General features: G+C 34.9%; 9 protein-coding genes and 2 long non-coding RNA genes across 14 annotated transcripts in view; 4 read left to right on the forward strand and 7 right to left on the reverse strand.

Annotated features, from left to right (window-relative positions):
* Positions 1–3,018, reverse strand: part of LOC18613814 (probable WRKY transcription factor 47) — a 3,608-nt gene extending 590 nt beyond the window's left edge. Inside the window, exons 1-6 of the mRNA XM_018114335.1 lie at positions 2,627–3,018; positions 2,418–2,489; positions 2,154–2,306; positions 972–1,325; positions 753–866; positions 1–600 (exon numbers count right to left, since the gene is read on the reverse strand). The exon at positions 1–600 is cut by the window's left edge and continues 590 nt beyond it. Coding sequence (XP_017969824.1) covers positions 1–600; positions 753–866; positions 972–1,325; positions 2,154–2,306; positions 2,418–2,489; positions 2,627–2,848 — 1,515 coding nt within the window. The 5' untranslated portion in view covers positions 2,849–3,018. The remainder of the gene's footprint in view (positions 601–752; positions 867–971; positions 1,326–2,153; positions 2,307–2,417; positions 2,490–2,626) is intronic.
* LOC18613815 (chitinase 10) lies at positions 14,493–15,610 on the forward strand. Its single transcript, XM_007051247.2, has 2 exons — positions 14,493–15,011; positions 15,113–15,610. Exons 1-2 carry the CDS (start codon positions 14,554–14,556, stop codon positions 15,477–15,479), a joined length of 825 nt encoding a protein of 274 aa, XP_007051309.2. The 5' UTR covers positions 14,493–14,553; the 3' UTR covers positions 15,480–15,610.
* LOC18613816 lies at positions 15,579–17,005 on the reverse strand. The gene is made up of 3 exons (XR_001926262.1): positions 16,669–17,005; positions 15,924–16,040; positions 15,579–15,842 (listed from the first exon to the last, which is right to left on the reverse strand). It is a non-coding gene; the product is annotated as an uncharacterized LOC18613816 (long non-coding RNA).
* LOC18613817 lies at positions 18,949–19,748 on the reverse strand. Its single transcript, XR_001927700.1, has 2 exons — positions 19,512–19,748; positions 18,949–19,353 (listed from the first exon to the last, which is right to left on the reverse strand). It is a non-coding gene; the product is annotated as an uncharacterized LOC18613817 (long non-coding RNA).
* On the reverse strand, positions 21,151–22,282 carry LOC18613818 (auxin-responsive protein IAA20). The gene is made up of 4 exons (XM_007051250.2): positions 22,012–22,282; positions 21,711–21,916; positions 21,503–21,605; positions 21,151–21,404 (listed from the first exon to the last, which is right to left on the reverse strand). Exons 1-4 carry the CDS (start codon positions 22,161–22,163, stop codon positions 21,359–21,361), a joined length of 507 nt encoding a protein of 168 aa, XP_007051312.1. The 5' UTR covers positions 22,164–22,282; the 3' UTR covers positions 21,151–21,358.
* LOC18613819 (protoporphyrinogen oxidase 1, chloroplastic) lies at positions 25,777–29,958 on the reverse strand. Its single transcript, XM_018114062.1, has 9 exons — positions 29,452–29,958; positions 29,090–29,275; positions 28,892–28,976; positions 28,191–28,338; positions 28,029–28,109; positions 27,739–27,910; positions 26,996–27,155; positions 26,788–26,891; positions 25,777–26,289 (listed from the first exon to the last, which is right to left on the reverse strand). The coding sequence occupies exons 1-9, from the start codon at positions 29,833–29,835 to the stop codon at positions 25,990–25,992; spliced, it is 1,620 nt and encodes a 539-aa protein (XP_017969551.1). The 5' UTR covers positions 29,836–29,958; the 3' UTR covers positions 25,777–25,989.
* LOC18613820 lies at positions 33,126–40,301 on the forward strand. 3 transcript variants are annotated; one of them, XM_018115581.1, is made up of 11 exons: positions 33,126–33,313; positions 34,526–36,058; positions 36,159–36,312; positions 37,040–37,177; positions 37,270–37,342; positions 37,449–37,598; positions 37,672–37,730; positions 38,314–38,448; positions 39,214–39,305; positions 39,810–39,904; positions 39,985–40,301. In XM_018115581.1, the coding sequence occupies exons 2-10, from the start codon at positions 34,532–34,534 to the stop codon at positions 39,876–39,878; spliced, it is 2,397 nt and encodes a 798-aa protein (XP_017971070.1). In that variant the 5' UTR covers positions 33,126–33,313; positions 34,526–34,531; the 3' UTR covers positions 39,879–39,904; positions 39,985–40,301. The 3 variants fall into 3 exon arrangements, with proteins under 3 accessions (XP_017971070.1, XP_017971075.1, XP_017971068.1); XM_018115586.1 differs by having other exon boundaries at positions 39,997–40,301; XM_018115579.1 differs by having other exon boundaries at positions 39,810–40,301.
* LOC18613821 (transcription factor PIF3) lies at positions 42,175–46,333 on the forward strand. Of its 2 annotated transcripts, XM_018127492.1 has the most exons (8): positions 42,175–42,325; positions 42,578–42,780; positions 42,862–43,978; positions 44,082–44,186; positions 44,270–44,335; positions 44,463–44,528; positions 44,621–45,104; positions 45,806–46,333. In XM_018127492.1, the coding sequence occupies exons 2-7, from the start codon at positions 42,713–42,715 to the stop codon at positions 45,038–45,040; spliced, it is 1,842 nt and encodes a 613-aa protein (XP_017982981.1). In that variant the 5' UTR covers positions 42,175–42,325; positions 42,578–42,712; the 3' UTR covers positions 45,041–45,104; positions 45,806–46,333. The 2 variants fall into 2 exon arrangements, with proteins under 2 accessions (XP_017982981.1, XP_017982983.1); XM_018127494.1 differs by lacking the exon at positions 42,175–42,325 and having other exon boundaries at positions 42,346–42,780.
* Positions 46,536–49,633, reverse strand: LOC18613822 (pentatricopeptide repeat-containing protein At2g03380, mitochondrial). Its single transcript, XM_018127490.1, has one exon. The coding sequence runs from the start codon at positions 49,203–49,205 to the stop codon at positions 46,863–46,865; it is 2,343 nt and encodes a 780-aa protein (XP_017982979.1). The 5' UTR covers positions 49,206–49,633; the 3' UTR covers positions 46,536–46,862.
* Positions 49,712–52,485, reverse strand: LOC18613823 (charged multivesicular body protein 7). The gene is made up of 8 exons (XM_007051257.2): positions 52,144–52,485; positions 52,004–52,063; positions 51,735–51,905; positions 51,470–51,652; positions 51,255–51,385; positions 50,626–50,794; positions 50,283–50,412; positions 49,712–50,135 (listed from the first exon to the last, which is right to left on the reverse strand). Exons 1-8 carry the CDS (start codon positions 52,333–52,335, stop codon positions 49,873–49,875), a joined length of 1,299 nt encoding a protein of 432 aa, XP_007051319.2. The 5' UTR covers positions 52,336–52,485; the 3' UTR covers positions 49,712–49,872.
* On the forward strand, positions 55,013–57,625 carry LOC18613824 (cytochrome P450 709B2). Its single transcript, XM_018114282.1, has 5 exons — positions 55,013–55,444; positions 55,616–55,839; positions 55,985–56,235; positions 56,327–56,711; positions 56,796–57,625. The coding sequence occupies exons 1-5, from the start codon at positions 55,168–55,170 to the stop codon at positions 57,225–57,227; spliced, it is 1,569 nt and encodes a 522-aa protein (XP_017969771.1). The 5' UTR covers positions 55,013–55,167; the 3' UTR covers positions 57,228–57,625.

Consider the following 69,746-nt stretch of genomic DNA (forward strand, 5'->3'; position numbering starts at 1 on the left):
GCAAGACTGTGGAAGCTGTGGTGATCCTGGAAGACCAGGCACCCTATTGGAGGCATTGCTATTCCCACCATTGTTAATAGTGTTTCCACTGTTGCTCGGTGGTGCTCCCATAATTGTCGAAATAGCTGCAGCTAAGGCTGCGGTGAAATTCGGATCAGAAGCAATGGCTGCTGTAACTGTGTCAACCATAGAAGCAGGACGTTGCCCTAACTGCGTTACAGGCAATGCAGATAACTTGGTAGGAGAGAACATAGAGTGCCCTAAAAGCTGCGGATAGCCTTGCAACGGTAATGGAAATGTAGCTGTGGAAGGCGGGGGACGGAAGAATGGAACAGCATTTGGGCCTTGAGTTAAGTCAAGGGTTATGGTGGGAAACGGCGCAGAGGCAGACAGGGTGGCCATTGTTGATCCATAAGGTAAGGAAGGGAAGTAGCCCGAACTCGATAGGCCATCCTTGCTTGTGGTTGAACCTGATAGTAGCATGGCTGCTGCAGCTGACGTAGTGTTAGCCATAGCTGTGGCTGCTGGTGGAAGAGGGTGATTGTGATTTCCTTCATATGTTGTTATGAGAATGCTTTTATCCTCAGCGCATCTTTGCACCTGTCAGAAAATAAGGTAAGTTTAAGTAGTTGGAAGTGTTAAAAGGACGTTAAGGTTTAAGTAGTTGAAGGTTTTTCAGAATAATCGAGCCCATTTTACTCTCTTCTTATTCCCAAAATAAAAAATATTAACTAGAAGAAAAAGACAAGTACCTGCTTACGGACTGGGCAGCCAACAGCCATGGTGCAACGGTAGTAGGCGCGTGGACAAGGGTTTCCCTTGGCCATCTTTTGACCATACTTCCTCCATTGACATCCATCGCTTATCTGCGCCAAAGAAAAATAAGATCCATCGTTAATTTCGACATATTCTTCAAAGTTTTTTCACATAAATGAGGAATTAAAATTGTACAGTTGCAAAATAGTCCTTACCAAGGGAGCTTCTGATCTCGCTCGAACCGACACCCTGGCCTTCCTGAAAGGTACTTCAGAGACTTGCTCTTCATTCTTTGACTGTTCTACCTTTGGACTCTTGGGCGACCCCCAGCTTTGGGACGTTCGATCAGTACCATCTTCAACAGAAACGTGCTTTCCTGGAATTTGAGTCATTTGATGGTCGCGTTCCTTTGACACGACTTCCATAGTGTTTACTGGGGATACTGACAATTCCTGCGTCTTGTCGTCAGATGCCGAAGGTGCATTGACATCCAAGGCAGCCGATGGTCGTGGGTCCATGAATTGTTGGACTGACTCTGTGAGACTTGACATGCCATTAACTGCACCCTTCTGTTTGAAAACCAACCATTTGATTAGTCTTAACCTTGGATCGTGATATTCCTCAGAGAGAGAAGAAAAAAGCGATGGGCTTAATTATCAACCAATCTTCATTACCTCTAAATATCAAACGGCAAAATGTTTATGGTACTACTCTTTATGCTAATCCCCAGATTATCTCACTCAGCCCTCTAACTGGTTTAACGTAAACTTGTAAAATGAGAGAAACAGTGAAAGTACATAGATACATAGGTTATTTTTCTCAAAGAATCATGGCGGGTCTTTTAACCTGCTTTGAAGCAAGAGAAAAAGATCCTTTTAGGTTGTCCAAAGTGCACACGAGGGGGTGCAAATAAGCCTAAATAGGCAACTAGCTGAGCAAACGCCTCCTATTCTACAGTAGGCTTTACTCTATTATCATTTACAAGGACCATTGCAGGCACACGGTGAATCATATAGATTGGCGATCGAATAACTGTGTATGAAATTTACTGAAAATTTCTTTTTGAAGATAGGAAGGAGTCCAAACTTCAATGTGGTTTTGCATAAAAATAAGGCGAAAACTGAGATTAGCAAAGATATATTACGAATAAGATATTGAAAAAAAGATGATACGGGATCAGGAGAGCACACTTTCCAATTCTAGTGAAGCACGTTAGCCAATTTTTTACGCATTAAAAAAAAGATACATCCAATATCCATATCATACAGTTAAATTTTAATGGATAATTAAAACCCTCTTACTCTAATTTAAACCACAGGAATCACCTAGCAAACTGATGTATATATTCGAATCTGGTGTGCTTGACCTTATGGTAACTTAATCAAACTTAAATTCACCTGTTCTCCTTGATTTCCATGTGCCTGTTTTTGCACCGCCATGAACAGTTGACCTTGTAGTTCGTTGTAGTTTTTGGTAATCTGATCCAACATGCTTCTCAGTCTCCGATTCTCTTCGTGTAACCTTTGTAACTCGATTCTAAGAGCCCTCATCTGAAAACCCAATTTTCCATTAATAAGTTTAAGCTCACAAATAAAAAAGAAATGAAAACATTTACATGGTAAAACGTTTTTCATGTAAAATTTTCTCTTCGGAAAACTCACTTCAGAATTGGGTGTCTCTTCATTAGTTGTCCTTGAAACTCTCGGGCTTGAACTGAGAAGATTTAATCCAGTCTGAACAACAAAATTTTAGTCAATGAGAAGTAAACTCAAATTTCCATAATAATTCCAATTAGTATTTCCATATCACACGATAGGTTCAATGAATATATAAACATAATAAAAAAATTAATAATAATCCAAAACCTTACGTTTACACCGGAATCAAACAAGGAAGATGACCCATTATTAATCTTGCTCTCTTGAAGAGGATCATGTGGTTGACTGTTAGTAGAAAAGAAATCCATTTCCTTGATGGTTGGCTTAACATGATCACTAGAATCATCAAGCGTACGATCAGGCACACCAGAATTCGGCCGGAGGAAGTCACCAGAGCGCAAGAACTTCAATTCTCGACGGTGCTGCTTCTCCATGACTAAAGGAGAAAGAAAGAAGAAAAAAAAAGGAGAAAGAGAGAGAGAGAGAAGAGAGGAGGAGTAGTTATGGAGCCTTTTCAAGCTTTCAACAAGAAGAAAGAGTCTTTTCACTGTAGTAGTTATATAATAAATCACTAAGAATGCCAGAGAAAAAAGAAGAGAGAAATGACTTAGCTTTAGGGGTGGTCCAAAAAAGATTAAAAAATAAAAGAAAGGGCTTATTAGAGAGAAAGAGTAAGCGAAGACCAGCCGTTTTTCTCGCGGAAGATATGACGTAACAGTTGATGTAGAGGGCGACGTGGCAAATTCTGGTTGAGGTAGGACTAAGCAAGGAGTGAAACGATGGGTGAGGGCGGTGAGACGGAATGGCGTTAAAGATAACGGAGGATAGAGGTACTTCGCGTTTTTAGTGTAAAAGAGAGAGATAAGGTACGGGCGGTCCACGTGGGGGCGTCTTCTCGAGGTCAACGAAGTTGACGGCACGGCTCTATCTGACGGTGGTTAGGGATAAAAAAAAAAAGAAAGAATGAGGAAACAAGGGGAGGGGTCCACCTAGGGGAGGATACCTAATCCCACTTGACTTATGAAGCCAGGCCCCCCACGTCATTTTTTGGATCCCTCCCCCGGATGCTGGCTCACCTGGCTAGCTCGGCTCCTTGCTGCCCTACATGCACTCAACCACCTACGTTTTGGTCCCATTGAATTTCTTTGCAACTTTTAATCTTAGTCTAATTACCCCATTTATATATATCCCTTTCATTATCCTAGAATATTATTAGTATTGGTTTATCGGTGCTTCTATTTTTAAGCACATTTTTTTACATATATCAATCCCTTTTGTTGATATATAAATTTTAGTTATCTATTTATATGATAATTGATGTGAACATAAAATAAATTAAATTTCGTGTACTTTAAATTTATTTATTTTTATATTGGTCAAATGAATATGATATATGAGTTTTTTTTTTAAAAAAAAGTGAAAAAGGACTATGGGAGATCAAAGAAACTCCTCATCATGGAAATATCATATATATGAGAAAGGGGAAACAAGAGATGAAGAAAAAGAAAAAAGAGTGGGTGAAACTTAATATTAGGCCAATCAAAATCAATTAAAAGGGTTGAACACCCATAATGAAAAAGAATTAGTTAACAGCAGGACCCCTAGCATAATTGTACAACTGAATTATTGCTCTTCGGTATCAATCAACTTCAAATAGACATGTGTCACCACAAATGGATATATTACCTCCCCTCCCTTCATGCAATTATCTTGTACAAATTGCCCGTGGTAAGGGTTAGTCGCCCCTAGAAATAATAGATTCTTCCAAAGACATGATAAACCTAAAGAAATGAAAGTTAATTAGTCGAGTTTAATTAGTCTGCTAATTATGCAATGAATGTCGATATGGGAAATGGCCAAGAAAGAAAGGAAAAAAAAAGAATCATGCTGAGCAGAAACTTTTGACATCTACTTAGTCATCCTTGAGTTGATTCCAATGGAAGACCAAATTATGTGCAAAAATGGTCCTAGCTATAGCTACCAAGTTATTCTTTTTTCCCACATATCTGAGGTGTGGTTTCTGACTTCTTTCCACAATTTCGATCAAAGAGCTCATCTCTTTAAGACTGAATTGTTGGGGTACCGTAATCAGTCAAGATTCTAGAAGTTCCTTAATCTAATACCGTAGCAAAACTTCTTTGCTTTTGCTTGCTCAGCATCATTCCTCTTTGCCATAAATAAAGTCCATTTATTGTAACTGCAAACTTTACTACAATACTTTTTCTTTCCTCCAAGTCTATTAAAGAAAAAAACGAGAGAAAGAAAGAACCTTTTTTTTTACAAGTCATGAATTAAGTCATTGATAAATGGGGTTACTTGAAACTCATAACCCTCCATAGGTACACAAAAGTTTGTCCTATATTCTCCCTCCATGCACAAAAAAAAAAGAGTCATTGATAATAACTCTATAATATAGAGTTATTTCGACACATTTTAGGAACTTAAATAGTTAGATTTTTTATATTTTAGATGCGAATTTTAACATTTTAAGTATTTTTATAGTTTAAGTTTGATTACTTGTTAAGTGATTAATTTAAGTTATTTTAGTTAAATTTAATGTTATTTTATTTTAAATTACTTTAAGAGTAGTTATTGTTAATTTTTCTTATTGCTTTTGTAGAAAATTTGATGAAAAAAACTCATTTGATAAAAATTAGTGCAAGTATGGTGATGGCTTCATTCGTCTATGTTTCGTTCTGATCGGATCGTGGTCAAAATATTTGTCTAAGTCCAAGCACTGTAGCAGTACCTATGGACTGAATATGATCCAGTATTTGGAGTATACCTTTCAATCTAGAAGTCCAATTGATGTAATTCTTGATCCATTGGAAAGCTAAGAGATATGGCTAAAACTTTTATGTTTACTACTTTGCCTAGTTCTGATCATATTAGGGTGAAACTCATGTTTGAACTTGATAGACCGCCATAACATTGAGAGAACAAGGCTGCAGCGTTGATAAAAGGAAGCACACATACAATTTTTCAAAGAGCTCAACGTCGTAGCACTGAAGAAGTAGCGTCGCAGAGTTGGGCTATTTTTCAAAAAAAAAAAGTTGACTAGATTTTGGAAATTAGGTTATTTAAACCCTATTTAAGAGACATTTTTCAGAGATTTTAAGATGAAGGAGCAAGCAATTTCTCTTGAGAAAAGAAGCCAAGAACAAAGCAAGAAAGTAAGAGAATTGGAGGGTTAATTGAGGTCACAAAGCTTCAACTATTAGTTTTCTCTCTCTACTTTTGTGTTTTTCTTATTTTCTTTGATTTGGATTAATCGCTAATTTTCTTTGGATGAAATTTTTATTAGATATTATGAGCTAAACTATTTTTCTAGGATTGTAATTGAACTCACATGTAATCTAAATTTTTAATCTCTTTATTGGTTATCTATAATGGGATTTGAATTGTTTATTATAATTTGTTCTTAATGCTTTTAATTGCTTGATCACCAATTAAATTGATTTAGGAACCTAAACAAACTTGGAAAATAGAGTTTATTGTAAATTAAAATTAAGATAGCATATGATCATATTAATTAATTTGCGTATAGTATAAGGATATACCTATAAGCTTTATGTAACTAGATTAGAACCTGAACTTAATGAGTCTGTTTTAATTTCAATTCACATAGGGATATAGTGTTTTGGTTAAAATAAATATTTTTATAAGATAAGTCAAGAGACCCTTATAAATAATTGAGAACTCTAGGTTAGCAATTTAACCCATTAAAATAATTTAAGGAAGAGAGTTAAGATTTAGATAAAATGTGAGGATACTATAATCCCAGGCTTGTTTGATTTGATTTTTACCCAATTATCTTGTTGCTTCGATTTCTCTTTTTAGTATAAATTTTGGTTAATTAGTTTTAGTTAATTAATTTAGTTATTTGAATTTGATTGTTTGGATAAGATTAAATTGTTCTAATTTTAATACTTAGTAAAATTTTAGATCAATTTTTCGTTGGATCGATACTTTGCTTGCTTATATACTATTTATTTGATACGTATACTTACGTAGTAGAAGTTTAAATGACAGTGATAACTGTGTTTATTTACTTGCAAATTTTATAAAAAAGTTAATGAAATTTAAACACTTGAGCATTTGTTTCATTAATTGGTGTATGATATTTTTGTTTAAAAAATAAAATTCGAATCTCGTTTTTCTATTTTCAAAAAAAATTAATGAAATTTAATTAAACGCGTGAACGTAGTAGAAAGTGGGGGTGCTTGCCTATAACTCTAGAAGTCGGCATATTCCAAATAGTACTCTTTGAGTCTGTGTCTCTTTCCAAGTGGATGCATGCTTGATTGTTAGCTTTTTATTTTGAAATTGGCATAATAAATCTTACTATAAAATTAAAACAAACCATTCTCTCTTGTTTGAATAAGAGGGTTTCAAATTCAATTCTTTAAATAAAAAAGTATATGATATCTTTTTCTTTTTGGAAAAACATAATTGAAATTTTCATTAGAAAATAATAGATACAAAATCTACCCTTTTAAGAGGGTAGAAATGCATAACCAAGCCAGAAAATGAAGAAACTAACTAAAAATGTCCTTTAAGATCAAAATAGGTGCCCTGATGTATTCAACAAGCCAACGAAATAAACAAGCCTACTCGTGAACATCCCACAATAATATGTGACATCTATTGAGACAAGTGTTAGAATAAATTTTTTTTTATAAAGGGGAAATACTAAATAATCAATTACATCATTCAAGGTCATGAAACGTCTAACGTGTCTGTTAAAAGACAAGAACTAACATAAGATGGTGGGAAATCAAAAATATGTAAATTAAGTTGTAAGCTTCCACGGTGCGTGACCATCAGATCAGCACACTGATTGGCTTCACGATAAACGTGAGTTAGAAAGCAATCTCAATCTTTTTGGAATAAGTCCCTAATACGTATGAGAAGATGAAAATAAAAATTTTCAAACGATATAAAGAGAATTTTCAAATTATATTTTATATACATACACATCATTTTGTATCACTTGGATAATGCTACCTAGACTATAATCTCAATCAATCTTCCAAAGAATTCATTTATGTGTACACGGTACCTAAATTTTATATTGACTTTGGTTAACATTACAATATATAAATATAATAGATTGACTAAAAATATATTAATGTGCATACGCATGACAATTGTATTCCAATAATTATAATAGCTATTATAAAAACGAATAGTTGAACTTTTTTTATTCATCAGCAATCAATGTGATTCAACTTCTCAAGTCTTTTACATATATATATTTCCATAAAACACATTGATTGACAAGTTCAAAAACAAAAAAAAAAAAAATTGAAACGTGGTAGGAAGTAGTCTTTTTTTTTTTTTTAAGCATTGCTAAGTGGAATCTATTGTTTTTCTTTCAAGTTAATATTCACCACAAGAAATCCTACCTTAGGCAACGTTAAATGTGGCGGCTGAAAATGTCTTTTGTCGTCGTCATAACCAAAGACACAACTTAAAAGTAGCAGCTTCACCCCTCATCCAATTAAAAAAAAAAAAATTAAAAGTAGCACCCAATCCTGTGGTTTTAGGTTTAGATCACACTGATTTTGAAATCGCGGTCGAAAGTGAAATACTTAAAACCACGACTGTTTAAGTCATTTGGAGGGAAGTATGTGAAAAAAAAAAAAGAGAATGTAATTGAAAATTCATTAAAATTTTATGATGTATAATTAAATTTTAAAAAAATTAAATGAAGCTTCTCTCATTTTCTCGACAACCAAATAAATGATTACTTGTTTCAACAATTTTAGATTCTATAAAAATCGCGCTTCAATAAAACTATTTTTAAAAATATATATACAGAATTAAAAAAATCAAATATTAGATGATAAATAATTATATAAAAAATAATGAAGATAAATAAGAGACCAGGATTAGACAAATAAATGGTGTCGCTTTTAATAAGCTTCGAAGAAAATTAAATCGTTGCCAAAAACTTAAAAATTCTTGCAGTGATTGTGCACAAAAATTTCCGAGTTCTAACCATGCTATCACAAAATGTGCATTGTTTGGAGTAAGGTGCTTCCAAATTATGATTAATAATTAATTTAGGTAACATTAAATTACTAGAGAAACTATGTATCGTTATTGGAGGAAATTGAATTATAAAACAATACCTTATTATGGTACTAAATTTCTACAAACTAATTGCTTGTAGATTGGGAAAATGAAAGAAAAAATGGTATTTCTCATTTGGAGTATACTGAAAGTTGGTGGTAAAATGCCTGGTCTTGAAGCTATGTTTTCCTAGTGGCCAGAAAATAGACCATTCACTCACCTAATGAGGAAATTGGGTAGAAAGAGTTCATTAAATATTTCTCCTTTGATAGAGATGGAACTATTTTCTTTGATAAAAGAAATTCTGGCAAGCTATTTAATTTCAATAATACTTATATATATACACATATAAATATACAGGATAAAAAATAATTCTGTCACTTTTGTTGATAATTACCTTACCTGTGTGTATTAAACTTGAATTTAAGTTTCCTATTGATTATAAAACATGAAATATTGTAAGGTTAATGAATAAACCGTATTCAGTTCTTCAACCAACATAAGTGGGGAATCAATACCAATTATTTTAACCCTATTCGATTCTCCTTTCTCCCATCCATGCCATGGATTAACCTCAAATTTTCCAAGACATTTTTCAAGTAGTTGAATTTCCAGCTGCTAATTGCTACTACCATTTAGCTAGTTTTCGTTTGAGAATCTTATAGCATTTGAATCAGGATATTAGCTTCCCCTCTTTTAGAGCTTTATGCTATATTTGCTTTTCTTTTTTGAAAACATAAAGATTAATAACACATGAATCATAATTAAATTTCTAATTTTGTCTTCAAAATAAAAGAAAAATTACTGCACTCTGTATATATATACACACCACCTCTTCCAGTTTTAAAATGTTGTTGTCAACGTAGATATCATGTAATCAACACCATATTTTTATATACAAAAATCTCAGTTTAATTAGTCAATATGTGGAAAAGTTTGGTCAATGGTAGAAAGATGCCCCATTGATTGTGAGAACTACAGCTGGAAGGTCCCTCTCTTTTGTTTTATATATAAAAAAATATATACAAGTATTGAGAATGATCATATTGTCTCCAGCTTTACACAATCACAAGACCTAGATCTAATTAATATAAATGTTGATTTCCATGTGAAGGATATCTTTCAAGTCAATGATAAACTAAACAAATTTAAAAGGGTAATCTCCTATTCTTCTTTCTTTGTCCATTATTTTGAAATTGTAGGCCTTTCAAACCTGGAAGTATTCATCCCTGATTACGTCGTGCCTACCAACTCGATCTTTTCGTCTACACGCCCAGCTGCATGCTGATGTTGAATGAGGGCTTTTCTCTGTTTCCTTCCTGGAGTTTTAATTGAAAGCAACCTTTTTATTTGTTTAATTCTATATGTAATTAAATCTGGATCGTTCAAAAGCGCTGTTAACTTTTTCCAACCAAAAGGGAGACAGAGAAATTAAGCTGACGAAATTCTTTACGAAGTCCCCAGAGTTTTCATTCACACATACAAGGGGGTGAGATAAACGATTAATAATCCTTCCGTTAAAAATAGTAATCAAAAGGGACAAATCTTTTCGGCAATCATCAAGAAACCAACACATCAGCTTACATCAATCAAGTGGTTAATTATTATCTGTCAAGCAATTACTGATCATCTCGGATCATGTGTGATACGCAGTAGTTATTACTAGCATCCAAAAGAAATCTCCAGTTTTCATCATTTTTTGTGATGAACATCAAATTCAGTAGCTGAAGCAAGATTTTAAATTTCAGAAAACAGTTGGAAACCCAATTTTTAATTTATATTTTTATATAATAATGTAGCCGTCTTATATGGGTTCATATGGTGGCTAGTTAGGCATCTAGATTGTAGTTGGTAACTGGGAAAAAAGATTCAAGGAATATGTCCTAATAATGGGGTCGTGAAGGTAGGGGAAGTCACATGCATGATTCATCGTGGGTTTACTAGCTTTCTGGTTTTGAGTCAAAACATCAAAGAGAAAAACAAAAGAAAATTGAAGCCAAGCAAGCACATTAATGGTGGAGCGGCTAGCTCTTGTAGCTGGCTGGCACTGAAAGCACAGCCAAAGCCGCGTGGGAGCGGCTAGAATAACCAAATAAGTACAAATAAGTGATAACCCAGGATGACGGAACCACCTTAGCCCACGCGTTCGGCCGCCGCCCTCTCGGCTCTTCTTCCCCAACCAACAAAAAAAAAAAAGAATGATAAAATCGGGCTTCCCGTGTAGATTAACACTAGCTGTTTCTTTTGTCTCATTATATTTATTTTTTACTAACATTTCATATATAAATTTTATATAATATTTTTAAAATAATAAGTAAAGTTAAGTTTTTTTTGACAAAAAAAAAACTTACAAAATGGTAGCGAGGGGTATTACTCACGTTGACAGCTCCTTACAAAGTAAGAACCGCAAACACACTCTAGAGTCTAGAATAGACGAACAGCCGCCCGCACCCTACAGTTGTGTTTTGGCCTTTCGCCTCAAAACTTAGGTCAACCTACGTTCGCATGACGTTTACATATCTAGATTCTAGACACTACACTAAAACTATACATGTTCATATATATCATTGGTATCTTAATTTCATCCCCGATTCATGCTGAGAATTGTTCTTGGGTTTTCTTTTCTTTGTAACCCAAAGCAATAGCATTATGTATTTATCTATACACGAACCAAAACTACAATTTCATCACATGTTTGTTTATTTAAAAAAGGGAAATTAATAATTAATTATACAAAAATATTTGTTGCACTTTCATTTCCGAATTTCTGTTTATAGCAATCCTTGATATATATGCCTAGTTCTTGATCTCTAGAAATAGTTTATAATTGGCCAAAAGACAAAAAGAACCATGATGCTGGTGATAAAGTGCCTGGAAAAAGAAAAGAAGTGAGGAGTCCTCAAGCTAGCTAATCAGCTAGGTTGCACGTACAAACTTTTTATATATATGGATTATTCTAGTTATTAGTATATTTAATTAATGGAAAGGTTTTCAGTGTGGGAAAAGAGGGGGAGAAATAGTTATATGCTCAAGGGTTTGTTCCGTGTAGAACTCAACCAAAGTGATGGAAGCTGACAAAGAGATGCTTTTCCTTTTCCTTCTGTTTTAGGTTTTGTTGTCGTTTTCTCATAGCAAATGAGAGGCTGACTTTGTTTTATCCCAAAAGTCACGCTCTCCCATGGGACCAAACTTGAAGGGATTAGCTATCAAATGGGCCAATCTCCTCTTAGCAACTTTGAAAAGGGAGCGACCTCGGGAGAGGGAGAGAGGTACTGCAAACTATATATAAGGACATAAGATGATGATCAAAGGCTGGGTGGTTTTCACTTTCTTTCAAGCTTGTAGACTTTGAAGCCCCCTCTAGATATTTGTTCTTTAATAATTGAATTTTTTTCAATATCGCTCTCCCCCTTTCCATGCTTATTTTGTTTGTGTGTGTAGAAAAAGGGTACTTGCATGAGGCTGTGACTCACCTAACCTAGCTCTCCAAAATCTTTTTCAGCTCAGCTTTAGGCTTGAGCTTAGAGTAAAGCATTTCACACGTAAATTACCCAAAGAAAACAAAAAAGGCATTCTCTTTCAGATGAATAACACAAAAGCAAAAGCAAAATATCTAGTGGTAGAGAATATGATTAAAAACGGTCAATCAATGTTGTTTTTACTGATAGATGGGGTGGATAGATAGTGTAATTACTTTACTTTAATCTTCAGATAGAAAGGGAAAAAAGGCAACATGCACCTCGTAATTCTAGTTGGGTTCCATGTATAAATGTTTGATATCCAGTTGAGCAAAATAAGACGTGCCACAAAGGGAGTGGACAGCCAGTAGCACCTTTCAATGGAGCCAATATTAATCAATGCTTAATTAATAAAAATTACTTTGTAAATATATATTTCAATTAATTCTTTGACTTGTAAATTCGATTTCAAATAGAGTCGGCACATCTTCAATTTCAACATAAAACACATTTCTCCACTGTTTGAAGTCTCCATCTCATATGGGAAAATCAAAGGGACCACAACCCCATTGAAAGTTTGATATATAATGGAACTGTTTTTTTTAAGTTTTGATCTAATCAGAAAAGTTTTAGCAACAAAACGTCTAAAAAGAAAAAAGGCAAAACATTAATTACGAGACTAATTAAGGATGTGGGCGCGCGTGGTTATAAAAAATTTTCTGCTTTAGTTTTTGCATTAGCCTGTGTGGTGTTGAGAGATTGCATGCAGCACAAGTAGGGTTCGGTAAGAGAAAACGAAAGTGATTTTAGTAGAAAGCAATAAGGCAGACAGATGGGTTGTTTGGGCTTAGAATAAGTGTTGAAGAATGGTCTTTGATGGGGACGAGATGACTCTATAAAAGGCAATTTAACTCCCACGTTACTCCATTCAAAACTCTCAACTATGCTCCTTGATGGGATGGGTTGGGATGGGCCGTTTCCCCTGTTTTGTCAAGATGGAACCAACTTTCTTTCGTTACTCCAAACCAATTTTGTTTTTGTCTTAACTCTTCAAAGACAGGACCACTTTTGTTTAGCTTAAAAAGTCCTAACCTCCCTAGCTTCTTTTCCTCTAGCTCTCTCGTTAGTCTTCGGGGGATAGTGGAGTTTCAAGAGGGAAATATGAATGAATGAAATATTTTGAGAGGCTTACGATTTTCTGGTCCTATTTGCTGGTGGGGTAATCCATTTTCAGCCCAGATAGAAGCTTCGAATGCAGGCCGCTCTTCTACCAGAACTTTGGGCTCTCATTACAAAAGAAAAAGGCCTAATTAAGCTCAACATGAGCTGTGTTGGGAAAACTTTGATTAGTGGCACGTGCTTTTACGTATTAATCCATGAAGAAGTCAGATCCGCCGCCCCTTTGAGCCCTGGTTGGCAGGACTTGTGGGAACATAACTGAACAACTGGGGCTGATTCTTGAAAGTCCAATTCCTTGGTGGGATTAGTTTGATGACCATGTTTAGGACTTGGTCCAATTATTATGTTGACAACTTCTTTTTCTCTCTTTTTTTTATTAGGATTTCGTGTTCATTATTTGCTGCAGTAAAGCTTCAATACGGCCTGTAACTACCTAAATTATCCATGTATACCAATGATAAACTGAAGGAAAGAGAAGGGAGGAGCCTTGATGTAGATAATGAAAGGGGGTAGACTGTAGAGGAGCTTTTCTCTTATGGTTCTTGGGTGAACTCTGTTCTTCTCTGATTTACGCCTGATTCCGGATAAATCCAACCATTTTGGGCTTTTAACAAGTCAACTTTTCACCAAACTACTATAAAAGCTTTGATTCCATTGCATCATCACCGGTCAAAATTACAAAAATGCTTGAAATAGTGGACCTTTTTTAACGGCTCTTATGCGTCCCCAACCCCATCTTTACCAATTACTACTACCATTTAGCAGAAGTACATCTTCGAGCACTCACCTTTTACACGGATGCAAACAAATCCCTAGTTGATGCTGAAGCAATGTAAAGCTCTCCCTTAATGTCAAATGCAACTTGAAAATTGAAATGTTCATATAACAAAAAGTTTCGAAATTTAAGTAAAAAATAAATAAAATTTAAATCCTGATAATGGTTTTCTTCATAGAAGAGTAAGGATTTGATTTTATGCTTTTAAACTTTTATGATAAACATTTAATTGATAATAAACCGAAAAAATTCTTTATTATAATTTACTTCCAAATTTTGAAAGTCATATGCGCGGTGTCGACATTGCCACCATATATGAGATGAGGCTAGTTGTATCAACCGATGACAGTGCCCTGGTCAACTCTTACAATCATCTTAATGGATTGACTAGTCAAAAATGAGTTTTTTTTAAAAAAAATATATTAATTATCTATATTTCTCAATCCCCATTGGTCAGCAAACCAAAATTACTACCTAATATAAGAAAACTTGATCGATTTTTGAAGTTTATAACAAGTCAAAAACTCGGATGGCTGACTTTATTTGTCGTATATAAAAAAACACCGGCCCTGCCGTGTGCAATTTCAGGAGGACGTGAATGTATAAATAATAGGAGTCTCTTCATCATTTCCCCACACATGAAACAATTATGGAATCCTCTTCTCTTGTCTCCTTCTCATTAATCTTCTGCTCTATTCTCCTCTCCTTTGCATCAAATGGAGTTGAAGCTCGAAAACTCCCAGCCATTTCATACTTGATCAGTGAAGATCTCTTTGCTTCTATATTCCTACACAAGGATGATAATGCATGCCCTGCTAGAAATTTCTACACTTACAACTCCTTTATTCAAGCCACGAAATGGTTTCCAAGATTCGGAAACAGTGGGGATTTAGTCACCCGGAAGCGTGAAATCGCAGCTTTTCTTGCTCAAATATCCCACGAGACGACGGGCGGATGGGCTACTGCACCCGATGGACCATACGCTTGGGGTTTGTGCTTCAAAGAGGAAGTGAGTCCTCAAAGCAACTACTGTGACTCTACCAACAAACAATGGCCTTGCTACCCTGGAAAATCCTACAAAGGAAGAGGACCCATTCAACTGTCCTGGTAATATTACACTTTTCCTAACACGTTGCACTCCTTAAATCGTATTTCAGTGACTTCAAAGGCAAAGCTTTTTAACTGATTATATCGTTATTGTTAAACAGGAATTTCAATTATGGACCAGCTGGCAAGGCGTTGGGTTTTGATGGGCTAAGGAACCCAGAAATAGTAGCCAATAACTCCTTGATTGCATTCAAAACTGCTCTTTGGTTCTGGATGACCGAGCAGAAGCCAAAACCCTCTTGCCACGATGTCATGGTTGGTAAATATGTCCCCACGGAAGCCGACTTGGCAGCTAACCGGACGGCTGGATATGGGTTGGTGACAAACATAATCAACGGTGGCCTTGAGTGTGGAATACCCAACGATGGACGTGTAAATGATCGAATTGGATACTTTCAGAGATATGCTCAGTTGTTTAACGTTGATACCGGACCTAACCTAGACTGCGAAAATCAAAAGTCGTTTTAAAGGGTTTCCTAGTTTTGTGAGCTTGTTATTAGAATAATACATAGGGCAGTGCTTGTGATGCAATTGTAATTTCTATCATAATGCTTTTGGACCGAAGGCTTCTCAATGGAATTTTCTGTTTTGTTTCATGTTATCCGTGATTCCTGGTGATATTTGATGTTTAGAATATACACGTTCTAACATCTTAATGCTTAAACATGCCAATAGCACGGTTCCAAGAAGAAAACGTCAAAGCACAAGGTGACACTGATTTGGTAAATCCTTTGTCTGCAGCTATCACCTGATTGAATTTAGGCCTCTAAATCCATTCAAATTGGGGCCGAATGGGCTCTACGTTACTGCTTTAGACACATAATCTATTGACTGCAAATGAATTCAGAGCAGTTAGACTATAAATTCCATTAAATCAAAGATGGCCAAACAGGGGGAAAGAATGCGAGATACCCGAATCACAATTTATTTTGTTCCATTGTTTTCCTTGGATGTAACGATGTTGAAAGCATAGATGCTTCCTGGCAAGAACAATGCCAAGGTCAGGCAAATACTGAGCCAGAATTCACTCTGCAATATCAGAAAAGAAATAAGGACTTAGCTTCACCAAATAGCTTTTCCCCACGGCCATTATAAATTTATAACCTTTCTTTTCTATCTTAGGTTCATCACTTGCATAACAAAATCTAGTTTTTAGAAGAAGATTCTATATTCATTAGAATTAATACTGAAATAAATAGTTGCAGCAACTGAAGGATTATGTTCAATCCTCTAAGCAAGCAGCTTCAGAGTTATTTAGAGACAGGATGATTATGTGGACTATGCATCTTAATAAAATATATATGATGCCGTTAAACAGGAAATATTAGCCTCTAGCTTGGACATAAAGATACTTAACCCTTTAGAGGTAACTTCAGTAAAATGAATTTTAAACTGAAAGAAGCACGATTGTCAAGGGGAGTACATTAACTAAAACAAAATCCTGCCATTCCTCAAGGCGTTGCCTTCATTTGTTCAGTCTGAATTTAATTAGCAGCTGCTAGCTGCATACTCGCAAAAAAATCCTGTTTTTATTTTTTCAATGAAGGGTATTGATCACAGATGAAAGACAGAAAGGAAAGAAATGTATATACTGAAGAAACAAGAGGCTGTTGGCAGAAGATCAAATTAAGTTGATTTGAAGTGGACAGTGACAAACCTTAGTTCCTCTTTTCCTGAAAACTCCAAGAGGAGGCATGATCAATGCCAACGTTAAGTCAAGGCACCCTGCATCTCCCACCAAGTCGCACGCTAGACATATGCTCATGGTTAAAGAAAATGGAGGTTGGTACGGTGGAAAATGGATCAGCAGGGCTAATTCTTTGGGCCGGAGGGGGCATTGAGTTATTGTACTGGAAAGAGAGGCTGCGTTACTACTCAGAGTGACGAATGAGACCAAACATTTGCAAAACGTAAACTAAGGAATCAAGAAGAAAACATAAGGGCCCCTTGGTCATGTTAATTAGGCTTGTGCTCACCAGCTCATTTTGTATCAAGTTTTTCTTCCAAATAGTCGGTTTAAAAGTGATAATACTAATGACAATTAAACAGGAAGCAATCCAAGTGTCAATTCAATGGTGTGTAGCTGAAGAATTAGATTCTGTTCTCTGCATTCTGTCTGAATTGAGACAGGTCTGCTCTGGACTCCAATATGTACTTAGGGGCATCTATTCCCCCACTTGTTCTCGTGTTTCTCATCCACAGAAACTAGGCTCCCCTTTTTGCCTGGGACTGTTTTCTGCTATTGCTAAATTATATGAATATATGATGCTTTCAGCTTCTACAAGAATCACTGGGAAAGTCTTAATTTCTAAATAGTTAAAGGGTAATTGCCTTACTGAATTTAGAACACAAGCAAATATCAATATAATCTTAGATTGCATGATAAATTACACTCTCCATCAGCTCATTTCTCTCTTCTCACTGCATAATTGCACAAGGAGTCGGATTAATTTGGGTCGAAATAAGCTTATAAATCATAGCAGATCTGAGGTTTGAGCCTTGGGGACAAATACTTAACCCATTGGGCTGAAAGAATACTGAGCTTCTTTTTGGGCCGGTTTTGATCTCAGCACATTGACGTATGCACGGTGATCATATACTAAAGAATGGAATCAAAGTGATGGAATTCGAAAAGAATGAGTGCCTAACTAGTTCTTCTTAATTAATTGCCATCTCTTATAAATTATTATTAGCATCAAAGAATGAGCTTGATAACTTGAGTTATAAAAGTAATTAATATTCTGTTTTCAATTATCTTTTCATTACTATACAATGCAGTAGATTGCAAGTCTATCATAAGCAAAAAGGGGGTCATGAACACTTTACATAGTGAGAGAAGGAATTTGGTTCTTTCACTTTTCGTTTCCCTCTATTGGAAGGACAAGCTAGAGATGAACTTATGGGCCATCCTTAGCTAAATGCATGGACGGACCCACATTGGAGAGAGTGTTGTCACACACTTCTTTAAATGTTTTAGTTTTTGTATCATTTATCTGGGAATTTATTAATATACTAGTGAACTTATTATTTTTTTGTAATTTTATAAAAAGTGAGGTCAAAAACTCCAAGTAAAAGTAATTTATGTATTAATATTTAAATACTATAAGCAAAGACACAAAAAAATTTATAATTTAAGATTTTATTACAAAAGTCAAAACCTAAACTACTTTCTTGTCTAAAAATTCAAGTCTTTCCTCTTCTCAAATCCTTTAGTTATGTTTTTCAATCTCTCAAAGCAACTCATTTAAACTTCAATTGTATAAGAAATTTTCAATCTAAATTAAATTTTTAAATACTTCATGTCTAAATATTTTTTATTAGTTTGATAATTTGGGTTTATAATTATAATCTAGATAATAGAAAACATTATTGCATATCAAATAATATCTTGAAATTGTGAGTCTTAATTTTTTTATTTATTTTGTAGATATATAATTTGATTATTTAATTTTTGTATTTAATTTTATGTGGTTTATGAATGTTTATATTTAGTTTTGATCAATGAATAGAAAATTCATATGATTAGTTATTGAACCTGATAATTTGTTATGTAAAATCATATTTTATTTAATTTTAATAAGTTTTATAATTTTAAATAAATAAGTCATGAAAAGATATTTAAAAAAAAAAGAAATTATTTTACAAGATTCAAATCTTGGGCAACAACAACAAAATTCTACTAATAATGATACTCAATAATATTCTTTTAAGCAAAGTCGTATTGAATTTAATTTAAATACTCTCCCAACAGATTTTAGATTGAAAAAAAAAATTTCTGAATATTATCCTAATGATTCCATTTTAAAAAAAATTGAGTCTGTCCTAACTGAATGAGGGCTGCCAATTTTATCTTCTGTTAAACATAAGTACTAGTCATTATTGGTACAGCGACTAATCATTTTTCACTAAAGTAATAATCAGGAAAGTGAATGAAAAGTAAGCCAAAATTTTTCAAACAAGAACAAGAAGCGACCTTTATTCTTGTTTGAGGCATTCAAGAACACAGGATTCATTCACCCAAACATTACATTCATAGTCAAAATTAAAGTTTATCTTGTTCAGTTGATTCCTTGTTTGCAACAATATCACCCGCGGGTAGACGCTTCCTGGCACGAATAATGCCGTTGTCCGGCCAACAGCCCATGCCGTTTATACAAAATATGGAGAAAAGATTCAGCAAGACATACAAGAAAACGGAGGAAACCCTTCTTCAAGTACGTAATCTTTTACAGTTCAATAAATAAGGTTATAAAGCTCAATTCGAAGATATGACGATCACAGCGTGGACGCTTCCCGGCACGTACCCTGTCACCGTCAGAATTACAGATATCCAGAAATTGCACTGCAACTCAAAAGCAAATGGAGGCAGCAAGATTACTCGTTTTTCTCGACTTAATACAGCTAGATGAATATATAGGTGCCAGCCTAAATATCTTGTAATTAATGAATGAATTCATTAAGTTTAAAAGAAATGTGGGAATAAAAGGAGAGACTAGTTACCGAGAAGCCTTCCTTTCTATATATCATAGCTGGAGGCAGCAGGATTGCTAGGATCACGTCAAGGCAATCTGTTTTCTTCTCTTTCTTGCATGCACTTCCGCAGCAAAGGCATCGCCATAATTTCAGGCAACACATGTTGATCGGCCTATATATGCTTGAACCAGTGATTGTTTACGAAGACGCTGTCGTCTACTTACTTTTATAGTATCCAAAACGCTATGCTGATTTTCTGTTTGCTGCTGCCTTTTTTTTGTAATCAAATTCCAATAGACGGAATCAAATTAACGAGTGGTTGGTCTTGAGTATCCAGGACCAGGCTGGACAGCGTGAATGGGATGGGATTGCTGAGTTCAGGGGTGACATCCGCAAGCTATTGTCACGATGCTTATTTCATGTTAATGCTTACCATAGGTGATACAAATTTTAGCTTGACTTGGTTGATTAAGGTCAATTGATTTAACCATCTTGTGCTTGTACAAGATGCATGCCTGGTTCTATACTTTAGCCTTTGTGGGCATCAAGCCGATCGCTTTCGTACGTGTTTTACAGAATGCCCCCCAATTACGGAAATTAATATTGCATGCCTTCCTGAAGTTCCAGAGCACTTGAAAATGGATTATTTGGGAAAACTCTTGCTCTGGTTCTAGATATCTCGATTGCTACACAAGTGAGAAAGAGAAAAGAATAAAGTTGACATATACAGCACTTGAGCTTCCAAATCACACTAGAAATCATTCGAGGTACTCTGCCAAAGAATACTTTGCTTTCCATCCCCACTTTAGAAGGAAAATCAACTGCCCTTTGTAAACGGGGCTTGTAAAAGTCAGGAGAAAGGAATTTGGTTCTGTCTCCTTCTCCCTCCCTTTGGAATTTTTTTTTTTTGAAAAGTCTCCCTTTGGAAGTTAGCTAGATTAAAACAATGCATTTTCAAAAAATAATCCAAGTTTTGTCCATACAAATCTCTTTCATTTCCAATCTGCCAGGACTATTTGAGTTTGTTTATCAAGCTGTACAAATGCTGCATTGTTGCTTTAAAGAAGAAGCCTAGGCAGACATATTTAGTTTTGTTATGGAGAAATAACGTTACAATGGGTTTAATTTTCATGTCTCGAAAGGATTGGGATCACAAACCAAAACACAGCCAGTCCTCTCAACATAATCAGAGCATCAGGAAATAGTAGGAACCGACAAGACAGTATTTCAAAGCATTAATTGATTTGTTGGGCCCATCTAACCTCACATTTAAAACCTGCAATCTCTATAGGTCCAAACCTGCAGCCAGCAGTCCGATCGTGTTGGCCCTCACTTGGCTATTGGTTCTAAATGGGCTGCGGGTTCGATCTTGGGCTAGGAACAAGTGACAAAATGTTATTACTGTGATTAAAACATTAATAAGACGATATAATTTTCTGTTTTTGTTCATTTAGAATTTGCAAAATTTTCTTTTGAATGTTCAAGCTACTTCCGTTTGATTGAATAAATATTCAATCACATTTTATTACTGGTATTTTGTTTTTTTTTTCCTCTTTGGTTGGCTTAATATGTACTTCTCGTTTTTTGTTTGCCACCAAACTGTAGGAAAATGGACAGGCTTCCATTCACTGTAAATTGAATCTATGAGGGTGCTTTGGAAACAAAATAAAAAAGAAAGCATCACAATCTTGCGCAAAAGATTTACAGCCCAAAGGCAAAACTGATGCTTGTTACTATCATTTTAGTATGCGAATGTACATTCGAAATCCTAAACATATCCCAACCTATATTTTCTGCCTAGCTACCTATTGATTTCCACTCCACAAAAGACAGCAAGAGAAAAGAGAAAAAACAGAAAGATTTTATATCAAAATTCAGCACTTTGTGATCTTCAATCTCCTCACAGCTGACAAGAACATCCTACACAGAAAGCATTAGAAGAACAGATTCAGGTTTGGTACATAAATTGAATTTGGAAAATATGGGAATGTTTTGAATGGAGAAACTGGTTTACTTACTCCCAAGGAACATCACCAACCATCATCCAATCCCCTTCCTTGTCTTCATATGTTAGCACATGATATTTCTCATAATGATCTGCATCCACCTCAGCCTCAGCCCCTGCATATCAAAAACATCACTCTCGATTTGTCAATATTTTTGTTCACAAAGATCAGAAGAAGAGAAAGGTAAAAGGAAATCAAACACCAAAGACGGAAACTTAACAGATAATGTTTGCGTTGAACATTTGTTCAAGAGTCTTTATCAGGTCATAGTAACTCTCGTGAGCCAACAGGTCTAGTTTTCTGCCAATAGGAATCCCTTCCATGTAAACCTTAACAAAGAAAGTTGCACTGTTGCACTCATTTTCATCTTCCGCAAGCGCCTGCCCTAGCAGAGGCTTGATTGGTGGCCAATCCGATTGTTGCTCCCTGATATATACATGTAATAATTTACCCATTAATCCAGAACAAGTACCACTGAGAGATAAAAAAACAAAAGGAAAGGATTGTGACGGAATAAACACCTTCCATAAGAAGGAGAGGTTGAAATGCTAAGACCAAGCCTGAGATCAGTGCTGAGGTCCCTCTGCGAGGAAGAAGAAGCGCCAGTGTTTGAGAAAGCAAAGTGGTTGCTGCTCTCGATTGAAGATGAAGAAGAACTGGTTGCCCTGCCCATTTTCGGAGGAAGAGTGAAGACAAATGAGCCGCCACCTTGGGTTTAAATAACCAGAAAGAGTAGGGGAAATATTTTTTATATTGGAAATCTACCAGTAGTACTAAATTTTTGTTGGGAGAACCAAGGGAGGCAATTCTTTCATGTTACTGGCTCTGGTTGGGCTGATATGTTGTCAGGGCAGCCGACACGTACACGTGTCCTCTACGAACCCAACTCGTATTAATCATGATTTTTACATTTTTTGGACTTTTTATTCAACTTCATGTGCGGGTTTATGTTTTGTGCTGCTTCTGTTCAAGGATTCACGGGTAATTCATGGCAGTTATTTGCGGCATCCCTTGGTTGAAAAAGTGTGTGAACTGCATTTAAATTTTAGTTCTTTAATTGATGGTTATGTCTCTCTTTTACGGGAAAAAAGAAATAAATTCAAAGTCATTTCCACAGCTAATTAATACAACAAGGATTTACTAATTAAATCTGTTTTACCTGTGGGCTTCAACATGAGTTGAAACTACAGCTAGCAGAAACAAGTCGTGAACATTATATAAAAGTTTTAGGGTCATCAAGCTTGCTGTCTTATTTAAAGGCATAACCAGTTAAAACGAATGCGAGAATTTTGAATCTTTGACAAAGCTAATGCAAGATTCTGCACTGAATAAAGCTACTAATGACAATACAATAATATTGACGATCAGAAATATGGAATATATATTTCCAGAGTATTGGTTGAAAGTAACGGCAGAGTAGACACTTGAGAGGAAATGAATGTAGACAGGTGATGAACAATTTCAAACAGGATACAAAGGCATCGAAGTTGGAAACGTTTGACATGGGAAGAACACGTAAGGTAAGCTTCCAAATCCTGTCCCAAATCAATGTTCAATGGATAGAATCATCGTGCTGCGTAAACATAATGAAGGGGGGGTATTGGTAATGATGAGTCTCTGCTTCTATATTATATACAACTGTTGCTGTGCAGTGCGTCATGTTTTAATAAGATGTTTGAAACAGTGCCTAATCAAACATACCCAAACCATGAGGGGGTTGCGAAACTCAACATGCAAGAAAGACATCAAACGTTAAAATGTCTGGGATGTAGGAATCGATGGGTCCCTAGTGCTTCACACAGGAAATTTTGAAATCAGTTCATTGTATACTTCTCTTGCCATCTTCTTTGCATGTCTTTTGTTCAGAAAAGGGCTTTCTCGCACGTTCCTCAATCATCACAATACGAAGTTATACAGTGGGTTTGATCGGACAACATCTCTCATACGTAAGAAGGAGAGATTTTCCTAATTCTCTGGTTTTCCCGACTAGATCTAATTAATAAAGTGTTAAACTTTAGGAATTATAAATTAAATAAAGAAATTAGTGTACAGTAGAAACAAAAAGTTGTTTACGAGAGCCTATTCTGTTGTACTCTTTGCTGCTAATGACTTGTCCTTAAAGAGAGAGCACCTAAAGATCCCATCATGGAGATATGCAATCAACTCAATTTGCAAGCACAAGAAAAAGAAATGGTAGAAAAGAAGAAAAGACACAAAGGGGCAATTGTTTTTTTTCTTTAGTTTACTTATTACATTTCCTTCAATCAAATCTTTCCCCACGTGTCGAAGGTAACCCTAATCTCTCTCCACAAAAAAAAATCAAACTGTGGTTGATGATTTATATTAATCTCCCACGTTGAACAAACAAAAGAAGGGACCACGAAATGTTGCTTACACCAAAAGAAACGCCGATTGCGATACAAGGCAAAGGAAACTAATAACAAGTAAACAAAAAACAAACGAGGAGAAAAGCAAAAGCGGATGTCCCCCACCAGCCCTACCGAAATGTTTGCTTCCAATGGCCATCGAGGGGGAAACTTTTTACTGCTCCAAAGACTTTTTGGTCTCTCAAAAAAAACACTAATAAACGTTGAACCTAAAGCTTTTAAACAAAAGACGCCCACTTTTCTCCAGAAGCCTCAAATCTTCAATTCTTTTGCCAAAATTCTTATCTCCCTTCCATGAAAATCTCCATCATCGTGTCTACGCCTGTATGGGTTGGGTTTCGTTTGGTGTTTTTAATTTTTTTTTACAGTTGTTTTTGTTAGTCAAACTTAGGATTGCTTTTTATTTGTCTATGCTGAAATGTCTAGCGTATAGGTCCCGGGGGTGGGGGCATGATCCCATTTTCGGGCTTTGCTTTTATCAACTTTTTTCTCTCCCTGCACTTGCCTATAATTTTCCCTCATCACTTTTGCTTTGATGTTAATCTGGCTTTGTTTTACATGTCAATCAACCTAGGCGCCTTGGTTTTTACCAGTCAGGACAAAAGATAAATAAGAAATCGGCCGCCTAAGCAGTACTAGGCTAAACATTATGCTCCCCTACTGTCCAAAGCGGAACAAAGTTTCATGTCTAACCTTTTTTTTTGGGCAGTTACTAGAATAATGTCTTTTACACATTTTTAAGTAGATTCTATATACGCCTGCGTGGGCGTAGCAAGATCTTCCACCCAATTTCATTCATTTGGGTTAAACCATGATTCAGATTTACTGCCTGGCATCAAACAGAGCAATTACCCTGTCGTTCATTTGCAACTCTTGGTTAAGCGGGGACTTGACTGACTCCCATCAAAGGATTACTTTGATAAGTAGTGATGATGTTTGTGCTCAGGTTAATTCCATCACATCGTCTATAGGTAAAATCTATCTAATTAAAAGGTTTGTTACTGTAATGCATAACAGGAAGTACAGCAAATTAATTAACACTACTATCACTATTAAAATTATATTGGTCAAAGAAAAGAGTGGAATTACTTTAGGCAAAGGCTTTTTATATAATTGGACTCTCTCCCCGACTCCTCATTGCTGTTTAAATGAAAATAAAGAGAAGAGGCTTGCCTAAAAAATCAGAGACAAGGCTCTGCCAAGTAGCCTGTTATTCTTCGTAATAATTGTAGAATGACTCGTTATTCGCTATCAAAAGAACAAATACAACAACAATTAAGGACTTGCCGTTGCAGTAAAAGAAATAAATAGACATGGTAAGTGTAAAAGTTGCTGGAAATGAAATAAATAGCAGAATCCCAGGCCCGGAGGCACCGCAGCAAAGTTCGCCCACCAATGGGGAACATAAATGAAATGGAAGAGACCAACACTGTTCATAATTTGGCTCTACCACAACCATTTTATGAGTTATGACCACTCTTGACCCGTCAACTTTAAGGGTCCTTTTTTTGCCGGCCCATCGCTAAGTTTGACCACTCAAACATTTTTAGGGGAAAGCTTCAAAGAACTTTCGTTAGCAAAGGAAGCGAAACATTAATTCCTACCCATTTGCGTCTAATAACTCACGGATAATACCACTCTCTTGAGTGCAAGTGAGGTAACCCGCTGGATCGAGCGGATTTGAAGCCTGACCAGCTCAAACCAATGAGTCCCCAGCCTTCTAGAAGGCAAGGTGACTAGGCCAGAAGGTTCTCGAATGCAAGCATAACCGTTTCACACCGCGTGTCTGGTCATGAATAGTTGCACAGGTTACAGGAAGACGAAATGTTTTAGTTCATTTTCCAAATCTTAATGCGGCAGTGCATGTGCTCCTCCAACTCCAAGGCCAGGTATTGATCATGGGACAGGAAAATTAAGAATGGTATAACTGCTGTCAAGAATGATATTGCAACATGGTAATAAGTAGTATTTTACAAATATAGAATGCTAACGAAAACTCCTAAACCCGTCAAGGAACCGCATTTTGATCAAAAGCTACCTAAAATTTTAGCTAAAGAGAAAGTATCCAAAAATGCATTTCTACATATGCAGCCCGCCACCTAAAATTCTACATTATTTGTATGCATATTGTGATAGGAAGTCCTTCACTTCAGCTGCAACCTCGTATGCACCTTCCACACATCGTCCTAATGCCACACCAGATACGTAGTTACCCCCTAGAAACAGCCCATGGAACCCAGAATTCATGAGAGCAGTTTTGGCAGTATCAAGGAGATCCAAATGACCAACCAAGAATTGTGGAATGGCTTGTGGCCATACTCTCACTCCCAATACATGGGGATCCTTTGCATTAGGATTTATAAGCATTTTTCTTAAATCACGGTCAACTGCTTCTACAAGTTCGCCTTCAGTCTATAGGAAAAAATGCAGTATTAGTAAAAATTAAAAATAATATTGGGAAAGGGAAAAAGCTTCAGAGAATATGATTCGACATACAAATCCACCTAATTACATATATTAAAAGAAAAGGAAGAGTAGATATTACAAGAATCAGGCAAGAATTTAGTTGGCTTATGCAGACCAAAAACAAGCCAATTCATTTGAGCAATGAAGTCCTAATCACAGAAAAAGTTAATTATAGTTTTACGTGACAAATCATAATTGTGATAAAAGTTGAACCTGTCACTACTTTTAACCAACCTATATCTAAAGTTTGTTGGCCACACTTGATAACTAGTCAGTGATTATGACAGGTTCTTAATATCTTCAAGATGGATTACAAGAAATATCATTGTTCTCCCCTATATAGAGCATAGAAAATATCTCAGATCTACCATACAATGCTTCCCTATATATAGTCACATTGTCCGCAACGAAACTTTCAAATTCTATTTCTTACAAGATGTCTACCTTGGACAAAATTCCAGGATTGGTAGCTCCTCCAATGTAGTTCAAGAGCAAAACTCTGCCAGATGGAGCTCGATTACGGAAAAGTGATGAACTGTATATTGTACCTGCGAGTTTTTTATTAAGCAATCTAATTTCTCAAAGCAACTTTCAATGCAAAAACATTCAGCATAAGACCGGGGTATGCTACTTTCAGGAAGAGTAGAGTTACCTAGAGTTTCAATGCCTTGGCTGCGAGGGTGCAATTGGCCAAACCCCTTAAGTTCACCATCAATCAAACATTCTCTTCGAATAGCTTCTTTTGGATATGAGACTGTGACTGATGCAACTGGTGGGTAATAAAATTGGGATAGTGCATCTGCAGCAGCAGCCTGCATGAAGAATATAGAAATGGATCAAATAATTATACTAAAATTCTGAACTAAATCAGTAAAAGAACTAGAACATGGCCTCAATTAGTCCATTCAACAGCCATTTTCTTCAGACATCTTCCCTTGTTAATAAAAGATCATTTTAGGTATCCATATACATTATTAGTATCAGGAATTTCTTACAGATCCATTAAACCACAAATCATGCATGGAAAATTTCTCAAGAGACTAGATTTTGACTAGCTTGCGCAAATAACTTGAATGACTCAGAGGGTTAACACACCACATAAAAGATGTCCAATTTATAGTCCAAACTAGGCCAACAGTCTGTTTTATCAAATTTAGGAGAACAAATATACACTTCTCTCACAACTCAAAATTTAAAACACACACATATGCACAAACATTAGCAGATAAATACATGCATGCTGCACGTAAACCTAAGTGCCTCTTGACCAAGAATATATAGATAATTTAGCAACCTAGACAAAGTAAGATAAGGGAGTGAACCTTCTATGCTGGAGGTTACCAAAACGTCATAAAAGGATGACCTAGCAAGAAATAGGTGAAAATTGAAACATACCGAGAGAGGATGCAACAGGTTACTGGCAACATGGGATGGAACGGTCATGACAACACTTCTGCTCTGAAGAGAGACCATTCCTTCTGGTGTTTTATAAGTCAAGCTATACCCTCCATTCTCCAATTTAGTAATGCTGGAGAGCTTCCACGACAATTTAAGCTTGCCACCCAAGCTGCCAAGTCAACACAACTAATTAGGATCCTGAAACCTGAAGATGGGCCTTCATGCATATTGACACTTTAGAACCACTATGGAGGCTTAAATCATAGCTGAGATGGTGACTAGGCTACCTAGTAGCAATTGCCTCAGGCAGCATGGCAAGTCCCTTCCTAAAAGATCCAACTGTTTGGCCCTTGGGTTTCAGTAGACGCCTACAAGATAACCATACTCAGCAGTATGAAATAAATATCATAAAAGAACCACATCAAAAGCCTCGATATGCATATAATTACGGGTCCCGGGGAGGCTTAGGTGTTTTTTTTCTCTCCTGGATCGTCTTGAAAGTGCCACTAATGATGCTACCACCAATCTGTTCAAGCTTCCATACTCTGCCAAATGCCGCTTTCATGCTTAATTTTGAAGGATCCCCAGCATAAACGCCTGCAAGAACAAAAACATTTCAAGCATACAAATATTGACTTAGTTAAAACAAAAACTATATATTAGTACTAAGGTTTGAAAACTTCTAAATCAAAATATGCTGATTTGGAAGGAACTGGTTGATTATTGCCCTAACATATAACTCATTGACCGAAAATGAATGGCCTAAGACAAAACATCATTGCAGATAAGATAAGTGAATACATAATAAAGACTGGAATTATCGCCAAAAGTAATGTAAAATATTTGATAAAGGGAAACTTCAAGAACTTCTATTATTTCAACTCTTCACACTATCATCACAGCAATGGCAACAATGCTAGGCAGTCACCATGTTAGCATTTGCAACAAAGGCACCATTAATTGTATGAATAACTAAAGATAACAAGGACAATTAACATGCCAAGTTGACAAGAGGGTTTAGTCCAAACAGAATATCTATCTAAATAATTGACATTCTTCACAGACTGTAATTAAATAACAAATGCTTTGCACACATAAAATACATGAACAAGATAAAATATAATTGACAATAAAGATTGTTAATCATCACCTGAACAAAATGGTTCAATCAAGCGCTCAAAAACTTCAGCACCAAGATTACGACGCACAAACTCCTCCACTGATTCTTCATGACCCTGTCACCTTTGTCAAACTTTTCTATATGAGAAACTTCGTTCACCAAAATTTTATGCAAGCACAATTATGACATGAAATTTCAGTAGCTTATAGGAAAGTGAAGAGGACAAACTGGGGGAGGAGGCCGAATGCCAAGAGCACCCAATCCAGCCCTAAGTTTTCCACCGATGCTCATTAAATCAAAAACCGGCAAATCAGTTGGCTTGGAGGGTACAGGCCTTAATTTGCCCTCCCATAGTACAAATCGCGGCGCATCAGGGTCACCTAAAACTAAATCATCCTTCAATCCACTATCCACCTATAACAATCAACAAACATTCATTTGAACACTAACACCAATAGGAACCTAAAATTCCTAGTATAGCGTAGTTCAATTAAGCACCAAATTATAAGTTAAATGGCATAAATTAATTAACTACAGAAATAGTAACAAAAAATGTAATTCAGGAACAATGTGGATTAAGAGGAACCTACCGCCATGGTGAGAATAGGATCGGACGGCTGGAAACTGTTAGGCCCTTCTTCCCACAGATATCCATCTCTCTCAACGGTAGTGATGTTGCCACCGACCCGGTCTCTGGCTTCCGTCACGATCACATTGGAAGCGACGTCACGGTGCTTGGTGGCAAGAGCCTGGGCAATGCACAGCCCGCTGATGCCGGCTCCTACGATCACACAATCCGCAATTGTTGATTCTCCGCCTTCGATCTTCGATGAGGAAATTGTGGGCCCCTCCGCGATGGAGCATCGGAGCTTGAAAGGTTTGTAAACGCGGGGCAGAATTTGGTGTCTGGGTATGGAGAAGGGAAAAACGAAGGGCGACGAGCGGAGAAGAGAGATGTCCGTTACAGCGGTCATGGCTGGTGGGGCCTAGCGAGAGAGAAGGAGAAAGGGGCCTGTAATTAAAATAAGTGGATGTCCATGGATGCGCGCGGGTGAAACGAGGACTTGGGCTGGATTGTGTTATCTTCAAGAGGAAATGTAGAGTGTGACTACTCACACGTCTGAGTCGGTTGATTTTCTCTTTTCTACTTGGGCAATCAATCTCTGTCAAAAGGTAATACTCAAGTTCTTAAGGATGGTATTTTATAAACGAGTTTTGATAGTTATTTTATTACTTATATCGGATTTGAGTAAAATTTGGGTATTACCCCTTTGTCCGAAATCGATTCGTTTATATATATTTTATTATTATTTAAATAATTAAATTAAAAATAATTAATATTAATATATTTATTAAACGTTGATAAATACATTAAAAAATATGATTACTCAAATTATTAATATGATAATATTAATATATTTAAATAAAAAATTATTAATTATGTTTAAATAATATGAATATCATATCATATTACAAAAGAATGTAATTATTATTATATATATTTTTTAAAATATAAATATATTTACTTTTTATTTTATATTAACATTACAAAAATTATGACTTATAATATATACATTCAAATAAAGTTTTTGAGATTATAATAATTTTGGAATCTAACTATTTTTTTAATTTCATGTAATTAAAGACAAATTCATATAATTAATTAAATCAATTTATTAAATTATGATTATTAATTAACTTGAAATATTTTTTAATATATACATTATATTTATTGAGTTCATTTATAAGAAATATAATTATTATATTATATATATACTAATACTTTTAGTATATATATACTTTAAATATAATAAATTTACTTTTTATTTTATATTTACATTACAAAATTTATAACTTGTAAAATTATTAATTATAATAAATACACTTTTGTTTGTATAAACTTATAATATACAAACGTTAAGAAAAGTTGTGAGATTTGAATAGTTTTTGAGATATAGTTTTTTTTTTTAATTTCATGTAATTAAAGACAAACTCATATAATTAATTAAATTAATTTATAAAATTATGATTATTAATTACTCTGTAATGTTTTTTAATATATTTACTTTATATATATTGAGTTCGTTTATAAATAATATAATTACTATTATACATATAGTAAAATACTTTTAGCGTGTGTACATATATATACTTTAAATATAAACATATTTACTTTCTATTTTGTATTAACATTACAAAAATTTTAACTTATAAAATTATTAATTATAATATATGTACCTTTGTTTATATAAACTTATAATACATAAACTTAATTATCTAAAAATAAGTTGTGAGATTAGAATATGTTTGAAATTTAGCTATTTTTTAAAATTTTATGTAGTTAAGGACAAACTCATATAATTAATTAAATTAATTAATAAAACTGTGATTATTAATTAACTTCTAATGTCTTTTAATATCTATACTTTATATATATTGGGTTAATTTATAAGAAATATAGTTACTATTATTTTATATGCACTAAAATACTTTAAATGTAAATATATTTACTTTTTATTTTGTATTAACATTATAAAAATTATAACTTATAAAATTATTAATTATAATATATATATACACGCACTTTATAATATATAACTTGTAATATCTTTTAATACATACACTTTATATTATATATTATGTTCATTTATAAATAATATAATTACTATTATATAAGTTAATAATTACTAAACAATAAAATAATATTGATTTATATTATATATTATGTTCATTTATAAACACACTTTATAGTTTTTGATTATTTAAATTTAAATTTTATTATTTGTGTTTTTATTAATTTAATTAGTAGTTAATTATATGAAATATATAGATAAATAATATTGTATATGGATAGGGTTTAGATTTGAATTCGGGTAATTGGGTACCTATGAAAAATATTTTAATAAATTTTTATCTGATCAGGTTTTTAAACGAGTTAGGGTAATTATAAAGTAGTGGTAATGTATTAGAGTTAGAATTAAGGTAATAATTTTTCAAAATTATTTAAGTAGTTAATAGAGTTCAGGTATTTGATTTTTTATAAAATTATAGTTCATGTATTTCAAAATTAACAGTACCCTACACATTGACAACAAATGGTGCAATATAGAATTGAAAGGTTGATTATGGAACTGTTTATCAAAAAATGAATTATTGATTACTGATAACCTTAATTCAGTGTAAATAATAGCTTAATTATAAGGGAAACTATTTTATTAGTCTTCATTTACAAATTCTTTTGAATTTCACAATAAAAGGGATACATGATAGGTAATTTATTAATAAAATAAATTTTCTTTAATTTTTTTATTTTGGTGAATCAACTAATCAATACAATTAGTTAAAATATTATTTTGCAATATATTTTGATATTAAATAAATAATTAATGATTAATATCACAAATTTTAATATAATAAAAATCTATTACCTAATATGATAATTTGAAAAATGATTTAAAAGGATATTGATAGTGAAATCTAATTAGTTATAAATAAAAATTAATTATTATTTTTGGTAATGATTGTTGATCAATGAAAAATTAAACAATTGAAGTTCTTTCTTAAAGGATGCTATTTGATGTAAAATTATTTGGTTGCGATGTTTCTTAAGTGATGTTATTTATGATAATTTTACATTTAATTTAAATATATTCAAAATATGATAAAAATATTTCAAAATGAAAAAAATACTAGTATTTGACCATGATTATTATATAATACTATTAATTTAAGTTGTTACTCAAATTCGACCTTAACTTGCATGGCAAGCGTATTATTAACTTATTATTTATCATTTTTGATAAAATCCTTTTTAATGTTTTAAAAATTAAAATTGTAATTTATTTAAGAAGACAAATACTATTTTCAATGTTGATGAAATGATCATAATTTTTTTTTTAATTTTAAATAAATGAAGATTCTAATTTGATTTTTTAGAAGGAGTATCAAATTTGAAATACTATGTGCATAAAAAAAATTGCCTCAAAATTTCAAGCTTAATGGGTCTAATTTTAATTTTTTGTTCCGTACAGTGAGATTTTAAATTTTGTTCACAAGATGACAAGGATAGGAAATCTGCTCGGTGGGCCGGCAGCCTCATCCATTTTGACATCTTGATTTTGATGGTAATAAGAAACGTATTACAGGGGTAATTTTGACAATTGACTGAACCAGTGTCATGCGCAATGCGCACCCGTAGCATGTTAATATTTTTGGGCCGTTTTAGTTTCCAATCTGAAGACGCTAAGAGCAAATTCCCTTTTCCCGCCTCTTTTCCCCATTCGCAAAACTCACCTGAAAATTCACCACCCTCTCTTCTTTTTTTGTTTCTTTCATTATTACTCTACAATCTTTCTCTTCACTTCACCTTACTTCTCCCAATTTGTTTCGTTCAAAATCCCCAAGAATAATCGAAAACCTATCGATCTTCAAGTATTAACGCGAGATCGTCCAGTAAGAAATTACATTTCTCTCAATTTCAATTAATTTCACGACGGATTTTTCAAACATTATTTCATATTTTCTTAAGTTTAAATTTCTAAAACCATTGAGAATTTCACGTTTTTATAGATTTTGCTTCCTACTATATGATCTTAGAGGTTTTGGTAATCGCTGGGAATTCGATTCTATGATATTGTTTTTGCTTTTAATTTTTATTGTTCAGGGTTTTTCTTGCGGTTGTGATAAATTAGGGTTTAAGAATATGCGTTTCATGTTTTTGCTGATTTTTTTTTTCATCTTACTTCTTAGAAGCATGGGTTGATTTTCTGAGCTGCACATATATTTTTGATAGTTTCCTTTCATATCCGATGATTTGGTGTTTTATGCCTTTTCTTTCCATTTTTTACGGCTGGCGAGAAAATATGAAGGCAGAGGAGAAAAAACAGTTCAAAACCTGGCATCTGATGAGAAAGTAGAGAAATCTCATAAGCTTATCTAATAATTCGAATAAAGTAAGGTTGAATTATGAATTTGTGTTTTTATGTTTTTCTCATTAACCAAACAGAGTTCTAGAGGTGTGCTTTTACTCTATTTGTTTCTTCTTCTAAACTTCAATTGCTCACTCTATGTGCTGCTTCTAGTAGCGATGTCCATTTTGTGTAATTCTAGCTAAAATTGCGAGAATGGTAGATGTGAGGCGAGCTTTACGGGAAGTGAGTGGGAAACATGCCAGTTTTTAAGCTGCATTTTCGTTTGGTTGAACCATCTTACCTCTTTCTTGCTCCAAGAGTTTGTATTCCATTACTTACTTCTCTGCAATTTTTGTTGCTAGCAGTGGCTGTTTATTATAAGTCCAAGTGTTCTACTTGACTAACAAATTTGTTTTAAATATATTTCATATTCATTTAAGTTGTACATGGTGGTGCATGATAGTAGCTAGCTAATTTTCCAGTTCTATTCATTTTTTTTGCCTTGTTTTTCCTTGAGTAGATTCACTTCCAGTTCTTGCAATTTATAGGTCTTGTTTTCCTGGTATGTGCAAGTTACATGGTTTTGGACTCTTTTGAATACGAATTTAGCTTATTTTGCATAGGTTTACTAATAAAATTCATAACAGTGAACTAGTACTGGTATACTGCATTCACTATTCCAGTTAACTTATTCGAACCCCAATAAATGTTGCAAGAAATTAAGTGTTTGATGCCTTGCAAATTTATATTTCAGGATCAAATGAGTGACTGTCGAAGTTTTGGCAGCAATTATCATCCATCCAGCCAATCTAGAAAGATATCAATAGGAGTCACTGTAGACTCCTTAGCTAAGAGAAAAACTGGAACCACCAAGGAAAATGAGGGTAAACTGCCGAACACAGAAAGAAGCAAACCTAGCACTGGAATTTCCACTGAGGGAAAAACCAAAGGGGAAGCTGTCAAAACTGCCAAGGGGAGGCAAACTGAAGATGCTGAGCAGGTTAAATCTCCATGGATTACTCCTAGATCCTTTCATAAAAAATCTCTTGCTCCAGAGACTATCTTTTTCCCAGAAGAAACTTCTAACTCTAGACAGAAGAAACTTAATGCAATGAAGGATGTGGCATTAACACATTCAGTTCAGTTTTTTTCAAACCAAACCTTGAGTCCACAGAATGTTGGTTGCAACCAGAATAAGCATGATGGTCTCACCTACAAAAGGAAAGGAGGGAAGGATGGCAACTCACAGACAGTTGAGGATTTCAATTTTTCAAATGCACATAGAGAATTTCTTGAGTCAGATAAAGTGGTGTTAGAGGACAAAGCAGATAAAAGACAAAACGTTCAAACTGAAGCTTTGAAAATCAAGCTGCAGGAGTTATTGGGAACTGTTTCTTCACCAAAAAGTCAGCAATCTAGCTCACAGTCTCATGAGTTCAATGCCAATAATTTAAGACCAGAGATAATCACTAATAATATGGGAGACACAGTTGCAAAGCCCAGACAAAATTCAGATACTATAGAAACTGATTCAGACAATCCTGATAACACTATTAAGAGGCCAGTAACCCGTTCTTTGACTCGAAAAAGAGCTGCAGCCAAAGTGCAACCAGACAAAACTAAAGTTGGTTTATCCTCCAATCAGAAACGTCGAGAAAGCATCTTCTCTTTTGGAGAAGGAAGGCCTATGAAGCTAGGTGGTTCTGCCAATGGTGGCTCATCCTTGTCCAGGAAAATGAAAATTCAGAAGAAAAGTTCTAAAATTGATCCACGTAGAATCTGTTTTCCTGAAGAGGATAATGCAGATGAGATTCAACAAACAACTTATAGGAGTGAAACTTCAGTGCCTGCAGAGAAGACTTCTTTACTTGGTAATAATATTGAAAGCTTTCCTGGCTCCTTCAATGAGAAAAGTAGAGAAAACTTTGAAAAGGTTCAAGACAAGGATTCTGTGTATTCTCCAGTGATCAACAAGACAAACCAGCAGGTTAATTTTGACAATCCAATATCACCAGAAAAAGGGGAAAAACAAGAAGATTTAGCTAATATATCTTTGAGGAATGTTGTGCATACACAACATGATTTCCAAAGTCCTACTTTTGAATGCAGAACACCTACTTTAAATACTTCTCCGAGCCCAACACCAAAAACTGTGGATATAGAGCAAGGTGATTGCAGTTTTGTACCGTTAGAGAGAGGATTTATCATAGGAAATATCAGGAGCTTCAGGACTTTCCAATGTTCAAAACCAGTTTGTAATAAATTCATTGCACAATCTCAGTCACCTGTATCCTTAACTATTCTTCAAGATTTTGATACAGCAGTCGAATATATGTCTAAACTTGAGCATTATCTTTACTGCCTTTGCCCTTCCTTATTGAGTTCAGGATGATGCAGAGAAGCATATCAATTCATCACTTCGGAATCCAATGCCTATTAAGGAAAACATTGATGCAGTAAATGAGCATTCTGAACCATCATCAGAGGAGAGGTGGTCAGAGAGCTTTGAAGAAGGATCGCCCATTATTAAAAGATATGACTGTAGGTATCTAAAACGCTTTTCTGAAACATGCTATGTACATTCTTCCAAACATTTATTTGCAGAACTCCATTTAGGATATCATTTACCATTAGTTACTTCTAAATAATTAGTTGATTAGGTGGTACATTAGACATTATTTCCTTCTTTTGTGTTCATATATGCCCCTCAGATTCACATGCTTACAAGACATTCGACCTGATTTACTGCTGCTGACTGATTTCTTATCAGTGGGCTGTGTGTTTCCAAAAGTAGGAAAAATGAAAAGTTGCAGTTTTAATTTTGATCTCTCTTTTTGATATAGGACCCTCTGCTTATGGCTTGTTGATTGGAAATTTTGTTTTCTCTTTAGTAAACTGTTTAGAGCAAAAACCATATCGTAAAACCACTCTGCCCTTGTGACTGTGGTTAGTCTTTTTAATATTGTGCCAGGAAATTATTAGCCTGCTCTATTGCATATGTAATTCTTGGTAACTTATCACTTTGGAGAAGAATTCTAGGTAACTTGTCACAATTGGCTGTTGCTCCAAGATCGATTAATGTACTTAACTTTGTTTCTCAATTTGCATATCTTAACTGCCTTCACAAGCTCTGACCAGTCTGTATTGTTGTATAGTGTGATTCGTCAGCATAGATTCTTCTTAACTTCATCTTCTTTCTGATTTATTCTTCTAAACTTTTCTTCTTAACGGAAGCTCCTTTGGTTCTTTATCTGATGGTGTTGTTAAGGTCACAGAGAAAATATAATCTCACCAGAGACAGTTATTGCTGAGAAACCAAATTTGGTGCATTGTCCAATCAAAAGACTTCAAAACCATGAAGATGTCGGACTTAGTGAATTCAGTCCCACCTCACCCTCTCAAAAAGGCACAGCTTCATAACATTGAACATCCACTGCTCTTCTAATTATCCTTATATTAGTTTCTTTCTAAAGTAGTTTCTTTTCTGTTTCTGTTCAGAAGGGGTTGGGGATGGAGAAAGTTATTGGTTCCAGGAACCCTCAGAACAGGACCAAGAAGATGAACTGACAAGGTTCTTATTTATATCTAAGCAAAGATTAGGAAATACCTGCTGATACTATCTGTGTACCATCATCCGTATTCTTGATTGAATTGGGTTTTGCTTGGCAATGTTTCAGGGCTGTTACATTGTTTGCTTTGGCTTTAGAAACTTTTAAACAGAAAATGGATTCAGCAACTAGAAAGAAGTCCTCTGAGATTTTGATGTCCATTTCTGAGGAGATTAAGTCGTTGCTGCTGAATGCTGAGTCTCAGATTGAATCTGATATGTAAGTATTTTGAACTGAAAGCTTTGCTTATCCAACATGTTGGTACTTAGCTTTTGTTTTCATAATCTTTCAGATGGAAGCTGACTAGTCTCAGTAAAACAAAAAGGAAACGCCTGGAAACAAGATTTCAAGGTGACAGTTACTATTAACTGAATAGCATCATTGACTTCAAAAAAACGTCATCGGCTCCTATTTGTATTGAAAGTTGCTTATTTGTGTCATGAATTAGACTAGTATTATTTTTTTTCTGATTTTTGTGTTATAGATTAACAGCCCAAATAAGTGCCTATATACTTGTAGTTTTCTGGTCTGGCACATGGAGTTACATTGAGTCTTGGTGTTTGTTTGTATGTCCATTATGGGTCTAGGATGACTAGGCATCACAGGCAAGATGGTTGCTATTTAGATGTAGTTAGATTTGATATATTAGCCATCTTACTCATGCTTTTAACAAAAAGCATGAGTTGGATCCTATTTTTTGTGAAAAACATGATTATTGATATGTGGTGGAAAGCAAGTGATGCTAGAGTGTACCAAACACAGTTTCACCTTTTCTTTCCTTACAAACTTGCTGCAGTTTTTAAAATAAACTTGATACATGAATGCTACTGGTCTTTTGGATTCTCAATATTTAATTATTATTCTCGGTAATTTAACTCTCAAGGAGGCTTGACTTGATTGATTTTTCTATTTTATTTGCTTTATTTTCTTGCAGAGAAACAAGAACAATTGAAGCTGATACTTGAAAAGTTCATGGAGGATATACATCACCATCTTTTGGACTGCAGAAGTACCCTTGAAGGGATGGAAACTCACCAAATTGAGTTGAAGGGAATCATGAAGAAACAAAGTATGGCAACTCTATATATTTTCAATAAATTCCTTATTGATGACTGCTTTATTGTTGTTTGTTTTTGTTGATGTTTCCATTTAGCTTAAGAAAAAATGTGAGGATTGTGTTATAAAATGTGACACCATTTGCTTGATTATGAGACACATGCTGTCCTTGTCACTAACATGCAGTGAAGCTAATTGCATGAAAGTTTTCATTGGTGGATATGGAATATTTTTGTGTGGAATATTTCTTGGGACAGTGGGACTCACTGCGATATTGATTCAATCCATGATTTCTCATGCAAGGCTATGTCAATTTGGAGTCACTACTTTAGTCATTGAGGTTCTTGGGTATGGCATCATCTAGGATATTGCGATGCATCCCATTTGTGAACAGTGGACTAAATGAAATTTTTATGCTTGATGAGAAACACTGTGGTGTTTTAGGTCCCATTTAAACACTTGCACTACCAAAACTTGGCATTAGTGGTTGCATTGAGGAATATAGTATTTACAACCTTCACTAGCATTTTCTTGTATTTCAAAATTATTTATTGGAGTATGAAAAATTTTGAATCTGGTTACACTGCAGCACTAAAACCACTAACTTGAACTAATATCAAGCAGCAAACTGACAATTAATTTTTTTAAAAGTAGAACTCGGTGCATGGTTACAGAATTATATTTAATAGTCTTTTGTGCATGTACATATGTAGCTGGTGTTATGCTTAAATAATATTCTGGTGTATGTTGAATGCCTGAATGTGTCTCATATTTACAGAAGCATCACACCAGAAGCTTCTCGTGCATGTGGAAGAGGCAGTTGAAAACCAAATTAATAATGCTGAAAGAAGAATCACAGCTGTCCACGAGGCAAGTTTGCTGTTTCTGTTTATAATAAAAGTTTAGGGCTAGCTTTTCTACAATTCAGGCACAGTGTAATCCACATGTTGTGTGGGGCATCCACTGGCCAAATGCTTGGGTCTGGGAATATAGCCATACAGTTATCAAATTTTGGTGAGATGGTAACTAAGATACATTAATTGAGAGCCACCAGACAGTAGATTTGTGTGGGCTTCAAATATATGCTGTTGGGTGTACATCATGCTTTTGGGGTTCGCTAACTAAGTACTGCTTAAAAAAGAAGCCTATGATAAGTAATTGTTTTGCAGCTCTAATCTTGCAAGGCTTGAGCCTATGAACCTCTTCATAGTCGGGTGGGATCTTTCTGTTGCTACCAACTTTATGTTTAGTCCTCAAACTTGAGATAGTCTTAAGAGACCATGCCTTGTAGCGCTTAAATTCTTCATTACAATTCGGAACTGAATGTTGTGTATTCTTAATAACATGAATGTTATAATCCTAATTTTAATGCAGTCGGCAAGGGAAAAGATGCTCCAGCTAAAACATGTAATAGCTGAGTGCTTGAAAGACAGTATATCCTAGCATGACAGAGGCCTGAAGATCACTTTGTAAGTTTTGTATGTCCTAACATTTTCCTAATACCTTATTCTACTTAGCCATTGATTATTCATCTCTCAATATGTCCAAGAGAACCCTATAGGTAACAGTGGAGACATCAGATATTCTTTGAGTGGCCTGTAACTTGAGTTCTTGATGCCCACGGTACTTCGAGTAGTATGATTGGATTTAGACAAATATGTAGAGAATTTTGGACAATAGTGAATTAGATTTATGGCCCGCAAGTATTTTAAAGTGATTCTGATATGTAATTGCATTGTATCTGTAGTAACTCTTTGTTGTCTAATACATGTGAGCCGAGATGATGCCACTTGTATTTTCTGAAGATTTGGTCGGTTTTATTCTACATCACCGTAAATGGAGGAAAATGATAGTACTATTTTCTTTTTGGGTACTGCATGAAATGGATATGCATGTTTTTAATTTCGTTGGTTGCCACTGCACATTTGTAAACACCTCGGGATAAGCTCAAGAATCTTATTGTTGGCATTGTATTTATGGTGTTGGGTTTATTTAAACTTATTTAACTATCTCTGTCACAGGGGCTGATGTTATTTCATGTTTAACGCAAGTCTACATACACCACAATCAGCGTGAGAGTTTTGTCTTTAATTTTTCTTTTTCCCTTATTCCACCACTCCTTTTCCATCCGCTGTTCGGTATGATGTAAAGGAACTGCTTACCCGCTGTGGGCTTTCTCCTTCATCAGAATTGAATAGACAAGAAAAAAAAAAGACAAGAAAAAATAAAACAGCATGTTGCCTTTGTTAGGTGGCACACAACTATAAGAGAGCAGGGGCAGAATTTTCTGGGGGTTCTCAAACAGACACGCCAGTATTGAAAGGGAAAGATTTTAAAACCTCTCGGGCATATTCTGCGTGGGATTAGGTACTACTTCTGGCACCATTTAATGTTTCGTTGAGTTTGTGACCTTTCATTATCCTCATCATTGTGGTGGGCTGAGTCCCTCCCTTCTCAGCACTGTCGCTGTCTGTTTTCTTCAAGAATTGGCCACGGCTCTGTTTCGTCGACCCCGGAAGGCAGAAAATAAATTTTCAACTAAAACAATAACAAAATTAAAAAAGTACAAAGACAAGAAGACATAGGGGCACGTGAACCATAGGTGACCACGTGAAGTACACGCTTTTTTCTTCCAATCTTTCTTCCTATGCGAGGATTTGATTCGATGGTAGTTGACTAACTGATTAATTGGGTTACATGTCACCACTGGGCGGTGGCTCCACTTAGACTGTGGCTAGTCCTGGTCGTGAACCCCAGGCCACGTGAGTGTCTTGGATGCCTTCATGGGCTGGTACAAAAAATTTGGCCACGTCCTTGTCACGTTTTGAAGCTTCATTTTCAATTTCAAGATAATGAAGATAATGAAAATGATCGTCACTGTCCGTTCATTGGCATGCTTTTCCTCATGGCTTATTTTCAATTACCCACCAACTTATGGTATGGGTTTCATTCTAATCAACTATTATAGTAATTAATACTAATAATTAATGTACTACTGCATCATCAGACCCTTTTTTGATCGTGTGACTTAAATTCCGTTCTTTGATTTTTTAATTTATTTGATGATAATTTAATGCTAAAATAAAGTTTTCTAAAGGGAAATAACCTAGTCGGGTGATTAAAATTTTAATACTACAAGATATGAAGTAGTTTTTTTAACTTAGTTTACTAGTTTGAATTTAAGGAGTTTACGATATTTACGTAATATCATAGTCCGGGAATAAATTATATGCCTTGATCCTCAACTAAGAGTGTGAAATACGTACCTGGGTTGAGAGAAACATGACTAATAAGCATTTCAAAGCATATGTGAGAATCAATAATCCCAGTCAAAAATTAAATGCTATTATTAGCAAGATATTTATAAGTCGAAAGGCAGTTAATATCAGTGTACACGATTCAGGAACATCTCTTTCACTTCTATCTTGCTTCCGTTCTGCCTTTTCTTTTCTTTCCTTTTTTTTTTCTTGGGTGATGCTTCTATTATGGTTAGAAACCAAAGAAATGGTCCAGGTGACTTACATTGATTTTTTTCCCTCAGGGAATGGGTCCTTGATTGAAACACCACGACTCCAGTGGTCCCAAAAGACTCTAGCCTCTTCAAAACAGCAAATTATTAGGTAGTCTTCTTTGATGGTGGGGCGGTGAATGTGGCCCACGCTCTCCACCGTGGATACCTAACCTCCACGCAACAACATATTTAAGATTAGACAAGCTTCAACTCATTTTTGAACCCAGGCCTATTCCAATCCCACCGTCTTATCAGTGTTTTATAATAATTTTACAAAGGATTCGACTCATCCCAGTGCTTGATTTGATGCTTTTTTGGGTGCATTTTCAATTTCGTTGATCTCAAAGATTTCGAGTGCAACAGAGGTAGCTCTTAGCGGGTAAGAGTCCCTTGTAAATATGCCTATGTGGAGTTTACCTGTTGGTTGGATAGCATCAGGGAAACCTATCTATGTTCTGTTCTGGGCAATTTTTCTTTTCTTAACCCGCATCATCATCACTGTTCTTCATTTGAAAAGTAAAAAAATAAAAATAAAACATGATTCGTAGTGAAGAAGATACTGGGGTAACACAAATTGAAACGAACATTAATTTCTTGGCAGAATCAAATGGTTGAGTATTATTGCTTGTAGGTTAGGTAGGCTACATTTAGCTGCAACTCCAAGGTGTAACAACAAAGGAGTGAGGACTGCTTGGCAAAAAAAATTGTCTGATTTGCTTCTAAATTATCAGTAGTTCGATCGAACGCACATTCTGGATCTCATTCAATGGCAGAAGAGGCCTCTGAATCAATCCAGCCGAGGATGCCAAACCACTTGGCTAACTTAGCATCCATGTATGTTGTTCAAGCTACTATATCTTTGCATTTTCTTTTGATATATTCATTTCCTATGGATTGATGGAGTTTCTAGCGCAGGTGTGATCCTGAAATACTGGAGCTGGTATGGGAAAATGGAGAGATTCTCATTCGAGGTTTGACGTCGAAGACAACTAAAGAGAGTCGTTTCCCATGCTCAGGTTATTTTTCTCAATATTCCGAGGCTCTAATTCAACGTGAAGGACAAACCTCCACTGGAAATAGATCAAAGGCTGGGGCTGCAGATTCTACGTTCGGTGATCCCTTATCGGGTCTTTCAGGTCTGACAAAATTGGATCATCGTGACAAGAATAAGGTAAATTCTCTGGGAGCTGGTTACGCGGAACATTTTTCAGAATTGTATGAAGATGATATCAATGTTGTTTTCGAACCCAACAAAAAGTGCTACGATAAGGAACTCATAGATTCTCATATTGTTCCTGTGAACAAATTCAAAAATTTTAAACAAAGCTACATGTCCAAGCTCGTGAAAGAGATTCCCCAGCATACCATGAATAGCGATAACGTGGTACCTCAGTCTTCCTTTAAGCAATCTGAAGCTTCTGTTCCATTCATGAGATCGAAGGAGGAAAACCCAGGGATTGATGAGAAAAGGAACAGGGTGAACTTTTCCATCTTCTTAAGATCTCCAGCTCTACTTAAATCTACCCATCGAAGCTCTGGTGCAACAAGACCAACGAGCAGCAGTCCAGGTTTAGCAGGAGCTGATGAGGCTATTTTGGAAGGCAATGTGAGATCTGAGGATTTAAAAGGCAACGCGAGATCTGCTCCAAGAACTAGCAATCCCGTTGACAACATGATTCTGGTAGAGCCAACTAATGGCTCAAAATATATTACAAGTATTGAAAAAGAAGGAACTTCTTTGGCAAGCAACATGAAGCCAATATTACCTCATTCTGAGCCTCAAAATGAGTCGCTTCCTGATGAGCAATCTGAAGCCGTTGGCAATAAAGATACCCCTTCAAATACGAGATTTCCTAGTAGGGTTCGTGCCCCGTCGTCAAACTTAGCGCCAAATACATCCATTAAAGGAAATCCTGGTAATGGAAAATCTATTGAGCAAATGGTTGCATCATCTTCGGTATGTTCGCTTGGGGCTTCAAATTGTCCAACATATACTTTGAAAAGGAGATATGAAGACACTGATCTCAGTGATGTATGTAAATTTTATCCAATTAAAGGCATTTTTTTTGGTATATTTTATCTCTTTTGATAGCTTATCCCCTTTGAGTCTAAGGGTGTTCACATATACGGTGCAGAATGCAATGGAAGAACCCGAGGGCACGACAAAAGCAGTGCCATCACGGGGAAGCAAAGGTGCTAAGAGAAAGCGAAAAGCAGAAGTTCACAACCTATCTGAAAGGGTAAGCGATGTCAAAAGAAAAAAATATGGAGACCTTTGTTACAATATGAAATCTGATAAGCTGTTGGGGATTTTTGCACGCAGAGGCGAAGAGATAAAATCAACGAGAAGATGCGTGCATTGCAAGAGCTCATACCCAACTGTAATAAGGTTGGCAGATTTTATCATTCTACTTTTTCAACTACGAAATCGAGACCCTTCACCCCTTTGTTCCAAACTTTTGGATTATCTATCTTGGGTCTCTCTTGATTACTCTTTCTACGTGTGACTTTTTTAGGTGGATAAAGCTTCGATGCTTGATGAGGCAATTGAGTATTTAAAGACCCTTCAGCTCCAAGTTCAGGTAGCCTTTCCAGTTCTTCGAATTACAACTATTGCTTCTGTTCGAATATGCAAGTAGTCAATTAGACCTTAACCATGGGATCCATGGAACAGATGATGTCAATGGGAACTGGGGCTTATATGCCTCCGATGATGTTACCTACGGTAATGCAGCAGATAAATGCACAACATTTGGCTGGTTATTCTCCCATGGCTGTTGGGATGGGTATGAGGATGCAAATGGGTCTTGGGTGCAGCCCAGCACAGTTCCCAACAACTTTACTATTGTCAGGAACTGCCGCAGCTCTGCCTGGGATCACAACGGAAGCTAGACTCAACATGCTTGAGGTCCCTGGTCAGGTGTTATTAATGTCGATGTCACGTTCACCGTTTGTATCTATGGCTGGAAGATTCTCCCCACAATCGGTCCAGGCCCCTGCTGGGGTATCTCAACCTCCTGCCGCGCAAGTGGGACTTCCAGGTGCTGCTATTTCCCTATCTACACCAAAGGGTTCAAATCCAACATGTCATTAAACTCCAAAAACACTGAAGAGCAAATGAATTCTCAAAAGTTCGGAAGACCCCGATATCCTGTCAGGTTTGCCCACTTGCCATTTAGAAATTTTATTTTTCTAATAATATAAGATTTTGATACTTTTATTTTTTTAACAATTAAAAATAAAAGTAATGAAATAGAAGATAAGGCAATCATTCACGTTGCCGGTTTTTAGTTCAGACATGGAAGTCCAAGTCCAATTGAAGAAAGATACCTAACTCAAAGTAAAATAACCGTCCATATATCTATAAATAAATTAATGGTAAAATCAATTTGATATCATTTATATATATAATCATCGTTTTAATGTTGGGATGTTGTTGATTTATATTTTATGATACTATATTTTAGGGCCCTTTTCAAGCTTAAGCTAAAAGACCAAAAATTGAATATCAAAACCATTAGACCAAAGCGGTTTAGATGCCATAGCTTTGAGTTGAATGCATTATTTTAGGTCTTGAGTCTTGAGTATTCTTAATGAAAATTCTTCATTAGATTTGAAAGATGTGTGCATGGTGCAAATTAAATATGCTAGTAGTACCATTTTTGTCGCTCACTCCATGGCGGTAGCCGGTTGGTGATCAAAGAGCGCCTTTAAATCACCCACCTAAAACCACCTTTGGCCATTGGCATTTCATTCTTATTACTGATAGAGTTTGTGGTTCTAGTTTTTCCATGTTCCTTTGCGTTTTCTAAATACCCAAAATGAGAGAGGCTAACTATATCACAAACAAATATTGCAGCTTGCAGGAGCCTAACTTCAATCATTTCTTGAAATAGTGAAAGATATATGGGAGACCCTCCAACTGACAAAAACCTCTTGCTTCTTCACATCTCGGCTTGTTCCTGCCCTCAATTTAACGATGGGCAACTCAGATCGGATGTTGCCTTTACAATCTTTTACTGAACAAATAGGATGCGATCACTGGCCCATGAACAAACAGTATCCGATATTGAAATTGGAGTATTACAGTCATGGAACAAGGTGTATCTAGGAGTCACCCTTTATCAGCAAGATTTGTAAGCTATATCCAGGGCGATTGAAGCATGAATCACCTTTTCTCCCAATCAAAACAGTGAAGGAGTCAGAACAAGTATTTTCTGAAGAAAATTTCAGTCCAGTAGCAGTTAATTTGCAGCAGGTTGCTGCTTTTTCCATATCATTACATTACCACTGGAACATACAAACTTCATTTCTGCAGCAGCTGGAGACTTTTTCTTTCCAACATGAGAGTTCTTTCTATAGTGATGATTCACTTGGATTTGTAGTCTCATCAGTTTGGTTTCTCGAATAAGTTACGTTTTAGCTCACCAAAAGGTTGGTAGGCCATAACTTTTTTCAAATCCTTTATTTTGGTTTTAATACCGAAAGTTCAAACCCTTGCAACAGTTATGTATATATAGCCAGCTCTCACGTAACAATATAAATAAAAAACAAAAAAAAAAAAAAAAGAAAGGAAAGAAAAAAGGGCATGTCGGCAAGCCTGTAAATCTAGCAAAACAATAGTATATGCTTGAAGTTTCTTATTGGAACAAGAAATATTTTGACAGTGGAAATTTGTGAACTGTACATTTCAAAATATAGAGATGAATCTTAGCAGCAGGAACCAATCTAAACTCAAATTGTACTAAGCTCGCCAGACTTGAAATTAGTTCATCCTTAGCATAATCATTCTCAAATGTAGATTGTTTGCACCCCCTTTTCAACTTTTTTGAATGATTGCCCACCCTGAAGTCTCCTGGTGGTTGATACTTCCTACATGATCTGTTTTGCTTGTGCGCATTGAATTGTTGACCGTTTCAGCCGGCATCGAAACTCATTAGATCATTAACATCATGCAGAATATCATCGGACGAGAAACTTGGATCAGGCTTATATCCTTCATTCCTCATCTCCAGAAACAGGTTTTCCAGAATGTGTTGATGGTTATTTAATTTGGATTGTGCAGCATGGAACATATAAATACTGGAACCTACCTGAATCCAGCTACTTCCAGGTCTCTTTGGCAGATGCTTCTCTTTTATCATCGTTCTGACCTTCAGTGCATCTTTCCATCTTCCGCTGGAAGCATATATATTGGATAACAGAGTATAATGGCCTGAATCTTTCTGCTCTTTCTGTAAAATGTGCTTCTCTAAACACCTAGCCAGCTCAACCTTATTATGAACTCTGCAGGCACCAAGTAAACTTCCCAAAACATTCATGTCCGGTTCCACTGGCATTCTTTTGACTAGATCGTAGGCATCATCAAGGTGCCCTGCTCTACCAAGAAGGTCCACAATGCATGAGTAGTGTTCCATGTCTAGTGGAATATTGTAATCATATATCATGGACTGATACAACGACCAGCCTCTATCAACTAGACCGGCATGACTGCAAGCAGTCAAGAGTGCAATAAATGTGACTTTATTGGGTCTAATTCTTGCCTCCTTCATTTGCTCAAAGAATTGAAAAACGTGTTCTCCAAGTCCATATATCCCATGAGCAGAGATTATTGTGTTAAATGTCACAATATTTTTCTCCTTCATCTGATTGAAAATGCTTACTCCAAGTTTAAGGCTCCCACATTTGCAGTACATATCTATTAGAGAATTGCCAACAGAGACTGCTGTCGCAAGACTGCTTCTGATTGCATAGCCATGGATTTCTTTCCCATGTTTGAGACTTCCAATTTTTGTGCAAATTGGAAGAATGCTAACCAGGGTTATGGAATTTGGTTTGAGATTGAAATCCCATATTTTCTGAAAAGTCCAAAATGCGGTATCAACCTCACCATTCAAAGAATATCCTACAATTGTAGAATTCCATATTGTGACGTCCCTATGTGACATAATTCTAAAAATGTGCTCTGCTTTTATCATTGAATCACAATTGGCATACATATCAATCAGTGCACTTCCTACAACAACATCAGATTCAAAAGCTTGTTTTAGGATGTAGCCATGCATCTCCTTTCCCTGCTTTACTAATTTGAGTTTGGCCAATCCTGGAAGAACACTTGCTGCAACAATGGCATTCGTTCTTATTTCTGCATCCTTCATCATGAGATACAGGTGAAAACTCTTGTGGTACTGGCAATTCTGTGAATAACCAGCAATCAAGGTACTCCAAGAGACTACATCCTTATTCTTAATGTCACAAAATATAGAGTAGGCAGAATGAGTGGCACCGCATTTGCAGTACATATCCATCAGAGCATTAGAAACATACAAATCACTCTGTAAACCACTCCTTATAGCACATCCTTGAAGGGTCATTCCCATTTTCAAATCTTCCAGTCTGCCACAAGCTGGAAGAATAGCTGCCATAATAACTGAATCAGGTCTTAGCCCTTCTAATCTCATCCTTCTAAATAGTGACAATGCCTCTAACCATTCTCCACTCTGCACATTCCCACATATCATTGCGCTCCAGCAAGCTAAATCTTTCTCTTTTATTCCTTCAAAAATCTGTCGTGCTTCACTTAGACTACCGCACTTGGCAAACATATCTATCATGGCACATTCAACATAAGCGTTGCATTTCATATAACTCCCATTCCACAGAATAAAATCTCGAACCTTCTTACCTTCTTCAAGATCATTCAACTCAATACAAGCTTTTAAAACAAGTGGGTAAGTGAAATTATCAGGAATCAGCCCTTGACTAATCATCAAGTGATAGAATTCAATTGCCTTGAAAAAACGACCCACGTCAAGAAAACCTCTAAGAATTCCGTTCCAAGCAAGATTAGTCCTTTGGGGCAGCTGATCAAACACAAAAAGTGCATATTGTAAACAGCCAAAGGTTACGTACACATTGACAAGCTGTGAACCAAGGACTCTATCAGTATTACTGGGGTTAAACAATCCATTGACAATCAAAAGAGCATGTAATCTTTTGGCATCAGAAAGATTTGAAGGTGACTTAAGTTGAGAAAATAGGGAGCTACGCAAAAGATTTTGATGATTGAATGACTGTGGCAAAGAAGAGATATTCGTTAGATGAAAGGTTTTGTCAGCTTGGGCAGTGCATTTATGAGGTGGGTTTGAGTTTTGGGAGAGGGTCGAAATGGGTTTGCCGATTACAAATGATAGCCCAGTTGGTAAATGGAATAGTTGTTTGTGAACCCTGGTGGATTCTCTGGTTATTGCTGGCAGCATTTTCTGTCCAATTCCAGGGCGTGATGCTGGAGATCTAGCATTTTCTGGGATGTGTTAATTTACGAAAATTGGATCATGGATTCATTTGGCGTTTTTAAGAGGAAGAAACGCCGGGGTGGAGGCAAACTGCAGTAGGCTGCTTATACACGTTAACGAAGTCCTTCGCAACCTTAAAAATCTTTCAGAATCTTCTCCCCAACCCTTATAGAAAAATCCTTTTCTTCTTTGATGACGATAACGGCGAAGAAGGAAACAAAAATCACTGACGCAATTATGCAAACACAGTCATGATAATTGACCAGGGACAGGGTAGCTTTTCATACAATGTATCCAACTGTTATCCTTTGCCGTCCATTAATATGATTGAAGCCCTATATTCCCGCTGGCCCAACTTGTTGGACTGCTTAAGCATTACAAAGCGATTTACCTATTGTGTGGATGCTGGTTTTTTCACCCAGCAGATAAGCAGATAAAAAATATTGGGTGAGGAGGGGCAGCATCAGACGTAAGTTCAAAAGGCGTCCTTGCATATTCACATTCTGAATTAAAAATCGTATGTTATTCACAACGGAAGCCAATTGCTCAAATGATGGACTATTAAGCCACTGTTCATTATATGAATGACAGTTATCACAAAACGGTCATAATCAAAACAGCATATGGATATTTATGCAGCTTCAAGCATCGGGCTGTTTGAATCCTTGTTCTTAGCTGGAACCCCGAAATTCTGAATTGCTGATCCCTTGGGTGTAGCATCCACTAGTTTTAGATTCAACAAAGCTTCAGTCAGTGATTCATCAGATCCTGCTGTATCACTAACACCAGCTTCACAGATCGGATCTTTACGGTTTTCATTTCCAACTTCCAACTCCAATTTCCTGAATTCCTCTTCAATATCTTCATCCTCAATGCCTGAGTATGGAGCTGATTCTATAACAGTCAAACGAGAACATGTTAGACAAGAGAACTAAGTACAAATATATTATCAAGACACCATGCAACAACTTAATGAAAACTAATTGGTATTTTCTACTTTCAAAGATGTTAAAAAGGATGATTAATAAACTATATAAATACCTAGAGCCATTTCAACTTGCTTCTGCGAATCAATGCTCTCATCAAGTTCTTCCAAGCAGAGGTGAACTTCTTCCACACTGATCTTATTTTCCTTTATTGCTCGTGCTCCAATCTGGATTGCTTCAGTCACCTGCCATCAAAGAATTATGCATCAGCTTATTCACTATCTTCTGCCATGAGAAGCCTTGCAAACCAACTTTCCTGACAGCTAAAACCTAAGTCATTAAGCTCACTTTCATTGGCAAGTTTGAACATTTTCGCATAGCTTTGGAACCACATAAAAATATTAAGAGGCTCAAATATGTTGTGTTTAAAACCAAAACTTAAGTTGTAGTTGTCTGACCTTTTTTGTTGATTCAGCATTTGCAATAACATTTAAGACTTCCTCCACTCTGTTCAGAAGTGAGGTACATTTTTCTCTATTCTCAGTGCCCAACTTCATCTCCCTTGCGTGTCTCAGGGCCAATTTCTTGTTCCCAGATTTCAAAGAAACTAACGCGGACTGTCTTGACCTGCAAAGAATAACCTCAACCATCAGACCAGTATAACTTGAGTTGAGACACTCTATGCATAACAGAAACAAACTGCTTGCGAAAGAGGAACATCTAAGATGCAAATATGGTTTTAAAATGAAAACTCTCTGCCGTACATATTGCTCACTCATTGTCTCTGAATTGCTCATGGTTCAAAAGAAAGTTAACCAAGATTTTCAACCAGGAACATAGTGCAAATGACTAATGTCCTAAATGGTTTAATCACTGATAACAATAGGTATCACATTCCATATCTCTCTAGAAAGCAACCATTCATGCTAGACAAACTTCATGGACATGTGAACTCCTTATCAGTGTTTTTAACTGACCCTAAATCTCCTTGAATGCATTATTCATAATTCACATTTTCTTAGGCATGGACTATGAAGCAACACAGTTCAGCATTTGAGATAAGTATAAAGAGTCAGAGAAAGGTTACTTTTCACAGCGTCGGTCAATCACATCAAGTTGTTGCTGGAGTTTTTCTTGAGTCCAAATCATGTGCAGAGTGTCAAAATCTAAACTCGAGACACTAGAAACCACTGCTGATGAAAGGGAAACTTTTATGCCCTGCAGTAATTTAATTACCAACAAGAAACAAAAATCTGCAAATACATATAACTCAAGCAGGTTCATAGGTACAAAAAGCAATACCTCAATTAATTCTTTCTTATAGGTCGAGAGATACTGTCCTTTACCACACCCTGACAAATAACTCAACACTGCATGCTCTTCCTCTTGTCCTCCACACATGCTCTCAAACTTCTTCCTCGTAACAATGCAAGACGAAGTCCAATGACTTTCGGACAAAAACTTAACGACCTCATCAGCTTTTTCCTAAAGACAATCAAACAAAACAACTTAACATTCCAACTTTACTAGATTTAACAAATACTTGTCACAAACATCATTACAAAACCTTTAACAATGTTGTAAGAATGACGCAATCTTCAAGAAGAATCCCTTCTGAAGTCATTGTTGATCTATTCATCAAACCTTTCACTTTCCTAAACAGCTGAGACATTCTCCCGCTATAAGGATCCGCCACGTCCGAAATTCGGGTTAATTCACCTTCATTATACATCATAAACTGAAAATTTGACAAAAAAATAAAACCCAAAAATTCCCCAAACAAAAGCCCAAAGCTATAATCAAATTTGAAAAAGAAAGACACATAATTTAGCTCACCAGTACGTGATCAAGGCACAAAGGAGTCAACCCTCCTCGATTAAACCACTCATTTTTGACCTTCAAATAAACGAATTACTACATAAATAAAATAAAATATAGTAAATTTGAGAAGCTAAGAGAATTAGAAAACTAAAAACCTGGGAAGGTGAAATGACGAAGAGACCAAACTGGCGGGAGATTTTGATGATCAAATCTTTCCAGAATTGGAATTTGGGTTCCCAATCGGATCTTTGACCGCTAAACGCTTTGAATCGGGCCGTGGCCATCAATTCGTCATCCCAATCCGGTACTTCTTTTCTTATGAATTCCCTCACGAATTTCGAATCCATTTCCTCTTAGCTACCGCAAATATCGGAATTCAACTAAACTCCCGCCCAATTCTTCCGTTTAACTAATGCTGCTTTTTCCTTTTCTTTAGAAGGGTTTCGCAATTTCCTCTCGAAATTTTCATTAGGAAAGGAAAATCCAAAACGGGTTTGGATTGAGAACCAGATCTTACTCTTTAAGGCCAAGCCCAATAGCAACCTTCTTGGGCCTGCTTTTGTTTCACGAACGAAGAACAGAATACAGATATCTGAACTGTCAACCTTAATGGGTACGGTTGAAAATTAGGTGCTTATATAAATGGTGACGATGCTTACACTTCATAGTGATTTGCCTCGTCAGAATTTTTTCCTTTTTTTGCGCATTTAAAGCTTGGAACCTAAACCAAAGTTGTATTCTAATATATGATTAAATCGAATGTTTTGAGTGTTATATATAAAATTTTAATTAGTAATAATTTAAATAAAAAGAATATTGAGTGAAATTTACATATGTCAATGAATATTTTACAAATAGATATTTACGTTACTCGATCCGATTAAGTAGGATTAAGATATCTTATAATTGAATTTAGGTAAGACTCAGGTAATAGTCTTATAGTACTCATTATTTAAACTCGATTATATATGATGATTTTTAATATTAAAATTTAGTTTTATATATTATTTTTTGTTTATAAATTTTTCACAATTAATGTAATACTTATTAATATTTATTAATTTTTCTAAACATGGTTTTAAACTTTAATTTATTTTTTTATGAACTAAGTTTAATTTATTAACTTTTATTAATAATATATATAAAAATTAATTTTAAATTTATTTTAATCGGATAAACAGGTTTGGGTATTTTACAAGTAATGTCTAGGATATGCGGGTACGAATTTTGAATATAATTCAAAATATAATCAAGTATTTGTAGAATTTGGATACTATATCTAATAATAAGATTTGAGATAATTTAAAAATTAATAAATATCTAACCTGTTGACATTTTTATTACAATACGAATATCCGCAGAAAACGATTCAAAGTATTTTCCTGACTAAATTTGAAAATCAAGTGAAAAGAATAAAAGTTAAATTATTTGCTTTATAATATAGTAAAGATATATAACCGAAGTAACCATATACCTTGCTAGGTACCATGAGTTTGGATTGAACAACAATAATTAATGATGATTTGTTGGTTCTAAGATTTACATTGGATTTTTCTTTTTTGGGTATTATTATTTGTGTCTGTTTATTAAGTGTGAGAGGAGGGTCCTTTCCTTTGCATTGCATGATGAATGAAATAATTGTGACATGGATTCAGCAATAATCTCAAGTCCATTTCAAGGGATCTGATCAAGCTTTTTCGATCACCCAAAAATAGAATTAGAATAAATTCAATTCAGTTTATGGATGCCTAAGAACACTGCTGACATGGTCTGGAAAGGATTTAAATTCATTTCTCTGCTACGGTTGTGTTAATGAATTGTAGACCTTATAAATCTGTAACCTTTGACTTGTTATTGGCCATCAGACACCTCAGATGATCTGCCAGTCACTTTTGTATCTGCAAGCCTTAAAAGGATTTGCTTTTTGTGGTCTCTATGTGAGACTTTGAATGAATTTCTGTACTTTTCGTAAAAAAAAAAAAAAAAAACGAACTAGGATCATTTGGCAGGAACTAAAAACACAAGAACCAGCAAAACGTATCTTAGTTATAAATTGATGGCTAGCTGGAACAGCTTGAGCAGTGGGGCCAAACCAAAACGAATACGGCAATGGTCCATGGATGTCTAATCATTTAACTTGATAGGTGTTTCATTAAACTTAATAATTTTAGATACAATATATTAACATAATACGAAAATATACGGAGTTAAATAGATTTGAGTTTAACATTAACGTATTTTTTGTCTAATTGTATCTGAAACGTTTAAGACACGAAAATTTTTATGTGTTAATGTGTCAGATACAAGTAATACGTTTAATTAATCGTATTATCGTGTTTAAACGTATAAACGTGTTTAATCATGTTATTGTGTTTAAACATATATGTATGATATGTTTATTAATTTGTTTAAAATTAATAGTCAAAGACTATTTTAGTATTACTTAAATAATTTTGAACAATTATTTTAGTAAGATTTTTAAATTTTATAAAAATAATAATGTAATTATGTCATGCCCAAACCTTAATTTTAAATTTTGTTTTGTTATATTTGATATTATCGTTATTTTTTTATGATAATTGCTTTTATAATTATTAATTTTAAATTTAAATAATAAAATTATATTTAATTATAAATATTTTTATCTAATCATATTATTAATCGTATCATGTCATATATTGACACGTTTAATAAATATATTAATCATGTCGTGTCGTATTATACGATTATTAAATATATATATATATATGTATTTTAAATTCAAAACATGAAAATTATTTATATCGTATTTATATTTAACTTTAACGTATTTCATATTTAATTATATATGACACATTTAAGATATAAAAACATAAATTATCATATTTACATTTCTAGCAAGAAAGGAGAAGGGAGGGGTTTCAGGGATAAGGTTAAAACTAGTTAGTATATATCTAAAAAGAGCTGCCTTATTATAAGCCACACATGCCAATTGCCAAGCCAAGGCCGCAAAAATTGTCCCCCACGTATAAGCTCCATTTTCTTGCCTCAGCAATGACCTCACTGTCATCCACGGGGCATCCCTGCATGGAAGGACCAAATCCCAGCCTCATCTATATGTATTCTACAAACCAACATCTTATTGACACAATCTTTGCCACACTGATCCCAAAAAAAAGCAGAGGAAATACTTTGTCCGGATGGATTATGTTAGTTTGGCCTTGAAAACTGCTTTGGTGGTTGTTCTGGTCTCCAAGATTTTGCAAGTGTTTAAGATTGTTGTGTGGAGGCCACATGCCCTGACGAAATGCTTCAAGAAGCAAGGAATCAGAGGGCCACCATACTCTCTCCTTAGGGGTTCTCTCGATGAGATAAAGAAGTTGCGACAAGCAGCCGAAGAAATTATATTGGACACCAACTCAAATGATATTGTTAAGCGTGTTCTCCCACACTACTATATATGGTCCTCAGAATATGGTCAGCTTCCTTCTTATAGTACTACTATAACATAGTAATTCCTTAAGTTTTAGTGCTCCCGTGTCGATGTATAAGTTCTGCTAGATTTTCGTAGATTAACCAGATTGATTGATTAATACTCTTTTATCATTCGGATGAACCAGCTTTGCATGTTATTTTCTTGCCACACAGGAGAGACATTTCTGTATTGGCATGGAACAGATCCCCGTCTTTGCATTTCAGACCCCGAGCTGGCCAAGCAAATACTATCAAACAAGTTTGGTTACTACAACAAACCCCGTGCGAGACCTTCAGTCGAGATGTTAGCAGGGAAAGGATTGGCTTTGATTAATGGACTAGACTGGGTTAGGCGCAGAAGAATTCTTAATCCTGCTTTCTCCTTGGACAAGATTAAGGTTTCAAAAAATTCCGAATAATCCTATTTGCCTTCTTACTTGAAACAAAGATTAATTTTTTCATCGTTTTGTTAATATCTTGGGAAATTTATCAGCATCTCCATGTCCATGTCCATGGCTTAAAGGGGATATATGGATCTTACAGGTTATGGTAAAGAGAATGGTGGTTTGTTCGATATCCATGTTTGACGAGTGGAAACATCAAGCTGAGTTAGCTGAAGACCACTGTACAAAGATAGAGATCTGCGGAGAATTTCAAAAGCTAACAGCTGATATAATTGCACACACTGCTTTTGGAAGTAGCTATATCCATGGAAGGGAGGCTTTCACGGCACAAAGAGAGCTTCAAAGATGGTGTGCAGCTTCAAGTGCGAATATTTTCATCCCTGGCAGCCAGTAACAATTATACTCTTACACCTCAATTTCTTCTCTATCAATTTCTTCTCTAAGTTTTTAGATTTGTCTTAATTTTTCTCAAATCTTTCAGATATCTCCCTACTCCATCCAACCTTCAAATGTGGAAGCTTGACAGGAAACTAAAGGGTTCACTAAGCCGCATCATGGAGAGTAGATTGACTTCCAAAATCAGCGGTGGTGCAAATTGCCCTTACGGAGATGATCTACTCGGTTTGATGATGGCAGCTGCGGAACCTACTCAATCTAAAGGAAATCTCAAGTTGCACATGGATGAAATCTTGGAGGAATGCAAAACATTCTTTATCGCAGGGCATGAGACGACTTCCAATTTATTAACTTGGACAATTCTCTTGTTGAGCATACACCCAGACTGGCAGGCAAAACTCAGAGAAGAGGTCTTGGAGGAATGTGGGATGGGAATTCCAGATGCTGATATGTTGGCTAAGTTGAAATTGGTAACATTTCAAGAACTATTTTATTCTCTTAATTAAAACATTGTCTTAAATGTTTTAAAAACCTGAATTGGACACTAATATCAGGTGAACATGATTCTACTGGAGGTCTTGAGACTGTATTGCCCAGTGATACTGTTGATGAGAGAGGCATCGGAAGACATGAAGTTGGGGAATCTAATGATTCCGAAACACACACTTTTAACAATTCCAGTGGTGAAGATTCATCGAAGCAAAGAATATTGGGGAGAGGATGCAGATGAGTTCAACCCAATGAGATTCATGAATGGGATCTCCAAAGCAGCAAAGCATCCGAATGCATTAATGGCCTTTTCAATTGGTCCAAGAGCTTGTATTGGGCAGAATTTCGCGATGCTGGAAGCAAAAGCTGTGCTTGCGCTCATTCTTCAGAGGTTTTCCTTCTCCCACTCCCCTGACTACAAACATGCTCCGGCCGACTACCTTACTTTACAGCCCCAACACGGTCTCCCTATTATTGTAAAACCTCTTAACATGTGAAATACCTTTTTTGGCTAAGCCATGAACTATTTCATTGGTTTAATAATTCAATGGGGTTACATAAGTTAGTAGCCTTACATGGGAAACACAGAGTTTGACCCATATAAACCACCCACCCTAGACAACCATTGCCTGAACCCTCCCTTACAAAATGAAAGCTCACTCTGTACGGTTCCAATCAATACCAGAAACATTTCACGAAAACATTTACTTAGCCAGAAAGAGTTCCTAAGTCATCAGCAGGTCCTGTGAAATACTTGCAGAGAACTTGCTTAAGATTATCGAAAATATTCTCTGCAACTAGCCTCAAGGGCGTGTTTTGTATTGATATAGTATTATAAATTTTAATGGGCCAAGAACATAAACAAATCTAATGGGCATTAATAATTTTTATTTTTCTTTGGGTTCTATTTTATCTTTACACTATTAGACCAAATGTTTTAAAATTAGAGATGAAAAGTATGGACAATGGACTACGGTGAATCATGAAGTGACCTAGACCATGGTTGTGAAAATATTTTGTTGAAGAAAATATATATGTATATTCCAGCCCATCTTACGTGGCCCCAGATGGCTGTACACAATCGTCACCAACCTCGTAGCGTTTGCAATGCTTTTCACTGTACGAAACATGACAGCTTTAATTGTCTCTCCTTCCTAGTAAAAACAAAATGTAAGAAAAATCTCTCTCTTGTATTAAACCAAAGAGTAGAAAGAATCTCTAAATTCTCTCCGCACCTAAACCGGATGATGTTCGGATTCTTCTCCTCTTTACACTTGTCATCTGATTGGAAATTAATAAAATTTCTATGGCTATAGGGTCCTCTATTGATTGATGGAAATAGTGATAGGGACATGATATACAAGTAACAGCAAAATATTAACTTATCAGATTTTTCAGCATATCTGTAAATCACATAATCAATGTTTTGAAGTATGAAATCTATCAAACAAGGATTTGCCTCCATAAAATTTGCTTTTCAAATTTTCACCATAATTTTTTGATTATCACAAATCTGTATATATAAATATGTATAACATTGTAAAGATTCAAGCTTCATAATATACAAACACCTTTTCTTATATTGGAAACTATGTATTTGCTTATGCATTTTGATGGTTACGATTACATGGTAACCTCTCTATTCCAAAAAAATTTCTATGGTTTATCATAAAAATGAAAAATAGAGCTTTTGGTTTCTTTTCCCCTCACCCACCTTTCTTCAAAATCATTTTCATCTCTGAACGACTAAGATTCTTAAGAAAATCAAAGATAAGAGAGCTTTAACTTAACCAGTAGTAGATATTTGAATTTAATTATTAATGTATTATTTTTATATGAAAATACATCTCGAAATAAGTAAAAAACCTACATCACCACTCTGGACAATAATGAAAATAACCCACGATAATTGACAAAATTCACTTAAATATTTTTACTCCTTGCAAGTTCGAGGGAATTTGACTTAACAACTCAAATGTCGAGTTAGTTAAAAGATGTTCTTCTTAAACTGCCCTTTCTTCTCATTTTAAGACATTATTGAGCAGACCACCGCGTGCATGGTCTTCTGGGTCATGCAGGGTACGGTGAACAAGATGGCAACATGTACCATATCCGTGCTTGAAGAGTCAAAGCTACTATACCCGAGGGACAATGTAAAAGATAGAAGTGATCGGAGAATTTCAAAAAACTATGCACTGCCTTGGAAGTAGCTAAATTCAGGGCAAGGAGGCCTTCCAGGCACAAAAATTGCTTCAACGTTGGGTTATAGCTTCCTATGCCAAAATCTTCTTCCCTGGCAGCCAGTGATTATTAACTCATATACTCTTGACTTATCTTTTCTTAATTTGGATTTTGGAATTTGCCTAGGTTTTACTGCTAAACAAAATGCTTAACATTTAACAATATTTGCTTGCATATGTCTTCCCACTTCATCAAATCTCCAAATATGGAAGCTTGATAGGAAAATTAAAATCACACTGAGGGGCACCATCCAGAGTAGATTGAATTCTAAAGCTACCAGCAAATCAGAATCTCCTTATGGAGATGATCTAGTTGGTCTTATGATTGCAAACTCAGAAATTAACGACTGAAAATGATGGTACAAACTGACTATGGATGAAGTCATGGAGGAGTGCAAAACATATATTTCTTTACAGGCCACTATTAGATCGCCAATTTGTTAATTTGGACCATTTTCTGTTGAGCTCACATCAAGAATGGCAAGCAAAACTCAGAGAAGAGTTGTAAAGGAGTTTAGAATGAATATTCCAGATGCTGATATGCTCGCCAAATTAAAATTAGTAAGTTTACCACAAATATATTATTATCTTGAATAATTACCAGAAATTTTCACAAGTCCGAATTGGCCTAAGCTGTTTATTTATTAGGTAAACATGTTCCTGCTGGAGGTTTTAAGGCTGTATTGCCCGTTCCTAATGACGATTAGGGAGGCACCAGAAGACTTGAAATTGGGGAATCTAATGGTACCAAAAAGCACGTGTTCAATCAACTGAGATTCAATAGATCTGATGATTCATCATAGCTAAGAATATTGGGGAGAAGATGCAAAGGAGTTCAATCCACTGAGATTCAAGTATGGAATCTCCAAAGCAGCAAAGCAACCCAATGCATTTCTCGCCTTTGCAATTGGCCCAAGGCCTGGCATTGGGCAGAATTTCGCAATGTAGGAAGCCAAAACTGTGAGCTCCTTGATTCTTCAAAGGTTTTCCTTATCCTCACTCCCTTGAGTATAAGCATGCACCTGTCAACTGTCTTTCCTACACCCACAATCTGACCTCCCCGTTATTGTGAACACAAAGCCACAGTGTTGGTGTTATATCGGACCTTGTTCAAGGTTACTGCAAACTTATGGTGTCTAAGTTGATTCTTCTTCCAAATTCTACTGCATCCACAGTTTCATTAAACTCTTTCATCCTGGTAAATAACAGGGTAATGCATTTTTTAGCTTGAATATTATAGATTGTTTAGTGTTACTACCAGTTATGAGTACTTTGATAACTGAGAACTTGGCATGTGGTTGGCCTTCTCCGTAAAGAGTTGGGATGGCAGCCTCAGAGTCATATGACTCGGCCTACTTTGACTTCGCACCTCCCAATTAACATGGTCCTACCCAAATTCTCCCCGGCCTCTCTAATATAATTGTTCACCAATTTTGCTAGTCAACTACTTTATTAGCAATATTAAAAAGAAACTTTGCTGTCGCCAATGGAGATTGAAGCAAAATACTAGTCAACAATCACAGCACACACAATAACCATCATTAGGCATTGATTAATGGGTATATGTTGAAAGAAGTTAAAACATAAAAATCCTAATTTTATACGGAGCCTAAGGCAACAAACTTCAACATGTTCAATCTAACGCCTTCTATGTCTAGTGTACACTTTGCTATCCCATTGTATATCATCTTTCCCAGAAACCCCCTTAACTGGGATTTTCCTATCTAACAATCAGATTCGCCTAAACTCCAGGTGAATTCTATCTAGTCCAGTATATTAAAAGGAAAGGTTCAAAAGAATGAGAATCCAACCCTTCACTGCCCGGAAGATGTCTCCGAGGAAAGCTGATCAGGGGAAAATATGGTCTCAATCTCTTTATCGTCTACAATCTTCTTGGGCTCATTTTTATCGGCAGGGAAGGAACCCTTACGTTTCCTTGGGGCTGGTGGGCATGTCAAGGATTCAGGAATCCGATGCTCTTTAGAAGTCGGAGTCCTACAGGATTCACTGTCGGCAACTGGAGCTGCCTCGCTGTTGCACTCTCCTTCTTCTACATTAACTGTTAGCTTTGCAATTTTGTCAGAAAGAATTTGTTGCGCGTCTTCTTTGGTGTAAACATTGATTACCATTTTTTTTTTCTCTCAATTGGGATTTATCGAAGACAGAGATCTGATTGGGATCTGGTCATACGGTGGGGAGAAGAGAAACAATGGGAAATTTTTAGGGCATACAAAACCAAACAAAGGAGAAGAGTGGGGTCCACGGTTTGGTTGAGTTTGACTTTTGTTTTTTGTTTTTAATTTAATTTATAAGCAGCCGGACACTATGCCCCGTGCTTTAGGCGAAACTTGATATTTATTAAAATCATATTTATACTAAGATATATCTCTGTCGATATTACAAGCAGCCGGACATTATACCCCGTGTTTTATGCGAAACTTGTTGTTTATTAAATCATATTTGTACTACGATATATCTCTCTTGATGTTAGTAAAAACTCCATATGTACTGATAATTGTATTATATTTGATCAATTATTGAAAATGGAGGTATCCTAGAATATGATACGTTTTTTATAAATTTAATTTTATCATATTATCAAAATTTCTTTTTTATTTATTTTTAAGTGAAATATAAAAAATATTTTTTATGAATTTCAATAGATTTAAAATTTAAATAAAAATACTAAAAAAATCAAATTTCTCTTTTGATTTCAACTCAGGTTTTTTAACTTTTAATTAATAAATAAATATAAAAATATGCATTTTATTTAAAAATATATATTGTTCAAAAATTTGTTGAGAGTTTAAATTAAAAAATAATCATCTATAATCTTCAATTCAATTAATAAATAAAATATTTTTATTTTTTATTTTAATATGTAAATATTATTTACAATTAATTTTAAAAAAATTTTCATAACTTATGACATTCAATATTCAAAAATTAAATTTCGATACACAATATATCGATTTAACGATTATAGTGGTTATTACTTATGAATATTTTGACTAAAGTTATTTAAAAAATTAAATTAAAAAAATCAAAACCAATAAGATAGACTATAGTTGAAATAATTATAAAATATTAATTTAAAATTTTGTTTAATTTTTATTATGAAAATATTTTTTAATTTAGTATATAGTAATAAATAATGTTTTAATTAAAAATTATGTGTGTAATTTTCAATTAAATTTTACATATAATTAATTTATAAGCTATCTTCGTTTTTATTTTTATTTAATAACTTTTAATAAAATTTAAAAAATTCCATCTGAAATTTTTTCATTTAAATCTTACTTGAGAAGAAGGAAAGTCTAGTGAGGGAAATGTAAATTAAAGAACTAAAGAAATTCTCAAACAATAAAATTTAAAGGATCTATAATTACATACCCCCTTCCTCCAAATCCAATTGTAAGCGAGGAATTCAAAATTTCCGTCCTAAATTCCCAATGATCAATTAGGCATGTGGAAGGATGAGATTTGCAGAATTGCTTCAAGAATTGCAGAATTGTTATTCGCGGAAGACAAACAGAGTATCCTGTTATGTCGACAGAGTCGCCGATGAGGGTTCTTCGTCCGCCCGGAGGCTGAAAGGTTAGCCTTCTAATCATATAAAACATGATGTAACATCTGTCCAATCTAAATTTCCCAAGGCTGCCTGCCTGCCTGCCTAAAAAGAAGAGAGTAGTTCAATTGTAACTCAATTCTTGATTTTTATGGGTTTTTTATGCGCATTGTTTATCGTTTACCACGCTAATTTCACTTTTCAGATGCAGATTGATTCTATTTTCATGATGTACATCGATAGCTAAAGATGCTGCTGCTTTTTCCTCATGCGTGCATCTAATCGTCCCATATAGCCTGGTTCATCACTTACATGCTTTCAATATGTTCTTCACCCATCTCTGACCGAATCAGTCATGAAAAAACGAAAGCAAGATAATCATGTTATGGTTATGGAAACGCTGCTACTTTTTAATTTCTCAAGGTGCTTGAAACCGTGCTATAATCTATGCATACAGGTGGTTATTTCTAAAGATCCTGAGCACCATATGCAAATGCAACACAATTACTTGGAACAAGCCAACAGAACAGCAGATAACTGAAATGGTCTGTGTAGCCAAATCATTGGTTTTCTAATTTACAGTGAACCTCCTAATAGTTTTAGCTTTCAATCTTCTAGCTGGCTTGGTCCGTCTGTCAACCCAGAATGTGTGTGTAAGCCCAGTCCGGCCTTCAATTTAATCGTTTGTGTTTCGTGTTTCGATTGGTCTCTTCTCTTTCACCTAAAAGAAAAATTAAACAATAATACTGCATTAGCGTGACGTCGGCCATATATCATTTCAGGCAAAGCTGAATTGGTATTGACAGAAGGAATATACAAAAAAGTACTAGCAGAATATGTTACCCGAGTTTAGCTTCAGCCGAGAGTTCCTTTTATGCCTAGACAAACACTTTGATCATCTTTCAGTTGGTTTTGGGGATTTACCTGCACTCTTTTTTGGTCTTTTCCTTCTTTACATATACGATTTCTCACTTTCTTGCCTGTCTTGTCTTTTCAGCGCTAAGTTGCCAGGGCCTGGTTACCACATGCTGTAAGGCGGGTAGTGGTGCTATCAACGTCCGATGACGACTTCCCTTCAACGTTGTGATGTGGAAATAGAGTAGAAATGGATGACAAGTTTAATCTAGTTCTTTGTTGGAGCGCAAGGCTATATGTCTTCTTATTGGTTGAAACTTGGAACTTTTGTAACATCAGGGAACGTGCAAAATCTTGAGAAACCAATAATGATATTAGTCCCTGCCTCCATGGATAAAGCAGGCTCTGATGGAGGTGAGATTATTGTTATATGGTAGGGAATGAGAACAATAGAAACTTATGAGTGAGATCAGACAAGCATCAGTAAATTCGATTCCTTGGCACACTGTTTAAAAGGAAAAATGTTCAAGACATCATGACATGTCAACCAGTTCCTTCATATGCAGCTTTCTGTAAGGTGAAAGGCTTCAAATTCCTGATTGTTTTGCTGGGTTGACAGTCCCTGGATTTGTCCATACAGCAGAGTGGTGTTGCTGCTGAGTGCTGATTCACTGAATGATCCTGACTCAGTGAAGATTTCTGACAAAGGAGCAGCGATGAGATTGGGCACTGCAGCCTTCTCTTTTTCTGTAGGATTTCATAGCCCCGCGTGGTCAGCCCAGTTAGTGAGATACAGAGTGGATTCTTATTTTTCTGTCATGGTTCAAATTTAATTTAAATTCACTCAAATATTATTTACTCGTTGAAAACAAAAACAAGAAGTATCAACTAAAAAGAGTTTCAAGTGTATTTGCCTGCACTCATGAGGGAATAATTCCTAGAAGTTACAAAATGTGATATCCTCTACATATTCCTGCTAAAAGGAGGATACCTTGATCACTACATAACTCAGTTGGACATTGAGATTTGATCAACTAATATAAACCCTTTCTCTGTTTTTTACCAGTGATCAGAATGATTTCTTTCATTTCCACAAAAAGATTTTAAAAAAATGATTCATCTATAATTGCATGACCCAACTATTACTTTCACCTAACTTTTTCCTTTCTTTCTCTTGAATTTAACTCATACTGTTGAGGACAAGATTTTCAAAAACACCGAAGTGAATTTAGTTTACCAGTTGACATGCTGCTCTTTTATCCTTTAATAAGCCTTGATGCTTCTGACCTTTCCAATCTATAGCTATCCATAGGTACCATATCAACATGATGCAAGCAAAATTGTATTTAATTATATAATGTTAATAACACTATAAAAGCATGCGGCAAAATTTCTATTTGCTGGTTTGTCTCTGTCTCCATGATGCAACCCTTGCAAAATTGATGCTTTCCTGTAACCAATAGCGACCATTTTTCAATTAATTAGGACCTTTCGCTTGAGCCAATGACTCTTAAAAACCTCTCCTGATCAAATGGCTCATGTTGGAATGATTGTCACTCATCAGGGTATGCCTTTGGTACATTTTTTTCTGAACTGGAAAGGGAAAATTATCAATCAAACGTTGTCCTTGTCACTCCACTTTCATTTATCTTCAAATCTGCCCTTTCTTGAGTTCTCCTTTTAAACAATGAATGAAGGATATTTTAAACCCTGGTAAAGATAGCAATTGCATACTGCTGAGCTTCCTTCAAAACAATTTTAACATAAGTTTGTGAAAGATAATATAATATTATTTGTTCATAAGGGTATAATTAATTACCAATTCAGCCAAAAAGGAGGGGGAGGGGGGGTCTAATTATCTCCTAAGTGGAGGTCAATGATGTAATACGTGATGAAAGTTGACTATCATTTTCCACTATAAGCAAAAGGGGGCGATGTAATTATTCAAAGTTAGGGGGGAGACAAGGAAAGCATTTAGCTTGACAAAGCTCGACAAAGGCTTTAATCAACTTGCCAAAGCCTTTTTGATAATTGATGGGGGGTTAAATATGTTAATCCCCCCTTGTAATGCTATCTTCCTTGTGATTAAAGTCAAATTGCCATCATACTTTTTGGTCTCTCTAGATAAGTTAAAAGCATATATGTGTGTGTGTGTGATATATGGCATATGATAATTAAAAAGCTAAAACCCTTTGGTTTTTTCTCTGCCAAAAGCACTTTTTGACATTTTACTTTGGGGTTAAATTCAGTTTTCAGTTGTGACTAACTCAAAAGAGATTCCTGGCTTTGTCTATTTCACTAATTATGATGGCAAGTCATCGTCTGCAAATTGTTTTAGAAAACCCAGGAAATTAAACTGATGGAAATAAATAAGCCATCTTTTTACAATATTCAATCTAAATGCAATCTCTTTCAGATCATAAAAGTAGGTGATCATTTTTGATTTAAGACTATCGACAACGATAAGGTCAATTGCTACAGGTTAAAGCTGAAATCAGTCTTAGTTGAGTGTTTAATAGATGTGTGTAATGACAAATGCATGTGCTTATGTTGCCTCTAATGTTAATGGGGCTGGTTTAGTGGGATACATTAAGGGTCATCCTGAATAGACCCCTCTCTCTCAGTGCCAAGGGGCTCTAGGCACACAAGGAGGAACGTGATGTGCTTCCAGCCGAAATCAAGAAGAAAAAAAAAAGAGAGAGAGAGAAGAGTGGGACAATTATTGTGCAAACTGGGTGCAATTCTTTGGGCCGTTAACATCAGGTTCCTGGCGGCCTCAAGGACGGAAAAGTAAAATAGAAAAAGGGTTTGTCCAATAGCATATGTGAAATTATTAGGGAATTTAATGAGGACTTAGCACAACGTCTAATCCCATTATCCCCAAAGTAGTGATAGTTGGACTTTCTTGTCAATTGGTTGTCATCCCTTTCGGAAAGAGATGGGTTAAAAAAGATAATGAAAATGTGAGGCACCTCTTCTTTTGTTTCAAGGACATATAGATTATGTCCATCGATATTTCAAACAGCTGGTTTGATTAGAATCTTCAATATCCTAATCCTTGTGAATGTTATCCTTCGCTAATATCCCATCAAACCCCAAACCCCAAATCCCTTTTCTTTTCTTTTATCTATTTTGCAATTTTTGGCTCATTTTTATGATTTAATGGTTCACATTCATTTTACTACTACTAATAGTACAGATATTATTCAAAGATGAATCATCACTTTGGGCTTGGTGAAAGAGATGGCAATGAGTCCCAAAATATCAAGTACATATTGTTCTTTTATATTTACATGTATAGAAAAAAAAACAATCATCTTAAGTTGTTCTTCCTTCAAACACAAGAAAATTATATCCCATGATTCCATTTTCAATTCTTTAGCTAAATCATCACCCTTTTGGAGTCCTAATAAAACATCCAATCATATTTGACAATGAAATATATTTTAGTTAGTAAGATAATTTATTAGGAGTGTTCAAGTTAATTTCTATCCAGAATCATGAAATTTGTTATTTAAAAGTAAAGATGGAAATATAATAGATGATATTAACGAAAAAAGAGTTAATTTCATATTCACTATCTTAAAATTATGATTAAATGTTTAATTAGGTATCTAAAATTTAAAAATTTATAATTAAGTATTTAAAATTTTATTTTTATTAAATAATTTGTATTCGAAGTTAATTTCGTTAATGGAATTATCTAAGTGTACGATATGTTTAAGGCAATGAAAGTTGAATTATTTAATTATAATGTCTTTTCAAGTATGAAATCAATAATTTTATTTTATCGTAAGTTGAGTACCAATCGTGTATTAACTTCACAAAAAGGGAAAAAAAAAACTAAAATAGGAGATCCGAAGCTTTAGTTTGATAGGGCAAAGACATGAATGTAACAAGGAAATGGTTGAAAGGCGGTCGTGTGGACATGATGCAGGTCGCTAAGCTAGATCTTGTGCATGTAAGGACATATGGTGGACTTGAAACTGTCACCGTCTTTGTAGGTGGCAAATACTGAGAGACTTTCTTCTTTTTTTTTTTTTTTTCCTTTTCAGTTTTTGAGTATCAGGAGAATACAGATCGTATCCCCAAGAGGCCCCAATGAGGATACAAACTCCTGCTACTAGCCGACCGTACTTGGGTCTCCATTGCATGAATTTGGCCAAAATCTTTAATTTTTGTACAATGCCCTCAATCATTGGCATCCCTTTCAATATTTCAAATTCAATATTCGACACCCATTTTTGAAAAAAAAAAATTAAATTTGTCTCTTACTAGTATTTTTTTATTAAAATTTTAATTTTTTATAATACCAAAAAATTGAAAATAATATTATAGGATATGAAAACACCTAAGAATTTTGCATTTAAAAAAAAAGAGAGTGGACATGATTTTGAGATATTCCAGACATAAGCGTTAATTGGATAATCAAAATATGTCTTTACTTACATTTAAATTATTCGAAGACAATAATATCAAATTTATATGATATCGATTCTCATATTTATTTTAAGCAACGACAACCAAATTGAAAACAAAAAAATCATACATGATTTTTTCTTCAAATAAAATTCAAATAGTATTAAGATATTAACAAAGAACTCTATCCAAATTCTCCCCCCACTTGCTGCTATTGATCAATAGTAAATAAAAAAAATATCTGGTTATATATATAGAGAGAAATCAGGATTGGCTCTAAGGTAAGGCGAGCTAAGCGCTTGCTTTAGGCCTCAAAATTTAATAAGTCTCATTATTTTATAATTAATAATTAATTTATATTAAAAATAAAATAATTAAAAAATATTTACTTATCTTCTCATGTTTAATAAATATCTATTTTCTTTCATTTTTTACTTTTTTTTTTTTATAATTGAGAGAGGGAGATTCGAACCCTACTCCTTAGATAGGGAGATTATGCACCAACCAATAAGACAAATGCTCGGGTGCTTTTTCACTTTCTTTTTAATTCTTAACTATTTATCTCATTTCTCATTAAAAATATGTAAAAATCAAATAATTAATAAAATGACATATTTTCTCAATTTCCTAATTATGTGTCTATAATTTTAATTTTTTTATCGCTTCTCAATTTTCACAATGATATTAATTCTCAACTATTTCTCTTATTTTTAATCAACTAATAATAATATGTATTTAATAATCTCTAACTATTTTAATAAAAAAAATCTCATTTTTTTAATTTCAAAAAAAATCTTAATTGAATATTTAACTTTAAACCTGTGAAGTTATTGAGCCGCCCTTAAGAGAAATTATACATGAACCACTCCCAGCACGTCAGCTATAAACCCATCCAATTATATTATGCCATGCCATCACATGTGTCCACCTTATAAGCAGCAACAACAACAACAACATTTCTTCCACTACCAATGGCTTCATTACACCAGTGCTCCATCACCATGGTTGCAACGTGACAACGACAAGGACGAATACCTCGCTCAAGCCTTGGGTACTTATAGATAGATAGGTTTCAAAAACTTTAATCTGGGTTTGATTTATTTGTATTTCAGAGAAGAGAATAATCATTGTTGGAGCAAAACAGAGAGTATAATTTTATTATATTATAAAAACATAAAATAATCAATTATGTTAGATGAATTTCTTTTAATAATATGCATAATATTCAAGTCTTTTTTTTTCATTTTTAAAAAGATTGCTACCTATCCATGGAGGATAGGATAAAATAGTGTTAAGAAATTTTTGAGTTCATCAGGTTTGAACAAGAGAATTCTCTTATGACATGCTTGGCTCACTGGAAAGAATAGAATAAGAATAGAATAGTCATTCCAAGGGAATAGAATAGAGGAATAATAGCTATTACGTAGATTGGTTCATGAGAATGGAATAGGATAGAAATTGTTATTATTACTTATTTCATTAATTAGTTGGCAGGAATATTTTAAGAATGGTTAAGGAATAATGGGTAAATGATAAAAATACCCTTTATTAAAATTTAAAGATTTTTTTATTAAAAAAAAAAAGAANGTTAAGGAATAATGGGTAAATGATAAAAATACCCTTTATTAAAATTTAAAGATTTTTAATTAAAAAACAAAAAGAACTATGATAAGAAATAAATATTTTTTATTAAAATTAAAGAATTTTATTTTGTTAAAAGATAAAAATATTCTCAGCAATAAAATCAAAATAACTTTTACTATAATTAAATAATATTTTCACCAAAATACAAACATATTTTTATTATATTTTAATAATATTTTGTATAAGAAGATAATTAAACCTTTTATTATAATTAAATAATATTTAATATTAAAAAATAAAATATATTCTTCATTAAATTTAAATAATACTAAATAATATTCTTTGTTACA

This window comes from Theobroma cacao, chromosome 1 (assembly GCF_000208745.1).
Source record: "Theobroma cacao cultivar B97-61/B2 chromosome 1, Criollo_cocoa_genome_V2, whole genome shotgun sequence".
NCBI lineage: Eukaryota > Viridiplantae > Streptophyta > Magnoliopsida > Malvales > Malvaceae > Theobroma > Theobroma cacao.

Excerpts from the sequence above, each read along its gene's own strand:
- LOC18613822 (XM_018127490.1), bottom strand. The coding sequence starts at position 49,205 with ATGCTGCCAGCAATAACCAGAGAATCCACCAGGGTTCACAAACAACTA.
- LOC18613821 (XM_018127492.1), top strand. The coding sequence starts at position 42,713 with ATGGCAGAAGAGGCCTCTGAATCAATCCAGCCGAGGATGCCAAACCAC. Across the intron at positions 43,979-44,081 it reads AAGACACTGATCTCAGTGAT|AATGCAATGGAAGAACCCGA; the intron begins GTATGTAAATTT and ends TATACGGTGCAG. Across the intron at positions 44,529-44,620 it reads CCCTTCAGCTCCAAGTTCAG|ATGATGTCAATGGGAACTGG; the intron begins GTAGCCTTTCCA and ends TCCATGGAACAG.
- LOC18613815 (XM_007051247.2), top strand. The coding sequence starts at position 14,554 with ATGGAATCCTCTTCTCTTGTCTCCTTCTCATTAATCTTCTGCTCTATT. Across the intron at positions 15,012-15,112 it reads GGACCCATTCAACTGTCCTG|GAATTTCAATTATGGACCAG; the intron begins GTAATATTACAC and ends ATTGTTAAACAG.
- LOC18613819 (XM_018114062.1), bottom strand. The coding sequence starts at position 29,835 with ATGACCGCTGTAACGGACATCTCTCTTCTCCGCTCGTCGCCCTTCGTT. Across the intron at positions 28,110-28,190 it reads CCTAAGCCTCCCCGGGACCC|GCGTCTACTGAAACCCAAGG; the intron begins GTAATTATATGC and ends GTTATCTTGTAG. Across the intron at positions 27,156-27,738 it reads ACCTGTTGCATCCTCTCTCG|GCTGCTGCTGCAGATGCACT; the intron begins GTATGTTTCAAT and ends TTCTTCATGCAG.
- LOC18613823 (XM_007051257.2), bottom strand. The coding sequence starts at position 52,335 with ATGGATTCGAAATTCGTGAGGGAATTCATAAGAAAAGAAGTACCGGAT. Across the intron at positions 51,653-51,734 it reads TTCTTACAACATTGTTAAAG|GAAAAAGCTGATGAGGTCGT; the intron begins GTTTTGTAATGA and ends GATTGTCTTTAG. Across the intron at positions 51,386-51,469 it reads ATAAGAAAGAATTAATTGAG|GGCATAAAAGTTTCCCTTTC; the intron begins GTATTGCTTTTT and ends AAATTACTGCAG.
- LOC18613820 (XM_018115579.1), top strand. The coding sequence starts at position 34,532 with ATGAGTGACTGTCGAAGTTTTGGCAGCAATTATCATCCATCCAGCCAA. Across the intron at positions 37,731-38,313 it reads CCTGGAAACAAGATTTCAAG|AGAAACAAGAACAATTGAAG; the intron begins GTGACAGTTACT and ends ATTTTCTTGCAG. Across the intron at positions 38,449-39,213 it reads GGGAATCATGAAGAAACAAA|AAGCATCACACCAGAAGCTT; the intron begins GTATGGCAACTC and ends TCATATTTACAG.
- LOC18613818 (XM_007051250.2), bottom strand. The coding sequence starts at position 22,163 with ATGGGCAGGGCAACCAGTTCTTCTTCATCTTCAATCGAGAGCAGCAAC. Across the intron at positions 21,917-22,011 it reads ACCTCTCCTTCTTATGGAAG|GGAGCAACAATCGGATTGGC; the intron begins GTGTTTATTCCG and ends TGTATATATCAG. Across the intron at positions 21,606-21,710 it reads GTTCAACGCAAACATTATCT|GGGCTGAGGCTGAGGTGGAT; the intron begins GTTAAGTTTCCG and ends TTTGATATGCAG.
- LOC18613824 (XM_018114282.1), top strand. The coding sequence starts at position 55,168 with ATGGATTATGTTAGTTTGGCCTTGAAAACTGCTTTGGTGGTTGTTCTG. Across the intron at positions 55,445-55,615 it reads TATATGGTCCTCAGAATATG|GAGAGACATTTCTGTATTGG; the intron begins GTCAGCTTCCTT and ends CTTGCCACACAG. Across the intron at positions 56,712-56,795 it reads TGTTGGCTAAGTTGAAATTG|GTGAACATGATTCTACTGGA; the intron begins GTAACATTTCAA and ends CACTAATATCAG.